Raw genomic sequence first — 62,484 nt, forward strand, 5'->3', positions numbered from 1 at the left:
TTCTCACCATCCCCGGGCCCAAGGAAGTGCGTCTCAAAACAACTAGAGACAGGGCCTTTTCTACAATGGCCCCTATGTGGTGGAACCAGCTACCGGAAGAGGTGAGGGCCCTGCGGGATCTTACTCAGTTCCGCAGGGCCTGTAAGACGACCCTCTTCCGGTTAGCCTACGCCTGACCGGACAAATGTAGCTTTCTAGATTTTTTTGATTATACTGTATAGCTTCAATGTAATAATTTTAAGGTTTTTAGGTTTTTAAATGTTTGATTTAATAATAATAATAATAATAACTTTATTTTTATATCCCGCCCTCCCCCGCCAAAAGCGGGCTCAGGGCGGCTCACAGACATGGAATTCCATGATTCAAGTAAAACAATGTAGACAGTTTTAAATATAATCAATTACATAATAAATTTTTTAAAATAGATAAAATATATAAATTAGGTGCTAAAATACTGTAAGTCATAATATCCACAAGATGGCTGGGTGGCCACACGTCAGGTTAATCAGGTTCTGTCTCAAAAGTGAGCTGGAAAAGAAATGTTTTGCAAGTCCTGCGGAACTGATTCAGGTCCCGCAGGGCTCGCACCATCTCTGGAAGGTGGTTCCACCAACGAGGGGCCATTACCGAGAAGGCCTGCTCCCTAGTAGCCTTCAACCTAGCTTCTCTTGGCCCAGGGATTGTTAGAAGGTTCTGAGAGCTAGATCTCAGTGCTCTCTGGGGAACATATGGGGAGTGGCGGTCCCTTAGGTAGGCAGGTCCCCGGCCATATAGGGCTTTAAAGGTGATAACCAGCACTTTATAGCGAACACGGTACACAACCGGCAGCCAATGCAGATCCCGCAGCCCAGGCCGCACATGTTCCCACCGTGGTAGTCCCTCAAGCAGCCTGGCTGCCGCGTTCTGGACTACCTGAAGTTTCCGTGTTCGATATAAGGGCAGCCCCATGTAGAGGGCATTGCAGTAGTCTAGTCTTGAAGTGACCGTTGCGTGGATCACAGTTGCTAGGTTGCTGCGCTCCAAGAAGGGAGCCAACTGCCTCGCCCTCTTGAGATGAAAGAAGGCGGATCTAGCAGTGGCAGCTATCTGGGCCTCCATTGATAGAGAGGATTCCAGTAGCACTCCCAGGCTCTTGACTTTGCGCACTGGTATCAGTGGCGCACCGTCGAAAGCCGGTAGGGTAATCTCCCCTCCCGGTCCGCCGCGGCCCACGCAAAGGACCTCAGTCTTCGCCGGATTCAACTTCAGCCCGCTCAGCCTGAGCCAGTCAGCCACGGCTTGTAATGCCCGGTCCAGATTTGTAGGGACATCACCAGCCCGGCTGTCCATCAATAGATAGAGCTGGGTGTCATCTGCATATTGATGACAGCCCAGCCCATACCTCCGTGCGATCTGGGCAAGGGGGCGCATAAAGATGTTAAACAACATCGGGGAGAGGACTGCTCCCTGAGGCACGCCACAGTGAAGTGGGTGCCTCTGAGACAGCTCCCCCCCAATTGCCACCCTTTGTCCCCGACCTTCAAGAAAGGAGGAGAGCCACTGTAAGGCTAGCCCCCGAATTCCTGCGTCGGCGAGGCGGCGGGTCAGCAGCCGATGGTCGACCGTATCGAACGCAGCTGATAGGTCTAGCAACAGCAATACTGCCGAGCCGCCTCGATCCAGTTGTCGTCGGAGGTCATCCATGAGGGCGACCAGGACTGTTTCCGTCCCATGGCCCGGGCGGAAGCTGGACTGGCATGGGTCTAAGATTGAAGCGTCCTCCAGAAAATCCTGTAACTGCAACGCCACAGCCCTCTCAATAATTTTGCCCAGAAAGGGCAAATTTGAGACCGGTCGGTAGTGAGCCAATTCGGCCGGATCTGATGACGGTTTTTTCAGGAGAGGGCGGACCAATGCCTCTTTCAGGGGTGTTGGGAAAACACCCTCTGAAAGGGATCGATTTATAATATCCCGTACAGGATATCTTAATTCCTCCTGGCAGGCCTTAATTAGCCAGGAGGGGCATGGGTCCAGATCACAAGTTGTAGATCGTGCAGTGCCAAGAATTCTGTCGACTTCCTCCAAGCTGAGCGGGTCGAAGCAATCCAGGGTTAAATCAGAAGACACGCATTGGGCTTCGAGTTCGCTTACTGCCTCCAAATTGGCAGGGCAGTCATGGCGGAGTGATTGGACCTTATCGGCAAAAAATTTCGCAAAAGCCTCACAGCCAATCTCCAATTCCTTAGCTTTTGAATTGCCCTGAGGCAATGTGGTGAGGTTCCGAATTATTCTAAATAATTGGGCTGGGCACGAATTTGCAGATGCAATCTTAGCCGCAAAGTATGTTTTCTTTGCGGCCTTGATTGCCATCTCATAGGACTTCATAAACTTCCTATAAGATGTTCTAGTCGCTTCGTCGCGAGTACGCCGCCATTGCCTCTCTAGCCGTCTAAGGCCTTGTTTCAGCTGGCGTAATTCCGGGGTATACCACGGAGCCAGCTTAGTCCAAGGTCGCAGAGGGCGCCGAGGTGCGATCTCCTCGATGGCCTTAGAGAGCCGGCTATTCCAGGTCTCAATCAGGCCATCGAGGGAGTCGCCAGAGGGCCAGGGGTCCCGCAGAGCCATCTGGAACCGTTCCGGGTCCATTTGGCTCCGCGGGCGAGCCATAATCGGCTCTTCACCTAAACAGGTTTGGGGAGGCATATCTACATGGGCCTTGAGGGCGAAGTGATCCGACCATGGCACTACCTCTGCGGTTATGTCGCTTACTACAATCCCAGCCGCAAAGATCAGGTCTAACATGTGTCCGGCCTGGTGGGTGGGGGTTACAACAAGTTGAGAGAGTCCCAGTGTCGCCATGGAAGACACTAGGTCCACCGCCTGACTGGAGGACGGGTCATCAGCATGGACGTTGAAGTCACCCAGGATTATCAACCTTGGGTGCTCCAGCGCCCAGCCTGTCGCCGCCTCGAGCAGGGACGGTAAGGCGTTGGCTGGTGCGTTAGGTGTACGGTACACCAGCCAAATCGCCAACCCCTCTCCATCCCCCCACGCCAGACCGGCACATTCAATGCCCTCAATCTTTGGGGCCGGGAGCGCCCTGAAGGAGTAAGCCTCTCGTGCAAATAATGCCACTCCTCCCCCCCGCCCGCTAGTCCGCAATTGGTGGAAGACTGAGTAACCTGGGGGAGCTGTTTGCGAGAGGGCTACTGTATCACCCTCCCGAATCCAGGTCTCAGTCACGCAAGCCAGGTCCATATTCTGTTCGAGCATAAACTCTCGAAGAATTGAGGTCTTATTATTAATGGACCTGGTGTTGCATAACACCAATGATGGAGGCGGGTTACACCTGGCCCTACTACCTGTCACCCTTGGGATAGGCCGTAGATTGGAGGGGGGCCGAGCACTGGCATGTCTCTGTCCTCCTCCCTTATAGTATCTGCTCCCACCGCCATACCTCCCTCTCCTCAGGAGCACTGGAATCCCTGGGCTGGCCATTTCTCGCTGGCAGCAGCTGCTATATAGACCACTATCAAGGCTGCTATCTAAATCGCTCTCACTCCGCTCCGTCTAACTAGATCCTAATTCTAATCAACCCGAGAAACCCCCCCCCCCAATTCCTTATATATATTTGATATAAATTAATTCCAATAGCAATCAATTTATCTCCCTCATTAATTCAAATCAATTTGCTAAAAATGTTTGTATAATCCAATCCAAATATATAATAATAAATAATCAATGAGTTAATTAGTAGTAAAATTCATTTTAAACTAGTAAATTACGGAGTGGAGTTAGCAGTTATTAAAGTGCGATGTAAGTGCGTTTAGATGCTCCTCGTGAGGTAGCAGACACCAATGGGATATAGTGGAGTGCTGCCGATAGAATACAGTCAGCATGGGGTAGTGCAAAGTAAAGTGCAAAGTACAGAATCCAGAACAGAGTCTCAGTAATTTTGCCCAGGAAGGGCCGTGTGAGTGCGCCGGATAGTTCCGGGAGGTTGCAGGCTCTGGGTGCAGTGTAGATCTTGCGGTTGGGGACTTACTCGTTGTATCTTGCGCAGGCTGGTGAGCCCGTGGTGGGTAGAAACCCCCCTCGTACTCCCCCGCCACGCCGTGAGGCCCTCCCGCTTTAGCTATAGGGACAACCAATTCATATGGAGCCCTATTTTGCCTATACGGCCAGTTGTTGACTTTAAGCACCCAGGTCACCTGCATCGACTCCCAGTGTTGTCTATGTCTGTAGGCGCCTCAAAAACTCTCCTGGGCGTCGGCCCCTCCGTCGCTCTGGTACTCCTCCCGTCGCTCCTAATTCGTAGGCGTCGGGGGTCTCATACTGAGCCCCGTGCTCGCCGCTGCTACTCCGGCTCCTAATTTGTAAGCGTCGGGGTCTTTCGCTGCACTCGCCCCCACTCTCCACACTCCCCGGGTGAGCGACCCCGGCAGCAACGTCGGCTCTACTCTCGGCTCCACTCCTCGCCCGGCCAACGGCTCCGGTCTCCGACAGGCCGTCAGTCCACTGCAACAATTGTGCTCCCGGCGGAGCGGCTCTGTCCTGGCCCAGCTCGACACCGTGGGCTCGGCGTCCGGGTGCTCCGCGGCCGCTCGACCACCAGATCGCCAGGCCGCCGCGTTGGTTTCGCTCCCAGCCCAAGCGTCCGCGTCGTTGCCGCGATCGGCTGCAGTCTACTCCGCCGCCTCAGCTGTGCTCGCGGTCAGGTAGGCCAGCGCAGTCTGCCTTCGGTTTAGCTTTGTTTGATGTTGGGAGCCCGGCGTCGGGGTGTTCTACTGGCACCCTAATTTCCGCGGGTCTCCGGTGTCTCGCCCCTCACCAGGGTCGAATACCAGCCTGTCAGGGTCTCTCGCAGGTATTTAATAGATGGTAAGAACCCGGTTTTCGGGAGCTCTAGCACCTGAGCTCCTTCCTAGGTCGCCATCTTGTCGCCAACAAATGTAATAACTTTGTTCCGATTTTATTGTTTTATTGTTTGTTGTAAGCCACCCTGAGCCACTTGTGGGAAGGGCAGGATATAAGTTACGGAATAAATAAATAAATAAAATAAATACCCCAGCAGCAGTCCTTCACAATGCCCACCAAACAGGCTCCAGAGAGAGAGAGGGGGGGAGGGAGTGAGGGAGAAAGGGGGTAGAAAGAGAAATAAAAGGAAATAAACAAATGGGGGGAAGAAAGAGAATTGAAATGGAGGGAAGAAAGGATAATAAAGATAAACAAAGTGGGAATAAATGGAAAGAAAGGGGAAAAGGAAGGGGAATAAAGAAATGTGGGGAAGAAATGGAAAGAAAGGGAAATAAAGAAATGAGGGGAAACTTACCTGAACTGTGACAGTAACTTTTCCAGGCACTGCAGCAATTCTGGCCGGCCAGCCAGGCCCCAGGGAGGCCTCCACACAGTACACCTGGGACCTGTGATCCCTGCCTGACCTTGGGGAGGCTGATGCACAGCACTGTAAGCCGAAATGCCCTCAAAACGAGGTTGGGGAATTAGTTAGGTGGGCACCTGGCTCACTAGGGATCTTTTTACCTATATATACAAGATTAACCAACCAGAGAGTGATGCTTAAATAATGGAACTCTAATTTAGTAAAACCAATTATAATTTATTAAGAAAAATATAGTCTTCCATACAAGATAAAAATACACATCCAATCACACATACAGTCCTAGAAATATAGATAGATCGATAGGGGAACATAAAGGGTAGACACACAGGGTAATATTACCTATCGTAGTCTTCAAGGAAGGCTCTAATGGTGACAAAAGAGGACGGGGGAAATGGACCCAAAACTGTGGCCAGAATTGGGGATGGATCTAAACAGCGGAACGGGGGTACTGCTAGATGCACACATGAGTGGAGTTGGGTCAGAGGTTAAATAGACTACCTTAGACCCTCAGGGGCTGGGAGGTAGGAGGAAGGAGAAAGGGGAGGCTCTGCAATGACCAGGAGGGCTGGACTATTGCAGAGCCAATAGCAAGTCCCTTGGTGGCGCCCAATTGGGTACCTGCTCTTGACCAATGAACTTGCCTGGGTCCTGTGTACCTGAAAGAACTTTCAGATTGAAACAGGCCGTGGGGCAGGCTCCAAGGTGACAAAATAGAAGTGATTACTGAGTGGGGAACACTTAAGATTAGATAGACTTATCTGAAAAGGTGACAATAGAGAATCAAATATTGACCTAGGTATCCCCCGGATTAGACAAAAGACTTGGCTCTGGCAGGAGATGGTCTTCCTCTTTTTCTATCTTCTTCCTGGCACCAGTCTTTGTCCTGGGTTTCATTAGACAAAGGCTTGAGTGGTCTGGCAGGATCCATGCCTGGATAAGCTTGATTGCCTTATGCAAAAGCTGAAGCAGCTGTTGGATATGGAGTCAGGAAAGCAAGCTGGATTCTGGTGGTGTTAGCCTTTGGTTCATGGAAACAGGCTGGAAACATGGTGGCCTGGCTTCTTCCACTGCAGCGGCCAAGACTGGGCACACAAGGAGCAGAGTTCTGGCTAACAGCCATCCAGAGGTGTAGAATGCTGCTGCAAAGCTGAGGCTTATAGTATCCACATAAGCCTTAGAAACTGTGGGCAAAGTCCACTTCTTAGAGCAGATGTGTGAGAGTCATAACTCCAGGCACCCTGGCAACCATACTGGTGATCACGATGTCCATATGTATGAAAAGTAGGGGGCTTTCCTTACAGCACAGCTGGGCTGCACGATCCTTGTTGGCCAGCCAGGCCCCAGGGAGGCTGCCACATGGCTCGGTTCAGCCCAACAATCCCCGAGGGCCATGCCAAATGACCTCGAGGGCTGTAAGTGGCCCTCAGGACAGAGGTTCCCCACCCCTGCCTTACAGGATCATAGCAAATCTACCATACTGTGCAATGTCAGTCAGCTACACAGCTTTGGATGCTCATAGTCATAATGTTACAAAGTTGGCAGCTTTCCCCTTCTGTTTGCTCCCCCTCCCAAGCATTCTAAGGAGAAATAAGTTCAGTGGAGGACGGTCACGGGTCTAGAAAGATGGTCACGGGTCTAGAAAACTATAAAACTCACTGTAATATCTATGCCATGGTGGTAACAGCAGTGAAGAAATCACTCTCTGCCACCACTGCAGCACCTAGTTTGCACACAGCTCAGTTGTTTAAAGTCTTTTTGGCCCTTATTGACTCCAAAGCCTGAGCCTTTGAATTCTCTAGAAGGGATGATTAGTTGCAACTCTTTTGTAGTGTTTTGTTTTGTTTTGGTTCTTACTGGAAAAAAACTTTCAAATACATTGTGATTGGGATGTTGCTGTAATATAGCTGAGGCACTAGAAATGCACACCATCTGGTCCATTTATGGATCATTTTTATTCAGTTATTGCAATGGATACTTACAGGATCCCACAATTGGTGAAGGCCACTACTTGTACTTTGGATCCTTGTCCATTCTGGTGACTGAAATCATATAAGGATCTCTTTCATGAGCCCCTGATGTCCATCATAAATTGATCACTGACTTAGGGCACCTTTCCTTGGCCATTAAAACGGATGGTTATTGCTAGAGAACAATGATGTGACCAGCTGGGTCTCAGTTCCTAATTTGCCATTCCTGGGCACAATGATAGAGTTGTAGCGGAACACCTCTATGTTTTCCTACACAACGTAACTGCTCTAGACCCTTTCAGTCTGGTTTCAGGCTAGGCTGTAGGACAGATGTAGTGCTGGTGGCCATAAATCAATCTCTGTCTGAATGCAGATAAGAATATAAACCAATAGTCCATCTAATCCAGCATCCTGTCTCACTCCAACGAATTCCTCTGGACAGCCAACAACAGAGCATAGAGGTCAAGGCCTTGCTCTAATATTGTCTCCTGGGTCTAGAAGTTTCCCCTTATCACCATGGCTAGTAGCCACTGATAGATTTATCCTCCATGAATCTATCCAATCCCCTTTTAAAGCTGTTAATTCTTGTGGCCATCGCTAAATCCTCTGGCAGCAAATTCCACATTTTCATCTCTCTCTGTGTAAAGTAATACAACAGCTTTGCCTTTTTATTGCTCTTACTGAATCCCTCCCCCGCAGGTTTATGTTTCACCCTTCTCTCTGAATCAGAATCTTAGAGCAGCTTACAACCTCCTTTCTCTTCTTTCCCCACAAAAGACACCCTGTGAGGTGGGTGGGGCTGAGAGAGCTCTCACAGCAGCTGCCCTTTCAAGGACAATCTTTACAAGAGCTGTGGGTGACCCAAGACCATTCCAGCAGCTGCAAGTGGAGGAGTGGGGAATCAAACCTGGTTCTCCCAGATAGTCCACGCACTTAACCACTACACCAAACTGGCTCTGCAGTATCAGCAATTTTTGACGCTGTGGGGACCATCCCGTTTACCTCATGTGTTTAGAAGTAGAAGTATAGATTGAGGGATGTACCTTGGGTTGGTTTTAATCATTCCTTGTGGGCAGGACTCAAGAGAACTGCAGCTGGAGACCAGTTATCAGTTGGATGGGGTTATCCTCCCCTTGAAAAGCCAAGTTCACAACCTGGGAGTGCTGCCAGACACACAGTCACCTTACAAAACCTGGTGGCTGCAGTGGTCTGGAGTGATTTTGCCCAGCTTCAGATGCTGCATCAGCTTCATCCATTCCTGGCTCAGTCTGCTCTTGCAACTCTTGTTCTTGTTGCCTAAGACATTGACTGAGGCCTGGACTATTGAAATGCACTCTTCTAGAGACTAGATTCTGTGGTTAGGCTTTTGTTGAATGTAAAGAGAAACTTCTTACTTTTGACAATGGAATCAGTTCTGTGGGGAGAAGTGGTCTCTTCTTTGCTGGAGGACTTTGAGCAGAAATCTGTCCAGATTTCCTGCATTGAGGGAGGGATTTGGCTCATTGTCCTGTAAAGTCCACAGGGTTCTCAGCTCAAGGTTGGAAAATACCTGGAGAAATGGGGGTGGAGGCTGGGGAAGGTGGGGGTTGGGAAGGGGAGGAATCTCCGCAGACTATAATGCCATAACTCTAAAGCAGATGTTTTCTTCAGGGGAACTGATCTCTTTTGTTTGGAAATCAGCTGTAATTCTGGGAGACCTCCACTCCCCACCTATAGGGTGGCAACCCTAGAACTGTGAATCTTAAGTCTTTCCCGTTTGAGAATATCACACATCTCCTGTCTCTGTCAGCGAAGGGGCATTGATGTTTCAAGAAGGAATAGACTTGTCTTTGTTCAAAACTAAGTTTCCATTTATTGATTACAGCAATGCTATTCTCTACGCAGGTTCATTGATACTAATAGCGAAATAGGCACAAGCATAGACATTTATGGACATACATCAAAGCATAGGGGTTTTAAATCACTTCTCATAATAAAGCTGGGGCCCTTCCGTTGAAAGTAACCAGTTCACATATCTGTTATCTTCCCACATACACAGCCTGTCTCTCCTCCCCTGCTGTGGCCTTGCTCGTCTCTGGCAGGCACCTGAGAACCAGCTAGATGTTTTGCACTTCAAAGACCTTTGGCACATTAATCACCCCTCCCGTCCACCCTTCGCATTCCCCTGTAGTACTGGTGTTAGTGAAGCAAGGATTTGTAGGGTTAGTTAGCAGTAAATAAACATTTCAAATAACAAAGCAAACTTTAAGGCATACAAGCTGACAGTCTCTTATTCCAGCACTGCCTGTCCCTAAATTACATGTGTAAACGAGCACATGAAGTTGCCGCAAACCATATCTGGCTATTACTCCATTTTGTTCAATACTATCTACTTGACTCTCCAGTTTTCCAGAGCCTCTATCAGAGAAGGGTCCTTCCCTGCCCCCAGCAAGACTCCTGCATCTACATTTCTTTGGTGCCCGGAGTATGTAAAACAGAAGTGTTCAGGAGGGCATTCTTACAAATGGATCGGAATGACAGTATAATGGATCAGCTCCAGAACTTTTTTTGAGCAGGAACACAGATCCAGCTGACTTGTGTCAGGGGGTGGCCTGATATGTAATATGCAAATGAGTTCCTGCTGGGCATTTTCTACAAAAAAGCCCTGCACAAAACATTGGTAATGTCAGTAGGTGTGACCTAATATGCAATATGCAAATGAGTTTCTGCTAGGCTTTTACTACCAAAAAAGCCCTGTGCAAAACAATGGTTATGTCAGGGGATGTGGCCTGATATGCAAATGAGTTCCTGCTGGGCTTTTTCCACAAAGAACTCCTGATAGCTCAAATGGTTGCATCCAAGAAGAACAATATTATAGCATGTGAGGTTGCTCTATATGTTATAGCAAGTTACTGTGTTTATTGTATGTTTCACCATCACTACACTTCTTCCTGCAATTCAATGTCTTTTTTCCTTTGTGACCCTCTTTTTCCTTTGTTACTCTCTGTATGTGTAACTTCAGACAGATCTGTGCCTGCGTTGACTCTCTTGTTGCCCTAAGATAGTTTTCCTTTTTATTAAAAAAAAATGTTGTATTGTTTCCCAGTTCTTCTGTCCTGACGCCAGTGCATTGTTTTGTTTGTTTGAGATCTTTATTTGTTTGACTGCAGTGCTTTTGTAATATTTTGTAATCCACTTTGATGTTCAGTGAAAAAGGTGGGTGATGAAGTTAATCATCATCATAGTTCAAACCAGCAAGTGGATTTTGAGAGCCAAGACTTTGGTCCCTGGCTGGCTAAACAGGCTTTCAAGTGGAAATGGAAATCTGTAACTTTCTGCATGCAAAGAAGGTGTTCTAACACCAAACTACAGGTGACCCCCTCACCAGATTCTTCTCTGTTTGTGGAGAAGAGTGCCAAAGGTCTCTTATTTCTGTCCAAAGACCTTTTATTTCCACCCATTACATAATTTCTCTCATATTTGGCAATACTGTTCCTTGGACTGCCAGGAAATCTATGCCTCCCCACCCCCCACATCTGACCTGTTACCCATCAAAATGTATTTCAGTTGTCTCTTTACAGGAATATCACAGCAGGCTCCTCCCACTGTATGTGGCAAAGCCTGTTGAGTAATTTTCATTAAATAAATAATGCTGGTTTCTTGCTCCCTCCACATGTTACAGATAAGTGAATTGATGCGCAGAGACCTGAACAGAAACCACTGCTGAATGAGGAAAGAGGCAAGAGAGGGGTGAGTCTGCTGTTTTGAAGAACCCTTTGCATCGGGTGATAGGAAAGAGAAGAGGGGAGGGATTCTTGTTGCATCCTGGTTACCAACTACTATCTAGAGAAGATTGGTGCAGAAGGAGAATTAATTTTCATTCTTGTGTTTCATATCTAAAATACTGCAAATAAATAAAACTAATTCTCTGCTAAGATTCTGAAGTGCTGCATTCATTCTTAGACCCTTTGGATTCTAGCTCCCCATTCTATGGAATGTATAGACCAGACCACACTATCGTACTTTGGTCACAGTATGAGAAGACAAGAGTCACTGGAAAAGGAAGCTGTGCTAGCAAAAGTTGAAAGCAGTAGGAAAAGAGGAAGATCCAACATAAGGAGTCCCAAGATGACTCAATCAAGTAATCTGCAGCCCTCAATTCACAAGTCCCAAGCAAGGCTAATAACAATGGAGTGTTTTGGAGATCAGTTCATAGCGTTGCCCTAAGCCTGTGGCAACTTGAGAGCGCTTCATAGACATACACCAGATCTAAGTCCTGATTTAAATGTGGTGTTTGGCTGAAGTGAAATTTTCTTGCATGGAACTTTGTACTCACAACAGGGATAACACTGGGGCTGTTTGCCTCCACTTGGTTATTTGTAGGAAAAGGGGTGTGGTGGGGGTTGTTCGTTTTTTTTTTGTTTGTTTCTTTACAATACTATGGTGCGTCCATTCATCTCCTGGGATTTCTTTCCTGCGACTGAGGGGATCTGCCTATCTAATACACATAGGTACTAATTGTAAACTACCTTGAGCAGAACTCTGCAGGGGGAACATAGAAATCTCCTAAATAAATAAATTCTTCCCTTACAACTTAGAACGTTCACCAAGTCAACTATATTTATCATATTGGCCTTCCTGTTCCTCAGATTCATGAGATATCTAGCTCTCAGAAACAATGGAACAGTTAGAAAGGGGAATTCCTTCCTTCCTTCCTTCCTTGAAACTACTTCTGGGAAATGACCTGTTTCATTTTTTCTTTCTTTTCTTTTTTCGTTTTGAGCAGGGGTAACTACTTTGGGATCCTTCCCTTTCAGGTGCTGCAATGCTTAGACTCTTCCTTTGGTTGACCTTCCTGCTCCTCTCCCTTCTGGAACCCAAGACTTCTGCTGAAAATGAGACTACAGTAGTCACCAGCAGTGGCCCTATCCAGGGAAAGTATCTCTCAGCTGGCTCAAGAAATGTTACAGCCTATCTGGGCATCCCCTATGCAGAACCCCCTGTGGGGAAATTGCGTTTCCAGAAGCCTCTTCCCCATAAACCATGGAGACACATCCTGGAAGCCACCAACTTTGGAAATTCATGCCCCCAAATAGTTATTTTTGGCACTCCTGATTCTGCTATATTCAATGCCAACACGCCCCGTTCAGAGGACTGTCTCTTCCTCAATGTCTGGGTGCCCCATCCCCGGCCCTCCACACCTGCTGCAGTCCTTGTCTGGATCTATGGTGGGGGATTTTTTTTTGGCACAACTTCCCTGGTCATATATGATGGGGCATTCTTAGCTGCTACTGAGAATGTCATTGTGGTCTCCATGAATTACCGTCTGGGAGCTCTAGGCTTCCTTTCATTACCACCAGCTGCCCCAGGAAATGTGGGCTTGTTTGACCAGCAGTTGGCTCTAAAATGGGTGAGGGAGAATGCAGCTGCTTTTGGAGGAGACCCGACTCGGATAACCATTTTTGGTGAAAGTGCAGGAGGAGCGAGTGTCAACTATCACCTCCTCTCACCTGGGAGTCAGCCTCTATTTGACCGTGCTGTGCTGCAGAGTGGAACAGCCATTGCAACTTGGCCTTGGGTGAGTCCTGAGAAGGCAAAGAAGAAAGCCTTGGCCCTGGCCAAGGTGATGGGCTGTACAGAAGGTGAGGACAGTGCCGTAGTGAGTTGCTTGCAGGGAAAGAGAATAGAAGAATTTCCAGAATACAAGTTCTCAGCTGCCTTTCTTAGTATTCACTTTGTACCAACAACAGATGGAGATTTCCTTCCTGATGACCCACAGAAACTTGTGGACTCCGGGCACTTTCAGTCTAAGCCTATGATGATTGGTATCACCTCAGACGAAGGGTCCATGTTTGTCTTTTATGCATTCAACAATAGCCTTTTAACCTGGGAGCAGCTTTTGCAGGGGCTAAAGATGACTCTACCCAATACAACAGAAGACTTCATCCAATCCATTGCTCTGAGGTACAGCGAAGCAGAACCGGAGGGTCCAGAACGCTATCGTTCCGCCTTGTCCCAGGCCTGGGGTGATTACCTCTTTGTATGTCCAGCAAACAGAATTGCCATGGTGACTGCAAAGACAGGAAGCCCTGTGTATGCGTACACTTTCACGCATCGCAGCATTGGCACTGTCTGGCCTGAATGGATGGGGTCACACCATGAAGCTGAGCTCCCCTACATTTTTGGAACTCTGACCTTATTACCGGGAACCAATGTAACTCACACAGAGGTGGAGTTAGAGCTAATTTCCCGAGTGATGCGGTACTGGGCAGAGTTTGCCAGAAGCAGGTAAGATAACTGTTTATATATGGACATTTACCAGCACTTGCTCCAAATATACAGAAGGCAGCACTTGCTTAAGTTTTCTCTGTCACAGAACCTGTTCTGAACTGGCATCCACTTTGAATACATGCCAGTGTCTGTCACTGCGAGAGGAAATGCCAGCTTGGTAACTAAAAATAATCTCAACTATATACACTGGTTCAATGTGTTTGTTTATTTGAGACATTTCTCATTATTAGTTAGAATATTTGTATCCTCTCCGCCTTCAAGGGACTCAAGCTAGTGTACAGTGTTCTCCCTTTGCTGATTTTAGTCTTCTAACAGCCCTGTGAGGTAGGGAAGCAGAGAGACACACAGAGAGAGAAACTGGCCAAAGGTCACTTAAGCAAGTTTCACGCCAGAATCAGAATCTGAACATGGATTTCCTGGCTCCAACCACTACACTCCTGATGTTTATCATTTGCCACACCTTCTGACATCACCATTGTTTCATACAACGCTTTTTTGTAGAAGAAGCCAAGCAGAGGAACTCCTGCAAACAGAGGAAATGGAACGTTGATGATGGTACGAGTAGTATTTTATGTGAAATGGATGGGGGTCCCTTTTCAGTTGGCTCAAGGCTTTGAGCACCCCTACTGCAGTATTTTACAGAAAGTTGCAGAAGCTGCAGGACTGAAAGATTGTTAGATTTGTGAGAGAGCTCTAAAATTGAGCCAGGAAGCAACCATGTATGCTGTACCAGCAAAAGCTAAAGTGTGGCAGCTTCCCATTTTGATAGAACTAGCTTACTCCACTGAGCTTATGGTTACTAAGAAAGTATAGGATCCTCCACAGGTTTCCTGGGTATACCCAGGCCCTAGATGGGCTGCAAAATGGCAGCAAGGTATGATCCCGGAAACTTGTGTGACCCCTGAAGCATGAAGATATCCCATATGCATACAAAACAGAACTACACAGGGACTGCCAGTGGGGAGAGTAGACCCCAATAAATGTGATCAAACTATTGACTTAAATGTGGGAATGACCCCACCAATGCCATCCATGGTTGGTCATAGCATCTGCCAGCAGCAGGTCTGCTATGACCAGATGGGGGAGTATAATGCCACGCGATTTATGACAGCCACAAAATGCAATATATCAGTTCCAGTGCATGTATTAACAGCAGATCATACAATCAATTGATTTCATGTGCCCCACATAGCTTCCTGCAAGGTGGAGCAGTAGAACTGATCCATAGAATGATGGTGTGGGGACAAGAAAGAACTATAGATGGGTTTAATAATATTCTAAGAGAATATAATGAATTAAAATGCGGTGAACTTTTTGCAGAATGGACAAACCAGATGGGACAGAGCCCTAAGTATAGCATGGTCATACTACATTGACAGCCAGGGGCCTGTTTTTTGTATGTGGGAAAAATGCCTATAAGGCTTTACCCCCACCCCCACCCCCGATGGTGCAGGCTTTGTACAATTGCTTATATTTTTCCAAATATCACAACATATCCTACTTTAAATGCTTCTGAGATCCCCAACTTGAGTAGTACACAGTTTAAAAACACGGAGTGTTAACAACTCCCTAGTAGAACACCAGTCATGGGGATGGCGGTTTTTAAGGACTTTTTTCCCAGTCTATGATGAATATGAATTAGAAAATGCAATAATCAATATTTCTGCAGAAGTAGGACGCAGTTTTAAAGATACTTTAGCAGCCCTCATCAGAATGCAAACTGAGATTGATTCACTGGCCAAAATGGTAGTACAAAACAGACGAGCCCTGGATATCCTCCTGGCACAACAAGGGGGAACCTGTACTCTGATAAAAGAGGAATGTTGTTTTTATGTTAATGAATCAGGACACATTTCTACACATTTAAAAGACGTTAAAGATGCAGTTAAAATTTTTCATGAAATTTCTAAGGATCCTATGCTATCTGATTGGCTCGATTGGTTTCCAGGCCTTCCAAATTGGCTAAAGACTTTATTTCATATTATGATTGGAGTAATGGTTATTATTGTAGTGATTTTGTCTATATGCTGTCTGCTGCAATGCATGCCTTCACTTTTTAACATGGGAAAAACAGCATTTGCCAATCATGTCATGATCACACCACAGCAAAGGATTGTTGATGGTTGGAGCAATAATTATTGGAATATTGGGGGTTTTATTTCTCAAAACCCCAGATGAGGGAAATTGTGGAAAAAATTAATTAGAATGGTGCTTTGGGAAATAAAAGATGTGCTGTAGTCAGTATTAAGATTCCAAAATTCCTTATGCCTGTTTCTTGACCTTTGTGCTATGTGACCCCAAGCACCATACCTCCCTCCTGGGAGTAAGCACAAAAACAATTAATGGGATGTGTATACAGATATATCTCTTTGAAATCAAGACCCCAGACACTAAAGATAACATTTTACGGCTCAGAGCCCCTGCAATAAAATGGAAGAGCCTTCCTGTTCTTTCCTGAAGTGTATGTTATCCTGATATCTCTATGGGATGCAGCAATGGCTTTCAAAGTGTTTTCCTGAAGTATAAATCAATCCTGTATCCTGCTGCATTTTGTACAACAATGACATCTCAAAACATCTGAGGATGGGAACAACTCCTTTGCAAAGAATTTATTGTGAAAGGTACTAAACGTAATTAAGTCATAATCGAATGGTCTGACTTGTTTGATCTTTGCCTATAAAAACTATAAAATTTCTGTTAGAGGTCCCACTCTGAGCAGCTAGCAGAGAGTTCATTACTCCCTGACAGCTACTTGTGACACCTCAAGAAGTTCTTGATCTTATATTTGCATGTCTTTGCTTATTAAGGGTCTGTTTCTTTTGTGTGTTATTGGGGAATTTAGATAAGTATTAAGTGAAGTAACTGTTTTACTTAGGACCAGCACCAGCCCTGGCTGCTGGTCCAAAGTGTATTGGCTGATATTATATAAGGTTGTATTTAGAAATAAACTGTTACTGTGTTAAGATAGCCTTGAATAGTTTTTTTAAGTTCAGCCAGCACCATCCTTGAAATAGCCTTTGGTGAGTAGGGCTAAAACAGTATGAACCCCTTATATACTGCACCATCTCCTTTCCTGGTTGGAAGAACAATAAAGTTTCGTTCCACAGTTGTTTTTTTAGGTTTTTGCCTAGCTACCTTGGAAGTTTAGTAAAACAAGGCAGAAGGAAAATGTTATTACCCACAAGTAGGGCTTTTTTTTTTTTTAGCAGGAACGCATAGGAATGCAGTTCTAGCTAGCTTGGCATCACAGTTCTAGCTAGCTTGGCATGCAGCAAAAAGCAAGTTTCTCATTGAAAGCTTAGAGAAATAAAACTGGCTGGAATTGGCACCCCAAATGATACCGGAGCATGTATCTGGCTCATATCTCCAGGGATGATATTTCACAACTGGGGCTTCCCTATAGAAAATGCCTTTGCACTGGTTATTGCCTGCCTAATTTTGGAAGTCAGGGTAACCTGAGTCACCACCTCTGTGGAGGATCTTGGATATATGTTGACAGAGCTGAAAGCTTTTCAGAGCTAACTAATGTGAATGGAATACTTTTTTGGGGTCTTACTGAGGGTCTTACCAGTAGACCAGTGAAGTTACTAAATGCAGTGCTTCCTTTGAGCAAGAACGTGCAGGAACTCGGTTCTGGCTGGGTTGATGCAGAGGGTGTGGCCTAATATGCAAATACATTTCTTCTGGACTTTTTCTACAAAAAATGCTCTGTGTATAAATGAATAAATACAAAATCAGATGACATCTATTGTGTGCCTTACACAGAACTCTGACATTGTGGATCACAATATTTCTGCCTCCTATGTAGCAATCCCACTCCTTCAGATGTCAGCGAGACAAAATGGCCACCCTACAACCCTGCAGAGCAGAACTTCTTTCGCATCAGCACAGAGCTGCCTCAAGTCATGAAGCCCTCACCCACTTGGCTCTGCAGGTTTTGGAAGGCATTCTTAGCAGAGACATCAAGACCACATCAGATCTTTGCGGTGGAAGATGGTAAGCAGTGGGGTGCCGCAGGGCTCAGTACTGGGTCCCATGCTCTTTAACTTGTTCATTAATGATCTGGAGTTGGGAGTAAGCCGTGAAGTGGCCAAGTTTGCAGATGACACTAAATTGTTCAGGGTGGAGAGAACCAGAGAGGATTGTGAGGCACTCCAAAGGGATCTGTTGAGGCTGGGTTAGTGGGCGTCAACGTGGCAGATGAGGTTCATAGTTTTCAAAAGTTTTTATTAGTTTCAGAAACAGTTTGAAAAATGGGGAACAGAAAAGAAAAGGGGATAAAAGCACAATACATTCTGGTCTTGTTTTAATAAAATACCTTCCAAAATCCTAGGATAGTTCTACATATTTTCTTAACATAAGTTATCTCTTATTGTTATTTTAATCTAAACATTTTAAAATTAATCTAAATCTTTAATTATATTCTAGTAATCTATTTTATTCAAACTATGTTTGAAAATTTAATTCAAAATAAATGTTGTAATGTACGCACAGGAAAAAAAGAGAAAGAAATCAGATCACACTAAAGAATCTTAAGAGTCTAAGTGTCCAACCAAACATAGAATTTTATCCAACTTTTCCTCGCTTCTTCTTTAGGTTTCATGGAGGGAGCAATCCTGGCGCTTGCTGTAAGCGTCAGAGCTAGAGCCAGGCAGACAGGCACGGAGGAAGCACGCTGCCCCCTCCGCAGGCCGGCACTCCGCGAAGCGCTGGGTTTGCGGAGGGGGCGGGTGCTTCCTCCATGCCTGTCTGCCTGGCTCCGGCTCTGATACTTAAAGCAAGCGCTGGGATCGGAGGGCGGAGGGAGTGATCCTGGCGCTTGCTGTAAGCGTCAGAGCTGGAGCCAGGCAGACAGGCACAGAGGAAGCACGCTGCCCCCTCCGCAGCTGACACTTGCGAAGTGCTGGGTTTGCAGTGGGGGCAGCGTGGAGCGATCCCAGCGCTTGCTGGAAGCAGAGCTGGAGCCAGGCAGGCAGGCGCGGGGGAAGCGTCGGGATCGGAGGTGGAGGCAGCGGATCGCCCCCCAGGAGGAAGGTGCGTCCTATGGTCCGGAGTGTCTTATGGACTGAAAAATACGGTATATAGCTTCTACTGCTCTCAAAAAGTTTTCCTCACATTCCATACTTTTCAATTGCTATAACATAAACTTCCAACGAAGATTGTCAAATGCCTTCTCGGCATCCAGGCAAATTAAAGCCAATTGCTTCTCTGAATGGCTTTCATAATATTCTAGGATATTACAAACTCTTCTAACATTATCTTTCAGGTACCTTTTAGGTAAAAATCGTGCTTGATCATAATGTATTGTAGATTGCAAAACTTTCTTCAAATGTTGTGCCAATATTGCAGCAAAAATTTTATAATCCACACTTAAAAGAGAAATTGGACGATAATTTTTAATGTCCTTCAAATCATTGTCCTCCTTCGGAATCAAGGATATTGTTGCTTCTTGCCATGAATTTGGAATTTGGCTTTCTTCTTGTATCTTTTCTATGAGGCATTTGAATGGTAGAAGTAAAGCTTCTTCATAGGCTTTATAGAACGCTGCCAGTAATCCATCTGGCCCTGGTGATTTGCCATTCTTTTGGGCAGTTAATGCCTCTCCAAGCTCCCTCATAGTTATAGGATCATTCAAAAATTTTTGTTGTTCTTCTGTGAATTTATTAAGACTATTTTGTTTAACATATTCTTCTAAGTTTGTTTTATCAACTTGATTATCTTCATATAATTTTTTATAAAATTGTTCTACAATTTGTCATATTTCTTGTTTTTGAGATTTCTCTTTATTATTCTCATCTCTCAATGTTGTAATTATTCTTTTAGCCTTCTCTTTTCTCATCCCATAGGCCAACCACCTTCCAGGCTTGTTGGCATGCTCAAAAAAGTTTTGTTTAGCATGCCTCAATTTAATCTCCACCTCTTCCATAGGAATTAAATTCATTTTGTGTTGCATTTCTTTAACCTTTTTTTTGAAATTTATACTTTGTTGGATATTTTTTAAGATTCTTCTCAGCTTCTCCCGTTTGCAACAATAAATTTTGAAAACTTTCCGCTCTCTCTTTCTTTTTTTTAATACAATATCTAATTGCAAGACCCCTGTAAAAAGCTTTTGCAGTATCCCAGACCATTTGCATCTTTACTTCTTGTGTTATATTTTGCTTGAAAAAAGCTTCCATTTCTAATTTAGAGTCACTAAGAAAATCTTTATCTTTCAAAATTGCAATATTTAACTTCCATGGCCTTCTTGTCCGTCCACCTTTTAATTTTATCATTACAGGGCTGTGATCTGATATAACTCTTCTTTGAATTTCTGTATCCACTAAGTCTTTAATCAAGCTTGTAGAAAGCCAACACATGTCAATTCTTGACCAGGTTTGGTGACTAGAAGAGTAGTAAGTAAAATCTCTAGAATTGGAGTATCTTGTTCTCCAGACATCTACCAACTCCATTTCTTCTGCTAATTTCCAAAAACTTGTCCGAAGCTGAGGACTTTTAGTTTTTGGTTGGTTTGTGCATTTTCTTATCTAGCTGTCTATCAGACACAGCATTAAAGTCTCCTATTAAACAGTATTCCACATACTGCAAATTCTATAATTTAAGACGCAAATCATGAAAAAATTTCTCTTGGTGATCATTTGGAGCATAGACGTTTGCAAGCAAAATTTTCTTATTATCCACTGTGATTTCCACTAATAGAATTCTTCCATCTTCAGAAGCAAATTGCAGTTGTGGGTTAAATTTGTCTTTAATATAAACTGCCACTCCTGTTGCTACAAATAAATTGCCAAGTTTTTTGTTCTTCAACAAATTTTGATCTTTAGTTAAGATATGGGTTTCCTGTAAACAAATTATATCCATTTCCATTTTTGCCAAATATCTACATGTTTTTCTCCTTTTGGCAGAAGAATTGAGCCCATTAACTTTAACTGAAACAATTGAAGGCATTATGGCTTTAGTTTATCACTATCTTTTTTATCTTTTTTGGACTGTTGTACGATATCTCCGTGGTTGGTTTGGATCTTCATCACCAGAACCTTCTTCTTCTTGCTCCTCATCATCTTTTTCTTTGCCTTCTTTGTTCTTTATACTTTCCAAAAAGTTCTGTGCTTTGAAAGTGGAATTAATCTTGTAACGGTTTTCCTGGTACGTAAAAAGAAGTTCTTCTGGCATTAGCCATGTATAAGGTATCTCTCTTCTCAAAAAATCTGTTAGTGCTTGATAATCTCTCCTTTTTTGTCTCACTGGCCAAGGAACCTCTCTTAAAATTTTCACCGTATTTCCAGCTATCACCATGGGTCTGTCTCTTACTTGTTTCAAAATGTCGACTTTAATTTTTTTTCTTGCTAGCCTCAGATGTACTTCACCAGGTAATTTGTTTCATCTTGTATAACTTGATGGGACTCTTCTAACTTGATCAAACTCCTCCTCCATCCTCTGGGAGGTTACCTGTAGAATTTCAGCCAAGGCTTCACTTAACATTTTCTGTAAATCTTCATTTTTCTCTTCTGGTATGTTTTGAAACCTCAATATATAGGCTGCTTTATCTACTTCCAACTGCAGAAGTCTGGAGTCTTGTAAGGTCTGTTCTTTTCCCAAATGTTCCACTTTTTTGATTTTCTCAGTCACCTGACCCTCTAGTGCTTTTAAAGCTTTATTAGTCTCCCCTGTCTGTCTACTATTCTCCTTAAATTCTTGTTTGATCTCTGTCATCTGTTCATCTATGTTGTCTATTTTACTTGCCATCCGTGTTACAGTAGCCATTAAAGTGGTTTGCCATTCTTTCATATCTCCTTGCATAGGTGTAAATTTCCCTGGGCCCGATTGACCATCAGGTGAATAAGATGGTTTCCCTTCTTTAATGTCTTTTTTCTTGGGGGGCTCCTTAGGAATAGCCCCTGCTTTACTTTCCATAATTATTAATGTAAGCACACTCAGAAATTAAAAAACCTCTTCAGCGGTTATTTTAAGTTTCTCTGTTTTGCTTTAAGCAAAAAATAATCTTCTTCCAAGAGTTCTCTTATTGCCAAACAGATCTAAAAAGAAAACAAGCTTCTAGCTTCTCTCAACAATTTATGGTAGTCAAAACAGCACCGAGGATGCTGACAAACACAACATTCACCACAGTAGATATTCAATAGACAAAACAGCAGACCACAATTCACTGTCCAGTATTTTCCATCAACATTATTTCAAAGGCAAGCCAACTCTCCACCTTGACTCTCAAATATCTTTTAAGCAGCACAGTAGACCAGTAGCTTTGTAATCCAGCGCTGAATATCCTATTTGTAATCCCAAAAATGAGAACCAAAATTGATTGCAAAACCATCCAAACTGAAGCACCACCAACAAACAAGAAGAGAGAAACAAAGGGAAAAAAACCCCAGCATAACCAAAAAGGGAGGGAACCCCCCCTCCCAAAATAATCCAACCAAAAAGGCTGAGAAAAAAAAAGCCACAGGTAAAAGGTAATCCACAAAAAAAACCCACAGGTAAAGGTAATCCACAAATAATCCAATCAGAGGTAAACCAGGAGCAAAAAAGAACAAGCAAAAAAAAAAAAACAACAACTAAAAAATCAGGGCAGCTCTAAAAGTTATATCCAGAGAAAAAATAATGACTTCCTTAACATCCATAGAAAAAGAATAAAGTAAAAGTAAAAGTAAAAAAATCTTCTTATAGCCAACCCCCCCCCCCCAAAGTATAATGTCAAGTAGCCACCAACTTGTCAATGCAGTTTAAACACTTCAAGGCTTCAGCTTCTACTTCACAAAGATCTTACAGCCAAACCTCTTCACATCCCTATACACTTATCAATAGAAGTCTTTCAGCCACAGCCTCTTCCTCCTTCCAGTAAGTGCAATATATCAATTTAAGTTCAGGCACCAAGTCCCATATAGCATACAGATTAGTGTAGTCTCCTGCAGATAATTTCAGTGTTCAAAATACGCAGAAACTTTTTCTAGCCTTGAAAGAGAAAAGGGGAGAGTCCCCCCCCTTTCTCAAACTTTTGCCTCACTTAAAGTCTGCAGCTTCTTTGTTCCTGCATCTCTGCCACACATCCAAAAGGAATATAATAGACAAGATTTACACCAGTAGAAGAATCCATGTCCTTCATCTAGAATTTGATTGAAGATCCAGAATGCAGAGTGTTAGAAAGAAGAAAGGAGGTAAAACCGGTGGCTGACTTTTGGCCATTTAAAAATGGCTATCGGGACGCTGAGGCTCGGGAAGAGTGGGATCAGGAAGCAGCCACCTCCGCTGGCATTCCTGATCTACCGTTCTGATTCCCCTGCCTTCTGAGACTCTCCTGGGTCCCAGAATCGGGTCTGCCTTCAGTGGGCGACCCCTCAAAGGGCCAATTTGAAGGCGGCTCAGGACGTGATGGTCCGAGCCACTTTCAATGGCAAGCTGCCAAAACCAGAAACCCCGGCAGATGAGGTTCGATGTGGCCAAGTGCAAAGTAATGCACATTGGGGCCAAGAATCCCAGCTACAAATAGAAGTTGATGGGTTTTGAACTGGCAGAGACTGACCAAGAGAGAGATCTTGGGGTCGTGGTAGATCTCACTGAAAATGTCAAGACAGTGTGCGATTGCAATAAAAAAGGCTAATGCCATACTGGGAATTATTAGGAAGGGAATTGAAAACAAATCAGCCAGTATCATAATGCCCCTGTATAAATCGATGGTGCAGTCTCATTTGGAATACTGTGTGCAATTCTGGTCACTGCACCTCAAAAAGGATATTATAGTATTGGGAAAAGTCCAGAAAAGGGCAACTAGAATGATTAAAGGTTTGAAACACTTTCCCTATGAAGAAAGGTTAAAACGCTTGGGGCTCTTTAGCTTGGAGAAACGTCGACTGCGGGGTGACATGATAGAGGTTTACAAGATTATGCATGGGATGGAGGAAGTAGAGAAAGAAGTCCTTTTCTCCCTTTCTCACAATACAAGAACTCATGGGCATTCAATGAAATTGCTGAGCAGTCAGGTTAAAATGGATAAAAGGAAGTACGTCTTCAGCCAAAGGGTGATTAACATGTGGAATTCACTGCCACAGGAGGTGGTGACGGCTACAAGCATAGCCAGCTTCAAGAGGGGATTGGATAAAAATATGGAGCAGAGGTCCATCAGTGGCTATTAGCCACAGTGTGTGTGTGTGTGTGTGTGTGTATTGGCCACTGTGTGATACAGAGTGTTGGACTGGATGGGCCATTGGCCTGATCCAACATGGCTTCTCTTATGTTCTTAAATGAGTTGAAGTCCTGAATAAGGTAAGAGGAGCCCAAATCTACTCCCTGTGGTAGACATTCCCCCATAACTTGTGGATGGTTGCTTGGAATCTTGAAAACTAGATAATACAATGTTAAGGCCATTCTGGAATTGGGTAGGATAACAACTAAACCTCTGTTTTAATTCCTACACCAAAATTGGCAGTGCCAGATACATGACAGGGGAGAGTGCAGGACTAGTCTCTCTTCTGTTTGCCTTGCAAAACACATTTTCACACAGGCACCATCCACCCAGTGAGGCTACAGCTCCTATCTGGAAGAGTTCATGGCTTTCTACTTCTGGTAGCCTCCTCCATTGGACCTTGATGATTTTTAACATTTATTATCTATCCCACCTTCTTTCCCAATGGAGCCCTAAAGAGCCTTATGTTGTTTTTATTTAATTTTTAATTTTTGGATTTATATCCTGCCCTGTCCTGCAAGCAGGCTCAGGGCGACTTTGTCCTCCATTTTGTCCTCACAACATGCCTGTGAGGTAGATTAGGCTCAGGATGTGAGACTAGCCAGGGTCACCCAGAAAGCTTCTAGTTTCTTGTGGTTAGGTCTGTTCTAGAAAGATATATTTTCTTCTTCTCAGACAACATTGAAGACTAACTAGTGTGGAGGGAGTCTCATTAGAAGCTTCCCGTTCAGAACCCCTTCCAATGACAAAGATCCAGATGGAGTGGCTAGGAAAGAAATTACTGTTGTTTTATCATAGTAAAAGATCCCCAGCAAGCAATGAAGACCCCAAGAAAAGCAATATAGATATTGAATATTCAGTGGTTTTGCCCCTGATCTACTAACCCTGCCCCATTAATTATTTGTTACCACACCTGCCTAATAATGCATGAATTTCTTATGCCCCCTTCCCATGTTTCTCTATTCACCACATTATGTCTTTTCTAACATTTTCTAATATCCTTGTGCAGCCTTCAGTGCCTTTTCTCAGCTGCTTACCTCCTTGAGAAGTAACTTCTTGAAACTTGGCAGAATACACAAGTTTGTTGTTCTTTATTTTGCATTGAGGCATGCTCACAGAGAGGGAGCTTCTCTGTTTGTTTATTTAATTTTCTGTCTTTCACATTAGCTACACTGTGGTGTCTGTTAATAGTACACACCAGAGTGGCTTGCCTTAGGATTTCACTGCTATGAAGTTTAGTTCAAAAAACTCCCAGTGGCTCTAGTCATTTTGGAAATATAGATGGCTTGCAAAGATGAGGAATTTAAAAAAAATCACTTTTACAGGCTAGGGATGAGAATCTAACAATCCTTGCGGTGTAGCAGTGTTTTGTTCCCTCACAAAGCATGTTTAGTTACAGTCTAGGCTCAGACCTTTTCAGTGGCTGCCTCTGGGACAGCCTTTCAGCTCCTACCTTCCTGGCTTGTCTCCCTTCACAGTGAGCTATTTCTGAGAGGTTTTGGAGCAGCCTGAATCCAGACAAAAGGAAAACACTCTATTGACGGGGAGAACAAAGCAGTAGACAAGTGCACCTTTAAGACCAACTAAGTTTTATTCAGAATGTAAGCTTTCGTATGCTCTTAAGCAGACTTCATCAGACAAAATGGGAATGGAAGCAGCAATTTTTAATATAAGTGGGCAGTGTAGAATCATGGGAATGTTTTTAGCAGATTAAAAGAATCACAAATAGGGATTTGTGTTTGTTACTGTTAGGACAAAGCAGGGCTGAAACAACATCGGAGGGTGATAAAAAGCAGACTGCTGTTGTAGGTGCAAAGTGCCATAAATCTAGGTAACATTCTGGTTTTATTTATGGTGTTTTTAGATTTTACTGTAGAGAGAGAGCCAGTTTGGTGTAGTGGTTAAGTGTGTGGACTCTTATCTGGGAGAACTGGGTTTGATTTCCCACTCCTTCACTTGCAGCTGCTGGAATGGCCTTCGGGTCAGCCATAGCTCTCCAAGAATTGTCCTTGAAAGCGCAGCTGCTGTAAGAGCTCTTTCAGTCCCACCTACCTCACAGGGTTTCTGTTGTGGGAGTGGGGAAAGTAAATGAGATTGTGACTGCTCTGAGACTCTGAGAATCAAAGTATAGGGCAGGGCATAAATCCAATATCATCATCATCTTCTTCTTAAATAAATGTTATCTTAATGTTTGTCAAATTGTTGTTATACTGATGTTATCAATTTGGGACCTCAGATGTTCACAAGGAAAGTATATAAATAATTTAAATAAATATGAAAATCTAGTGCCTCATTTTGACTAAGATTGGTCAGTCATGCTGTCTAGAAAACAGCAATCTCAGTAAGGGATGCCAGTCTCCAGGTGGGACATGTGGATCCCCTGGAATAACAGCTCATCTCCAGACTACAGAGATCAGTTCTCCTGGAGAAAATAGATGCTTTGGAGGATGGACTCTATGACATTGTACCCCATTGCGGCCCCTGTCCCCCCTCACAGGCTCCATCCCCAAATTTCCTTGAGTTTCCACACCTGGATTTGGAAGCCCTACCCCGCCCCCCATCCCATTGGAATGTTTTAAAGCTAATGTGATTTTAAACTCCCTTGGCGGGGAGGGCGGGATACAAATAAAATATTATTATTATTATTATTATCCCTCACTGGTGACCAGAGGGAACCTAGCAACCCTAATCTGAGTGGTCACATGATAATGTGTCCCCCCACCCCACCCCGAGTTATCTGGTCTAATTCAGTGGAAGGTTCATTTTCTGAGATTTCTTTCTTGCCACAGATCAGCTTCCAAAAGATTATGTTTTGGCAAGTCCAGAAGATGGTAAAAAGCAAGAACCGTGAATTAAGAAAAGTATGGCTGGATGGAGAAAAGAGGATCATATGAACTGGAAGAAAGGGACGGTGGCTCATTGGTAGAGCATCTGGTTGGTAAGCAGAAGGTCCCAGGTTCAATCCCCGGCATCTCCAAAAAAGGGTCCAAGCAAATAGACATGAAAAACCTCTGCTTGAGACCCTGGAGAGCTGCTGCCAGTCTGAGTAGACAATACCGACTTTGATGGACCAAGGATCTGATTCAGTATAAGGCAGCTTCATATGTTCAAAGAAGGCTAAAGGGAGACTGGACAACAATATATTAGTTTATACCTGCATTCTTTCATGTAAACTCCATGTAGATTATACTAGTTTCTGTTGACTGATTTTAAAAATAAAATCCAATAACCAGCTTCCTCTCACTTTCTTCTTAGGCACAATCAAACTGATATTAATTTGACTAAATTAACACAGTCTCCTGAGCTCTCCTTCTGCTTCAATGCCCCTTTCTTTCGTGCACATCTTCCCTTTGATTTGATGTGAAGACTGTGCAGGTCTGTCAACATGCCCTGGATCTTGATGAAAACAAGCTTGGGGAGCTGAAAGTGAGGACTTCCTGGCTGTGGAAATCCCTAGCTGTAACCACTCTGTGTTGTGACATCTAAATCTGAGTGTTTCAACAAGCTGGGGTTAACCACAATTTAATCCTAGATTGGAAGCCCAGTTTGCCTATTATTTTAAATCATACCAGAGGGCAATTTAGCACAGCTAGGGTTGCCATCTCCAACTTGTGAAATTCCTGTAGATTTAGAAGGTGGAGTCAGGGGTAGGGAGGCAGCTCAGCAAGGAATGTAACATCATAGAGTCCACTCACTGAAGCTGCCATTTTCTCCAGGGAAGCCAATCTCTATAGTCTGATGATCAGTCATAATTCCAGGAGAGCTGCAGACCCCAACTTATTTACTTTATCAAATTCAATTTCAGATCACCTATTCCTGAAGGACAAGGCTCAGAGTGGTGTACAACATGATATCATACCAAACATTGTTAAAAACCAATTAAAACCAACAAAACACAACAATATCTGAACAATGGCACTAAAAGCTCTAGTAGTGCCACTGTTCCATAGGGGAGGCAGGGAGTGAGAATGCCTGAAAGATGTCCTCAACCAAACACCTGGTGGAATATCTCTGCCTTAGAGGCCTTGCCGAAGTGCCTCAAATCCACAGGGGACAGATGTTTTTCAACGCAGAGTTCCACCACGTTGGAGCCAGGGTGAAAAATGCCCTGGCTCTGGTTGAGGACAACCAGACATTTCTCAGGCCAGGAACCACCAACAGATTGTAATGCTCTCCTGCGGAGTATACCAGGAGAGGCGGTCATAAAGATACATAGGTCCCAACAGGGCCTTTTTTATTAGAAAAAGCCCAGGAGGAACTCATTTGCATATTAGGCTACCTCCCCTGATGCCAAGCCAACTGGAACTGCATTCCTGTGTGTTTCTGCTAAAAAAAAAATCCTGGCACCAAGATATGTTAAGGGCCTTAAAGATCAACACTAAGACCTTGCACCTGATTTGGTACTCTGCTGGAAGCTAGTACAGCTCATGCAGCACAGGATGGATGTGTATTGTATGCCGAGTCCCCATAAGGATATGCACAGCTGCATTATGTACCAGTTGGTGTTTCCTGGTCAGCTTCAAGGGTAGGCCCACGTAGAAAGAGTTGCAGTAGTCCAGTCTGGAGATTACCATTGCATGGATTACTGTGGCTAGAACAGGGCAAAACAGGTTGGGGGCCAGTTTCCTGACCTGGCACAGTTGGAAGAATGCCAGTCTGGTAACATTAGTGAACTGAGCCTCCATCTTTAGTGAGGCATCTAGAATCACACCCAGAACCTCAGTCCTAAAAGGATTCAGTTTCAGCCGGTTCTGTTTCAGCCATCCCACCACAGCCTCCAACCCTCCACCATATTTACTGGGGTGGTATCCGGCCAACCACCCATCAAAAGATAGAGCTGGATGCCATCAATACACTGGCAGCAACACAGTGCAAGTCTCCAAAGCAGTTGGGCAAGGGGGCACATACATATATTGAATAACATTGGAAAGAGGATTGCCCCCTGATTAACCCAACACAGCAGGTGTCACGAGCTGGGGCCAGGCCAGGCGAAGTCCAGGGGCAGTCCAAGGTCTGTAACCGGTGAGCAAGAGTGTCCAAGGTGCCAAAGCCAAATCGTCGTCCAGGTATCGTAGGTCAGAGGTTCAGAAGCCGTAGTCAGGGGGTCCAGAAGTCAAGCCAAGGTCAGGAGGTTCAAAGTCAAAAGCCGAAGTGGATGCTAGGACGTCAGGTAGATAACTAGTTGCTTCCACAAAGCCTTCTCTCAAAGCCTACAGCTATATAGCCCTCTGCTGTCTGTTGCCCATTTGGGCTAATTGCTGACTCAGAGGGCAGCCAGGATCCTGCTGGGATTCAAGCACCCTCACTCCTAGAAGGGCCAGAATACTTTCAAAACTCAGGGCTCAGGGAGCGTCTTGCTTGTGAGCGTGCCACCCTCCTCCGATCCCTGAGGTCCTGACGAAGGCGGTCACGCACACGAGCCACCCGAGAGGGCGAGGCAGGGGGGCTTGAATCTTCTCCAGCAGGAGGCAGGGGCACTGGTGCAGGTGGCAGGGGCACAGTTTCTTCTGCAGGCTCGGCTTCTTCTGCAGGGCCCCCAGCACCCATGACAGCAGGGGGTATCTAGGTGGCCTCCTCTCCGGCTCAGGCCTTCTGCATTCCAAGCAAATTCTGGCAGAGCCAGTTTGTTGTAGTGGTTAAATGTGTGGACTCTTATCTGGGAGAACCAGGTTTGACTCTCCACTCCTCCACTTGAAGCTACTGGAATGGCCTTAGGTCAGCCATAGCTCTCCTAAGAGTTGTCCTTGAAAGGGCAGCTGCCGTAAGAGCTCTCTCAACCCCACCTACCTCACAGGGTGTCTGTTGGGGGGCGGGGAGGTAACGGAGACCTCTCCGTGATTCAAAGTATAGGGCAGGATATAAATCCAGTATCATCATCTTCTGCCTTGGCGGGGAGGGCAGGATATAAATAAAAAGTTATTATTATTATTATTCTCTGCCAGTGAGCCACAGCCACTCCCCTGGGAAGTTATTCCATAAGACATAGTTCAACCCTGTGAGGTGGATGGGGATGAAAGGGCTCTCCCAGCAGCTGCCCTTTCAAAGACAACCTCTGCCAGAGCTATGGCTAACCCAAGGCCATTCCAGCAGGTGCAAGTGGAGGAGTGGGGAATCAAACCCGGTTCTCCCAGATAAGAGTCCACACACCAAACTGGCTCTCAAGCATTTTTAAGTCACTTCAGACTAAGGGCAACCCTATGAACTGATCTCCAAAACACTCTAGTGTTATTATCTTTGTTTGGGACTTGTGAACTGAGGGCTGCAGATTCCTTGACTGAAACATCTTGGGACTCCTTAGGCCTCATTTTGGGCAGGAGCTCACAGGAGCAGAGCTCCAGAACCTCCAAATTTTATGTTGATCTTTCTTACCCCCTGCCCCCCCCACCAAAAAAAATCCTTCTTTGCTCCATTGTTCAGCCCTTCTGTAAGAATCTTGCTGAACTCTAAGATTTGACAAATTTCTCATACTTCTCTCCTCACAAAAAAGGGAAAATGACGGAAACATCAAGCAGACAGATGGAAGTTTTCATCACACCACTGTGACCACATAGGAGAAAGTAATTTTTAAAAGTATGATGGTGTAAGGTTTTATTATGACACTTATAATTCAAGAGGCATTTTAAGGTAGCTGCTGAGCTGATATAATTTAGTACACCTTCCGATGATGATGCATATGCAAATGAGTTGTGCTAATGAGCTCTGGCACCTTTTTTCTACAAGATGACCCCTGGGACTCCTTATGTTGGGTCTTCCTCTTTTCCTACTGCTTTCAACTGGGTACTAATTTTACCATCCTCGGAAGGATGGAAGGCTGAGTAAACCTGGAGCTGGCTACCTGAACCAGCTTCCACTGGGATCTAACTCAGGTCGTGAGCAGAGGGCTCAGACTGCAGTACTGCAGCTTTACCACTCTGTGCCACGGGGCTTTTATAGAGAGAAGATTATCTCAATATATTTCATAAATATGCATACTGCATATGTGTAATATTTCTGGATAGGCTTACATGTTGTGCACTATTGTCTGAATGCCCTACATCAGGGGTGGCCGACGGCAGCTCTCCAGATGTTTTTTGCCTACAACTCCCATCAGCCCCAGCCAGCATGGCCAATGGCTGGGGCTGATGGGAGTTGTAGGCAAAAAAAACATCTGGAGAGCTACCGTTGGCCACCCCTGCCCTACATGTTTACATTTAGACACACTACAGCCTACCAAAAGCAACAAATCAAAGACACAGTTGGTTCCCTGAATCCACCACAGAAACATTTTGGTTTTCATTTTTGCCCACCCTGATTCCCTTCAGCAGAAATGGTAAAAATTCAACCAGCGATTAGAGAGAAGCTCACAACAGAGACTTTCTGAAACAAGATTTTATTTCAGATTTGTTCACTGCTAACTTTCCCCACATAAAAATGAGGACTGGAGTGGAATGATGCCTCAATGCAAGTCCAAAAGCAAGTTCATTCATCTTTCCCCTCAAATCTGGGACTCTTGCAGGCACATCTGCTCAATAATTGAAGCCAGCAACCAGTACAAGCCAGGTAAAAACCCAACAGTCAGGGATGTCCAACTCAGGTAAAACAAGCGGAATGTATGGGGCAATAAGAGTGATTTGGAGCTGTGGGAAAGGTGTTTGGGGTGGGGGAGAAGAACATAGGCAGTGGGGACTTGGGAGATGAGAGATGACTTGTCATCAGGCCTCTTTGAGGGAAGGGCAGGAGGAACTTCGCTTCCTTCTGCCTAAAAACTAGTTACCTTAAGGGGCCAGTATAAAAGGTACCTTTATTTTCAAGTCCATCATGTCCGACCCATTCAGCTCCTGCAAGTGGTTTACCAAGTTTTTGCTTGCTTTACTCCACAATTCCTTTCAAATAATCTTGTTAGCACACTGGCTTTCTTCAGCTCTTTCTTCAGCTCTACCAAACAAATTTCCCACAATGGTGCAGGAAAGGTTCATTCTTAAGGAAAGGGGTCACTTTCCACTTGGGCCCTTCTCTCTTGATTCAGTGCCAACTGCAGCCTCTTCGGAGGCAGGATGACCACGAGGTTTGGCAGTCAGGCCTGCCGCCTTCTCTGTGGCAGAAGCTTTGAGAGACGGCTGCATTGGGCTGGGCGTTTGGCCTGGAGGGAGACACAAGGAAATAAAGAGCACACAATAATTCCAGTATAGTGACCTACAGAGCTACATTTGCTGCATCAATCTGTTACTTGGTTACCCCATATCCTCGCTGCTCCCAACAGCCTTTCCCCAGATGTTTCAGAAGGGCTAAATATTTTTAACCACTAGGCCTTCATGGTTTGTGCTAATTAATTCCATTCCTTGACTTTGTATAGAGTCTTACCCCACCATCCAATTTATCCAAGGCCCGCTCTACACATAGAGAAGAATAAGCAGGAAGAATGGGTTGTACCATTTCAGAATGTGTGTGAGGGAACACATTTTAATTCTCTCCTATGTAAAAACTCTCTACAGATTTTTTTTTAAAAACAGCTTAGTGGCTAGCTTGCTGTACTGTTTTCCATTTACAGGGAATTATTAACGTGGAGGTAAGTTTGAAAAAACTAACCCTTCACTTGTAGTCTGAAGTAGTGCTCTCCCCACATTCTGGTTCCCAAATAGGGTTATCTCCAAGGAAAAGTCTTCATTTAAATTTCATTCCTCTTACTTTGCTGCTACAGACATCCAGTCAACCTTCATACCACATCTAGAGGTTCTGAATGCCAGCTGCTTCACTGCTGGCCTTGCTTTCAGATACCTCAGCTCCCTTCCCATTGACTTCCAGTGAGTGACTCCTTGCCTTTCTGACTCCATTCCTCACAAATTCCCAAGTCTTCCTCCCGCAACAATCCCAAGTCTTCCTTCCTGCAACAATTTCCATGCCTTTTCAGGGACCTCAATACCAGGGCTTTTCCCATACACCCCAAAGAGAGGCATTTCCTTCTGACTGCAGGCCTCCCAGTAAACCCAGTAAATCCTGATCAAAGAGAATGCTTCTTCAGTTCTCTCATAATCCTTCCATAAAATCCAACAAATTAAGCACCATCCTTGCCACGCTTCCAATCACTGCACCCTTCCCACAGACCCAGACATTCCTTCTTTAGATTTTCTTTACCTTTTGTTCCTTCACTGGCAAGAGTCTGGTTCTCCAGTAATGCCTCAGGCTGCTCCGACCACAGCTTATAGTCAGGGTTGCTGAGGAACCGCTTGGTTAAGCCACAGGTGAGACACCTCACAACAGTCCACCGCTGATTACGGCGCCCTGTTTAAGGAGACAAGGGAGTGAAGGAGTCAGGGAAGCCCTGACAACATGACCTTACATCACCTCCCCACATTCTGTTTCTCCCTATCTCCACTCACCTGCTAGATAAGTGGCTCCCTAATCCAAAATAGGCTACTGTTCCACTTCAAAACACAACTTGATCCCTTTGTTGAGGTAGGGTGGAAGCTACAGAGCCCAGAAAGAGCAGGGGACAGTCTTCTGCTTCCAAGCACTTCTGTTATACCGGGCTTATTGATGTGTTGGGCCTGGATAGGCCAGCTTGGCCTAAGCTTGTCATGGCTTGGGAGCTAAGCAGGGTTGGCCATGGCTAGCACTTGAATGAGACACCACCAAGGAGGACTGGGGTGCTATGTAGAGGAGGCAATGGCAATTAGCTCTGCTCTTGTTTTGCCTGCAATGCTCTACAGATGGGGTCATCCCGAGCCAGCTGCAACTCAACAGCAAGTTCTCTCTCTTTATTCTTAGCTCAAACACTGGGTTTGGCCTCACCTCCAACAGAACAATAACAACTGTCTAATGAACAGCTGGTTGTTCCAAGCAACTGGCACTCAAGTAGGCCCACCTGCTAGGAGGATTATCGAGTGTCACACAGAAGTACATTTAAGTTTCTTTTTGCAACTCTGGAAGCAAAAATAAAGAGGAACAAGCTTGGATTTGGCGAGCAGAAGCAGTTTGTGAGATTCTGCTTTGCTGATGCTGCTTTTGGGGTGCAAACCGCCTGCATCTGTGTGCTCCTGCACTAGCTGCTTAGCCTATGCCTTTCTAAGTAAAACCATCTTTGTCAAAGTTCTTTAGGTTCTCTTTCTTTCCATCAAAGGAAATGATCCTATAAAACTTCCTACTGCCTGGAGGCAGTAAACTGTGTGACTATCTCCTCCCATCTTTGGAACTTGGAGTCCAACCTCTCTGTCCACCTTCAAACTGAGTTAACATCGCCCAGAACTAGTTAACCTTCCAGAACAAGGGACAAAACTCAAAAGAACTCAAACTCTGCTACAAATGAGAAGAAGTGAAGGGAAACCTACTTCTCTGGCGTACGGTTGAGTTGACTCCAGGGACAAGAAGGGAGAAGCAGGATTTACAGATGGTTCGTTTCACAGAGGGGTCCCTGCAAGATAATCAGAAACAAAAAAAAAATGTGATAACAATGGGACATATCCCCCAAACCCCCTTCTGCTGCAATAGCACTCAAGAAACAAAACCTGCATGAGACATGTTGTTCCTTATGAGCTGAGGCCGGTGTCCACACTCACTGACACCACCCACGAGGGACAATTATGAGGTTCCAGACAGTTTGAGTGTTGTGTTTTGGACCATGCGCTGAGACAGAAATACTAGAGTAATACCCCCCATCCCTTCCAGTTGGATTTGGAAACTGTATTAACATCTGTTTCACTTGTCTACTGGACCCTAGCCCTAGCAGCAAAGAAGGGAGCGCATGATTGAAGAAGAGTTGGATCTATACCCCAACCTTCACTCAAGAGTCTCAGACCAGCTTACAATCTCCTTCTCTTCCTCTCCCCACAAAAGACACACTGTGATGTAGGTGGGTCTGAGAGAGTACTGGAAGAACTGCTTTTGAGAGACCAGCTCTGAGAACATGTAACTTAACCAAGGTCACCCAGCTGGTTGCATGTGGAGGAGTGGGGAATCAAACCCGGTTCTCCCAGATTAGAGTCCGCGCACTTAACCACTATACCACACTGGCTCCCCCTCAGTATCAGTCACAAGAAAGTTTCCCCCCAACACTCAAAGTACATTACCTTATTCTTATCAACACTTGATTAATCCTTTCAACAACAAGCCTGTAAAGCAGACTATCATCATTATGATCCAGTATGAGTAGAGGAAGGTTCGGAAGCACACCTCTGTGCCAACTGAACAGAATCTGGGCTGAACTCCTGTTCTAGGTATTTAGCCTGGGCATGGCCAGAAGTGAAGGTCTCTGGATCTTAGCCCTCAGCTTACATCCTACAGCTTCAGTGAATCTAGGACCAACTCAGGAGTTGGAATCGTTGCATTTCCCCCCTTTTGTTTGTCTCAATTACATTCTCTACTTCTTTGTAAATTCCTCCTCATTGGGGAGGAACATAGGAATGAAATACCTAAATGATTATATATACACACTCAGGGATCAGGGTTCCCTCTAAGCTGAGTTAGTGTGAGTTAGCTCACAGATTTTTAGCATCCAGTTCACACATTTTTGTCTTAGCTCAGAAAGAATGACCCCAGAGCACACTAATTTATGCAGTAGCTCACAACTCTAACGACAGTAGCTCACAAAGTAGAATTTTGCTCATAAGACTCTGTAGTTTAGAGGGAACATCGGCAGGGATATGTATGTTCATGGCTCAGGTGAAACATGAATTCTCCTTTTTCACTGTCAGCCCTTTTAACTTCTAAGCTAAATGAGCTAACTTGGTGATCCTAGCTACACTACAACAGTGAGTGATTCAATCTCTGTGCATTTTATCCTCAATCTCTGTGCAGAGGATTTACAATCCACAGTGTGTGTGGGTTGGGGGTACAGGCAAAGATGTCAGAAGAAGGCAGAGTTAAGCAAGTAAGTTGTCTGGTTCAGCCTGGTGGTTGTGACCATAAGGTATGAGTTGCCTTAAATATCACTGCTGCCATCAACTCACTTTGGTGGACTTTGGCAAGCCACTGCCTGATCTTCTCACCTATACTATAGGGATAATAATACTAGCCTTCCTTATTCATATGCTAGAATTCTGAGTCTGAGAATGTAAATAAAGCACTTTGGGGAGTTAGCATTTATAAGATATTTTCCCTAAAAGATCATCAAGAGGGTGCTTCTGTTTTCATTCCCATACTGACTCACACACACAAAAGTTTTATCCAGCTTTTGATCAAAAGATTTCAGAGATGTACAATAATGCAAATCTCAAAATCCAATTACAATGCATTGTATAAAGAAGAAAACACAGAGAAAAACTAGGCACAAAACATTCAAGGAAAGGGAACTCCAGAATTATCAGAATACAGCCTCAATTTCAAATTAAAAAATAAAAACATCTGAAAGGAACAGTTACTGTTTAACATTAACAGGGACAGCAGAGCGTGAGGGAGATATTGCAACAAAGTTTAGAAGAAACCTCCAGTGCATACACCATAGGAAGGAGTGCCATAGTTCCAGGCCAAAACTGGACCTCATTTTACAGAGGCTTTCCCCTGCTTTATATAAAGTCAAGCTCAATGGTTGCACACTTCATGCATAAGAACATAAGAGAAGCCATGTTGGATCAGGCCAATGGCCCATCCAGTCCAACACTCTGTGTCACACAGTGGCAAAAAACCCCAGGTGCCATCAGGAGGTCCATCAGTGGGGCCAGGACACTAGAAGTCCTCACACTGTTGCCCCTCCTATCTGAATAAGTGAGCTCTAACTCATAAAAGCTTATTCAGAAATAAATGTCAGTCTTTAAGATGCTACCTCACTGCCAGGAAATTTTTATTAAGAAAGCCCCACTTCTAAGTTTCCATTTATCTAACGTTTATACCCTGCTTTTCAGCCCCTCTTCCATTTTATCCTCACAACAACCTGGGAAATATAGATTAGACTAAAAGAAAGGAAATGGACCAAGATCATCTAGTGGGCTTCCACAGCACAGTGAGATTTGAACTTGGGGCTCCCAGATTCTAGTCCAACACTCTTAACCACCACACTGCATCTCTCTAAATATGTTAAAATACAAAGCATGGCCTCAAACACTGATCTCAGGATTCTGGATGAGTCCCATTAACTAAAAAGTCTCAAGAGAGGTTGAGACACAGCTTGGATGAAAGAACAGTGAGGAGTTAACCTGTTTAACAGGGATAGAAACAGTTCCAGAACTGTACAAGAGCCAGTGTTTAGCCCGAGAAGATAGAGGCCCTATACTCCATTAATCCCCATCCAAGCACTCACTGCCGTAAGACAAGCCGTCGGCTGATGCTGTTCTGTGTATGGCAATAGAAGCGAGCCAACTCCTGGTTTTCAGGGTTTTGTGCCAAGACACAATGTGCTGCCTGTTGGGGAAACAGAAGGGAGATGAACCTGTTAAATGCAGGGTTATGAAGGATTATCTGTTTTAGATGTATTTAATGGTTTAAATGGTTTTAATGGTTTTATGAATGTTTAATGGTTTTATGAATGTTTATCCGTTTTAGATGTATTTAAATGGTTTTAATGGTTTAAATGGTTTAATGGTTTTAGATGTATTTAAATGGTTTATGAATATGTGTGTTTGATGTGTTGGTATGTTTGTGGAAGAGCACCTCATTTCGTTGCTCTCTTTTTGTTGAGAACAATGACAATAAATTCATCTATCTATCTATCATCTATCTTGAGGAAATCTGTGTCCCATAAATACAACCAGGGATACATATGTTCCACATTCCCACAGGCACACTGTGCAGTGGAATCTTAGAATCGTAGAACTGGAAAGTACCTCTAGGGTCACCCAATCCAACCCCCTGCACAACACAGGAAACTCACAAATGCCTCCCACCATGCACCACCAGTGATACATGCTCCACATCCAGAATACGGTCAAAACAAACAAAAAAACCCTACAAGATCCCTGGCCAAACTAGCCTGAAGAAAAATTGCTGCCTAACCCCAAAGGGGCAACAGCATTTCTCTGGACATTCAAGAAAGGGCCATGAAAACTAGGCACTAATGTAACCCTTCCTGCCCTCCTTCACATGATCTGCCTAACTTCACAGGATCAGGATTACTGTCAGATGGCCATCTAGAGGGGTTAAAGTGTTCTCATTACAGAAATATGAGTACAGTGGGGTACATTTCATACAGTGAACGCAGGCAACAGATAGCAGATGTGAAAATAGGGGTCAGAACATCTGCTTTGTACAAAGAAAGTCCCAGGTTCAATCTCCAGTTAAAGCAAATCATAGCTAGCAAGGCCAGGAAAGATGTTTGCCTGAGATACTGAAGAGGCAACAAGAGCAGAGTTTACTACTCAGGGCACCAATGAACACAAATTCCACTCTGAGTAGGCAACCCTGTTTTCCAGCTGCTAGTGATAAACTGGCATAGTAAGATAAATAATTTAGAAACCCTTCTAAATGGATCAGATATTTTCTGCAGTGAATTTAGGGGGAGATATTTGTGAGTTTCCTGCATTGCGCAGGGGGCTGGACTAGATCAGGGGTTCCCAACCCCCGGGGCCATGGCCCACTACCGGGCTGCCACTCCCTGTCCTCCACCCCCCCACTGCCGCCACCCCCCCACTTGCCCATCGCGGCGCTGCTTTGCTCCCTCCCCCGCGCACAACGAGGCACCACGGCCTGCCCCCTCCCCTCCCCAGTGCCACGTCCTGCTCCTCGAGCAGAGGAGCGAGGAGGCTTGGAGTCAGCCCTACCCACTTCGGCAGGAACCAGACTGATTGTAAGTCGTTTGAAAAGGAGGCTGGAGGAGTTTCACCCCCTCCCTCAATTCTGGAAGTGAGGGGAGGAGAAGCCTCCTTCGGCTTAGAATCAGCCCGGGCCCTGCCGAAGCTGCTCAAGCCTCGTCGCAGCGCCCCTCTGATTGCATAGCTGGGGTGGGTGGGGGGGAAATGAGGCTCGGCTCTACTGCTTCAGCAGGGCCTGGGCTGATTCTAAGTTATTTCAATTGCATGCTGAAGGAGGCTTCTCCTCCCCACACTTCCAGAAGTGAAGAAGGGGGTGAAACTCCTCCTCCAGCCTCCTCTTCAAACGACTTACAATCAACCCGGTTCCTGCCGAAGTGGGTAGGGCTGACTCCTCCGAGCCTCTTTGCTCCTCTGCTTGTGTGGGCGGGAGAGGGGGGATGAAACACAGCACAGCGCTGGGGAAGGGAGGGGAGGGGACAGGCTAGGGTTGCCAATCCCCAGGTAGGGGCAGGGGTTCCCCCGGATTGGAGGCCCTCCCCCACTTCAGGGTCATCAGAAAGCAGGTGGGGGGGGAGGGAAATGTCTGCTGGGAACTCTATTATTCCCTATGGAGACTTATAGGGAATAATGGAGAATTGATCTGCGAGTATCTGGGGCTCTGGAGGGGCTGTATTTTGAGGTAGAGGCACCAAAATTGCAACATAGCATCCAGCCGCCCTGAGCCTGCCTTGGCGGGGAGGGCGGGGTATAAATAAAATTTTATTATTATTATTATTATTATTATTATATACCTCACCCCAAAACACCCATATTTCAAAATGATTGGACCAGGGGGTTCAATTCTATGAGTCACAAAAGAAGGTGCCCCTATCCTTCATTATTTCCTATGGAAGGAAGGCAGAACTCCCCTATGGCGGGTCGTGGTGGCAGCAGTGGTAGCAAAACTGGTCCCTGGTGCCAAAAAGGTTGGGGACCACTGGACTAGATGATCCTGGAGGTCCCTTCCAACTCTATAGTTCTATGATTCCAACTGCTCCCAGGCTCCACCAACTCCATGTTTCACAACCTTGCTATTTTTGTAATGGGATTCAGCACAGAAATCATTGTGTGGACAATTCTACCTGTCTGGAGTGTGTTTCAAGCCCTGAACATAGTGAAGTTATGCCCATCAGTGCATCTACCTATCTCTCCCTATTTTAAAGGAAATCTGTGTATGCATGTCATAAAAAGCCCACAAGGATCATGTGCTCCCCCCCCTCCACACACTGTTAATGCATACCACTAATATACAGGGTGTATTATTCTCACCTGGTAAAGGAAACTGAGTCTCTGGAATGCTTCTTTGTCTTTTATCATGGCTGATGGAAGAAATCTATGCAAGACTGATAAAGGTACAACAACAGGCCACAAACCTGGAAGGAAGAGGCACTTTTAGGAACAAACAATGAGCAGAAAACATTCACACAACTTACAAATACCTTCATAGAGGGCTATTCTTGTAGCTTCAGCTTCTCCTTGGATCTTAGAAGTGGAAACAATCATGCAACCTTTAGGGCAGGCAATGTTTTTCTAGAGTCTGGATCCAGACTAAACTGGCCATTTCCACTGATTCTCTCTTACTGCTGCAGATCTCCCCCCTCCCCCCCCCCGTCATTCCTCAGGATTTTTTATCCCTCAGATTTCATTAAGATTGGTGGAATACATGCTGGGTGGAGGACAAGAAGGGGGAAAATGCCATTCTGCTAATCGGAAATTTAGTCCGCATCCAACCCCTATACACACTGTACTCCTCAATAAAATTTTTCTCTTCATAAAAACTCTCCCTACCAAGTTACACAAAGCGATAACTTTGGAAAATGTGGATTAACACACTGCAATTTTTAAAAGTTCAGGAAATGCACTCCACATTTGCCTAAGGGCACTTTTTAAATTTAAGAACTAGTTAAATTCTCAGCTACAATGCACAGGAGCCAGTATGGTGTAGTGGTTAAGTGTGTGGACTCTTATCTGGGAAAACAGCGTATGATTCCCCACTCCTCCACTTGCACCTGCTGGAATGGCCTTGGGTGAGCTATAGCTATCGCAGGACCTGTCCTTGAAAGGGCAGCTGCTGTGAGAGCCCTCTCAGCCCCACCCACCTCACAGGGTGTCTGTTGTGGTGAGAGAAGACATAGGAGATTGTAAACTGCTCTGAGTTTCTGATTTAGGGAGAAGGGCAGGGTATAAATCTGCAATACTTCTTCTTCTAATCCTGGCACTGAAACCAAGATGAGGGATGAAAAAAATACACTGCTAAGGATTATATGCCCCACATGCTGATCAATCTTTTTGACTATTTGTGTCATTGTGTGTGTGTATTATTTACAAAAGTGAAGGTGTCTAAAGTTCAGCCAAATCGCAGTTGTTAATTTCCCACTCATTACCACTAGGGGGGATTTTACATTTTAGCAGCACAGCCTGTCATACAGTGACAAACAAACAAAAAACCAAAAAAAATGCTATCAGGAAATCCGCTAGTGGAGCCAGGACACTAGAAGCCCTCCCACTGTTGCCCCCCCCCCCGCCAAGCACCAAGAATACAGATATTGGATATTGGATTTATATCCTGCTCTATATTTTGAATCTCAGAGCGGTCACAATCTCCTTTACCACCCCCCCCCCCCCCCCGACTCCTTTACCACCACCACCCAGGACCCTGTGCGGTAGGTGGGGCTGAGCGAGCTCTTACAGCAGCTGCCCTTTCAGGGACAACTCCTACGAGAGCCCGGTTCTCCCAGATGAGAGTCAGCGCACTTAACCAATACACCAAACTGGCTCTCATCAGAGCATCACTGCCACATGCAGAGTACCATCTAGCAGGACAGTTAGGATACTTTCGTGGGAATAAGCCACATCGGACAACAGGATTTGGGCAACCTGTTTAGGGGTGCTTGCTAACTCCCGCCTCAGTCTCTTCCACCCAACACATTGCCCAGGAACTCGCCCTACTCACGACCCCGACCAAACCGGATTCGCTCTCTCTTGCACAAGAAGGAACGCTCTCCTTCTTCCTGCTTTTGGAGACAACACAAAGGCTTATGGGACATGTAGTTCCTCCCCGCCTATCCGCTTCGGTGAGACTTGTGTTGATTAAATAAAGAGGTCCACGCGGCGATTCCTTTAGAACAGGGTTGGCCAAACTTGTTTCATGTGAGAGCTACTTTGAATAAATGCCAGATGCTTGAGAGCCACAAGACATGAATGTCAGATGTTTGAGAGCCGAACGGAAGGAAGCAAGGCAAATAGATGTGGTAGGAGAGGTGGAAAGAAAGAAACTTTCACTTTAAATGCATTCTCCAAGCCACTGGTAGGCTTGGCTTAGAGAAATGATTTAAAAAGACAAATTCCTTCGCCAGGCCGACCAATGGGATGGCGTGTAAAAGAGCCACATGCGGCTCCGGAGCCGCAGTTTGGCCACCTCCGCTTTAGAACGAGGCACGGAGATCATGAGAGGGAAGGGTTCTTTCTCTGTGTATAGACCTTTCAGAAATAACACATTCCCAAGGCTTTAAACAACTACTACACTATTCTACTGTCTCGCCACATCCATGTGCTATATTCTTCTTCTCACAATACTGTCTCCTACCTACTAAAATATTCTGTAGAATCCACCCCGGTGTGGATCCCTCATAGCTTCCAGCTGCTATCAATGGGATCCCTAGAAGGCCCAGGTAACAGTTCTTTTTCTTAAAGCTAGCAATTGAAATCACTAAGGCTGGGCTAAGACAAGAGACATCATGTCTGGTCTAAGACTTCACTTCTGTTACATTTTTAATTGCTATTTCTTTCCAGTTTTATTTACCCAGCGCTGCTCCGAGTGATGTTTCATGTGGTTGGCAAGCAGGAGAAAATACAAAAAATAAAGCATTGTTTTTTGTAAGTCTGTGTGCATTCCGACTTCAAAATTCTGTACAGATAAATTATCTGACCTAGACGTTAGACAAATGAATGCCTGCTTTTTGAGGTGGAATTTACTTGGATTATTTCAAGGAGACTATAAGGGTAAAACAGTGCTAAGTGAACACTGATCATAGGCTTCTGAAATCTCACAGCATCCTGTGAGCACTTTCATTTGTTTTGTTGCTAAACATTTTGTTTTTGTATGGGAAAGGCTGGTGCAATTAATGGTATAGTGGAGGTGGGTTCTTTCCCCCCATTGTGCCATGGATGCAACATAAATCTTGCCTGCCTCCCTATCTCCCTTTGCAGCTGAGCTGTGTTGTGAAGCTACACTGCAGCTCAGATATGGTTGCCAGCCTCCAGGTGGGGCCTGGAGATCTCCCACTTTTACAACTGATTTCCAGCTGGCAGAGATCAGCTCCCCTGGAGAAAATGGCTGCTTGGAAGGATGGACTCCATGACATTGTACCATACTCCCTCCCCTCTCCAAACCCCACGCTCTTCTGGATCCATCCTCAAAGTCTCTAGGTATTTTCCAACAAAGATCTGGCAACCCTATTGAAACATTTGTTGTAGCAGGGAATGCCAAGCTTAGCTCTCACAACCAGTGTTCCCTCTAAGCTGAGTTAGTGTGAGCTAGCTCACAGATTTTTAGCCTCCAGCTCACACATTTTTGTCTTTGCTCAGTAAAAAAGGCCCTAGAGCACAATACTTTATGCAGTAGCTCACAACTTTAATGCCAGTAGCTCACAAAGAAGAGTTTTTGCTCACAAGACTTTGCAGCTCAGAGGGTACATTGCTCACAACCCTTCCCAATCTATGTGGATGCTTCCCCCCAATAGAGTTGCCAAGTCCCCTCTGCTCCCTGGCAGGGGATATTCGTGCACGATGTAATGACATCAATCCGGAAGTAACGTCATCACGCTGAGCCTCCGCTCGCAGTCTCTCTAGGCGTTTCTGGGGAAACTATGGTTTTCCTGGACGCTCTAGCCATTTGGAAGGGAAAAACTCTATGGTACCTATTGTACCATACAGTTTTCCCTCCCAATTGGCTAGAGCGTCTGGGAAAACCATAGAATTCCCCTGGAAATTCCTAGAGTGGTCGGTGCGTGACGTCGCCAGCATGATGATGTCACTTCCGGGCCGATGACGTTGGGGTACGTTCCTTCAGCCAGGCTGGGGGCTTGGCAGCCCAACCCCCCAACCATGCATGCAGTTTTCACTTTGAGCTGGATCAAAGGAGATTTGGTTTGAGTTCTCCTCAAAACGGCAGGAAAATCCCACTATCCAAGAGGAGCAGGCAGAGCAGATTGAAAGGAACATTGCTGCCCACTGTAAAATCTTCCCTACACTTTTGTTTGATCCACCCATCACAGGTATATGTCTTGGGCAAGGCCAGGAGATGCAAGTCAAACAGCAAGAGCCAAAGGGCTCTTGGCATTGAGCCTGTGGCTCATGCCCTGCAGCCTTGGACTGTGACCCATTAGCTTCTGGACTGGCTCCAGGATATCAGTTGTTCTGGATATTTAAGTGGCTTTTCTTTTCTTTTATCATATTTATATTTGCTGAAAGGTGCTTTGGGGCCTGTTAGGGAAAACACTCTTAAGTAACACACAATACTTTTTTTTTTTTTGCTGTGCTGAAGATCTCTTTTCAGCATTCAGCTATAAGTGGAACTGAAACTATGATTCTACGCAGCATTTACTATCATGAAGCATCTCTATGCACAAGGTCCTCAGATATAAGTCTCTCTCCCTGAAGTTATTCCTTTAAATGTTTTTGCTTCTTCTTTGGTTTTGCAGCCACATCTCCTCCTCCAGGCTTTTGCCTTGCATGCAGAAGGTCCCAGGTTCAATAACTGGAACAGCATTGGTGGTGGTGGGGCATTGTTTCCTCATAGTTGCTGCTACATGTGGACTAATCTGTGCACATGGAGCAGCAAAGACTGGGGAATAACACACACACACATATCCCATGCTATTTTGGCATAAGAAGGGAGGGAAGCAGGAACCCTTCTTTCTCCCATGGCAGCATTCTGAGCCTGTTTAGGGTCCCCTTTATTTTTGAAAGGCCATTCCCTGCGCATTCAGTTTGCCAGAGGGTCTGATTCAGCCTAAAGCAGTTTCATATCACGCTAGATCAAACCTGCTACAGTATGTAAAGATGCCCAGAGAGTCTTTTTGTTTGTGCTCAAGTTCATTGTTCTGAGGATGAACAGCCCTGATTGCACAGTGGCTCACCCCAGTTATCGATAGCTTCATGTCCAAGGCCGCAGCCTCCTCCCAATTTTGCTGTGAGCAGAGTGTTTCTCCCCATAGAAAATTTCACTTCAGTCTGCTTATTTCCTGAAAAAGAGGAGCACTGCTCAAGGTTTGCCTGAAAACCTCTTTTTCAGTCCCATTTTTTAAAACTGAAGAAGAATTGCAGATTCATACCCCGCCCTTCTCCCTGAATCAGAGACTCAGAGTGGCTTACAATCTCCTATGTCTTCTCCCCCCACAACGGACACCCTGTGAGGTGGGTGAGGCTGAGAGGGCTCTCACAGCAGCTGCCCTTTCAAGGACAAGTCCTACGATAGCTATGGCTAACCCAAGGCCATCCCAGCAGGTCAAAGTAGAGGATTACTACCCTAAAAGTAGCCCTTGAGTTATCCCAGAATTACAACTGCGCTCCAGACTACAAAGACCAGTTTCCCTGGAGGAAGTGGCAACTATGGAGGTTGTGTGGACACCCTGGGAGTTCCCTTCCCTCCCCAAACTCTTCCCATTCCAGGCACTGTCTCAAACTTCCAGGAGTTTCCTAAGCCAGAATTGTGCACATGGAGCAGCAAAGACTGGGGAATAACACACACATACACACACATCCCGTGCTATTTTGGCATAAGGGAGGAAAGCAGGAACCCTGCTTTTCTCCCATGGCAGCATTCTGAGCCTGTTTAGGGTCCCCTTTATTTTTGAAAGGCCATTCCCTGCACATTCAGTTTGCCAGAGGGTCTGATTCAGCCCAAAGCAGTTTTAAAACTATAATCATAAGCCACCTTGAACCACAAGGAAAGGCAGGATATAAATGTTTAAATAAATGAATTGCCTTGAGTCATACCAGGCTTCTGGGCACTCCTGGGAGCTTTGGGACTGGGACATGGTTCTATGTGACGATGTCACAACCAGGGAAAAACCTGAACATGTTGATGTTGTATGCAGGTATTTGTCCAGGCATGACATCAACAAGTGGCATGACATCATTTCTGACCCTCTCCCACTGTTCTCTCCCTGGTTCCAGAGGCAAGGGTGGGTAGGACAGCCCAGTAGAGGGGGAATGTCTGGCATGTCTGACGGGCCCCCATGGCGAACAGCACCCCTCCAAGGAGCTGAAAAAAATCCGTACATTAGGATAAGAAGAAAGCACTTGTAACAAGGCCACCCAGTGAATTTGTAGCAGTGTGGTAATAAGAACATAAGAGAAGCCATGTTGGATCAGGCCAACGGCCCATCCAGTCCAACACTCTGTGTCACACAGTGGCAAAAAAATTTATATATACACACACACTGTGGCTAATAGCCACTGATGGACCTCTGATCCATATTTTTATCTAAACCCTTCTTGAAGGTGGCTATAGTTGTGTAATACTGAACTAGGCTTTCTCAAGCCCCTTAATACACCATACTGGTTCTCTTTGCTGGGCTAAACTCTGTCCTGAAAATGTATAGGGCTAAGCCCTGGAGAGGGCCCAGCCTGTCCTCAGTGCCTTCATCAATTCTTATTGACATCTCAAGAGGTCTAAATGTAGGATGGAGAAAAGTCTGCAGCGGAGAAATCCTTTTATCTGAGGAATTGCCTGGACTTTAATCCAGTGCTTGTTTTTCTGAGCCTTCAGCCTTGATGCTGCAGTCCCACAGTCACAAGTGATATGGCAACGTTCACGGCTATCAGTGGACTTGGCAACTACCGTAACTGCAGCATATAACTAGTAGTGCAGAGTGTGCTCCTACACCAGTAATTGCAGAACAGAAGACAATCTACCAGGTCCATACCTTCCCAAACTGGGCTGCAACTTGGGTTGAGAACTGCAACCCCCCCACCCCCAACTGCATCATGGACACAAATGGTGAGTTTGTTACATCTGCCCCTTCCTATATCAGGGATTCAAAATAGTTCAGAGACCAACTAGAAACAGTGGTGCCATAGGAAGCTGACTTGGCAGCGGGAGCTTCTAGGGCCCTGGTTTGCAAACTTAGCACACCCCCCCACCGCCCCTAATTTGGGAAGCATGCCTCACAGCCTAAAGGGAAGCCCTCATAACTCCATTAAGTCCAAAACAGCACCTCTGACTAGGCGAGACAGAAGAGACTGTTTCTTTTCAGGTGTCTGCTAAACAGCATGTGTGTAGACAGGGCTTTTTGTTTTTTTAATGGAATGTGGCGAAATGGAGTTCCAGAACCGCTTTGTGGACACAAAATGCTCAAAAAATGTTTAAAAGTTCGTGAAGGGCACCCGTGTGTTTCTCCTTCTTGAGAGTTCCAGCACCTCTTTTTCCAGGGAGGGAACATCCCTGGGGGGGGGGGCATGTGTGTCTTAGTAACAGAAAGGATAGTAAAAGGACGCAGAAGAGATGCCGCGGAGAAACACCTGTAGAAAAAAAATGCCCTGTCTCTTTAATAGAGGCTGTAATTACCTCCATGCCAGGAAAAGCTTTACCTGCCCATTTACACACACTAAAATCTATATTAAATGGGAAGGACATTTATTTCATCCAGATGGTTGGCAACCCTAGGGACAGGAGCTGTGAACCTTTTCCTGTCTGGCATCTTCTGTACCATCAGTCTGTTGCTCTGTCCACTCTTCTCTGATCTTGCCTCATGTCTCCTGAACAGGAAAAGTGGTGGGACAGCTGACTATGAGAAAGTAAGGAGGACTAGAAAGGTGGTGGATTCCCACTGCTAAAATAAAGGTTTTCTTGCTTTGCCCATGAGTGGTGGGCTGGGAAGCTTAAAATGGCCCAGGGGGGAAGCCAAGTCAAGCAGCAGCTATGAAAGGCATAAATCTTGGTGATGTGTGAGCTGTTGTTATCACTGCTGGCTGGGTCAGAGCTGAACAACCCTGTGGGGCAGAGTCTGCTAATATCAATACCAATGCTTTGGATACTTTCCTAGGAAGTGAAGGGGACTGAAAACAAATCGGCCAGAAGGGCTTTTTTTTGAGCAGGAACACACAGGAATGCAGTTCCAACTGGCTTGGTGTCAGGAGTGTGTGGCCTAATATGCAAATAAGTCCCTGCTGGGCTGTTTCTACAAAAAAGCCCTGTGTGAAACAACGGTGATGTCAGGGGATGTGGCCTAGTATGCAAATGAGTTCCTGCTGGGCTTTTCCTACAAAAATAGCCCTGTCAGCCAGTATCATAATGCCCCTGTATAAAATGATGGTGCAGCCTCATTTGGAGTACTGTGTACAATTCTGGTCACCACACCTCAAAAAAGATAGCATTGGAAAAAGTGCAGAAAAGGGTAAGCAGAATGATTAAAGGGTTGGAACACTTTCCCTATGAAGAAAGGCTAAAACACTTGGGGCTCTTTAGCTTGGAGAAACGTCAACTGAGGGGTGACATGATAGAGGTTTACAAGATTATGCATGGGACAGAGAAGGTAGAAAAAGAAGTACTTTTCTCCCTTTCTCACAATACAAGAACTCATGGGCACTCAATGAAATTGCTGAGCAGTTGGGTTAGAACAGATAAAAGGAAGTACTTCTTCACTCAAAGGCTGATTAACACATGGAATTCAGTGCCACAGGAGCTGGTGGCGGCTACAAGCATAGCCAGGTTCAAGAGGGGATTGGATAAACATATGGAGCAGAGGTCCATCAGTGATATGACATCACTTCTGGATGTGACATACACCTTATATATGAGTACTAGCAGTGCACAGAGTACCACTGGAAAGGGAACTCAGTTATAGGGATCAAGTACAATAGAAAATAAATTTTGACTTTAAGAGGCTTGCCAGAAGGCAGGAAAAAAAATCAGGGAAAGATTTAAGTTACATTTATGATTGGCAAAAGAGTGCATGGAGGAGCAGCCACAACTCTCCTCCAATCAGAAAAAGGAGGGAGGGACTGGAGAGGTGAAAGAAACTCGACTGGTCCATTTGAATAAGAGCCGGCTGTGAAGAATCTGATTGGCCTGTTTGAACAAGAGCCGGTGCAAAGAATCTTTGGTATGAAGGGAAGGATGGCAGCTCTGGCCTAGGACAGTGGTTCTCAGTCTTTCATACTTCACATCCCACCAATCACTCTGTCAAAGGACCTGGGTCCCACCATGATAGAAACAAAAAGCCCATGTTTACTGAGAAGGATCTTTATATGCTTGCAGGCATTCTGTTATTACTACCAGCATGCCCACAGGATAATCTATGGCAGGTAGGGTCAGCAGAAGATGAAATGTCACATTTAGAGGACTGAAAGAGAATGAATTCTTTGTAATTATTGTAATAATCCTGCATCCCACCTGTGCTACTTCTGTGTCCCACTGGTGGAACCACTGGCCTAGACTATAGCTTTGATTAGTTCACAATAACCATGGTGCTTTGGTTGTTCTGGGCTGGATCACCTTGCCAGAACTCTTCTAAAAGTCCTGCATACTATAGTTATTCCTTGATGAGCCAACCATAGGGTTGCCAGCCTCCAGGTGGAGCCTGGAGATCTCCCATTTTTACAACTGATCTCCAGCTGGCAGAGATCAGCTCCCCTGGAGAAAATGGCTGCTTTGAAGGGTGGACTCTATGGCATTGGACTATGCTGAGGCCCCTCCCCTCCCCAAACCCCACCCTGTTCTGGATCCACCCCCTAATTCTCCAGGTATTTTCCAACCCAGGCCTGGAAACCGTAGCCAGTCGTGTCTTGGGGGGGGGGGGGGGCAGAATCTATTATAAGGTTACCAACTTCCTGGTGAGGTCTGGAGATCTCCTGGGATTACAACTGATCTCCACATTGGGATTACAACTGATCTCCAAACTCCAGATTGTGGAGATCAGTTCCCTGGAGAAAATGACAGCTCTGGAAGATAGAAAATATGGGCATTATACCCTGCCGAAGTCCTTCCCTTCTCCTAAACTCTATTGGGCATATATTGGTGCCAGTAACATAACTATAATGTGTGAACAGATCTGAGCTCATCTGCTGCTATGATCTAAGCACATCTTAAAGGACATTAGTAGGAAAGTGTATACTGTCAATGTATACAGAAGCATCATGGCCAATATATATGTATTAAATTGGCATGGAATATAAAGGAAAGTTTCCCTGTACCCCTTAGGGTCGCCAACCTCTAAGTGGGGCCTGCAGTGTCTCCCAGAATTACAACTGATCTCCAGATGACAGAGATAACTTTCCCAAGAGAAAATGGCTGCTTTGGAGACTACATTCTATGGCATTATACCCCATTGAGGTCCCTCCCCTCCCCAAGCCATGTCCTCTTCAAGCTCCACCCCCATAATCTCCAAGAATTTCCCAAATCAGAGTTGGCAACCCTAGTTCCCCTAGAAGAGGGAATAAGACAGGGTTATTATTAGATTTCTGCTATGTTTTAATGTTTTTAACTGTGTAAAATGTTTAGTTTTAACTGTCTAAAATGCTTAATTTAATATTTTAATGTTAGAATTTATGTGTTGTGAGCCGCCCTGAGCCACCTTTGTGGGAAGGGTGGGATATAAATCATAAATAAACTAAACTAAACTAAACTAAATACTGTTATCTATTGTTTAACACTCAATACATAACAGTCACGATTCCCTGTCTTTTAACACACCTTATTGTACTCTGATCTGATTTAAACATATCTTGGACAGCAGGAAGAGTACATATAAAGCCCCAAACCATGAACCATACATATTTCATCCCCTGTAACTTATTAGGGCTACTTTCTTTACAGTTGCCATGACATCTGGTTTACACCGAGTCCTTTCATGCCTGCTTGTTCTGTTCCTGCTGAGCTCCACTTCTGCCTCTGAGGAAGAAACTGTGGTGATCACTAGCAGTGGACCTGTCCAAGGCAAGCGCCTCACAACATCCTCTGGCATGGTGACGGCTTTTCTGGGCATCCCTTATGCTGAACCTCCTGTGGGGAGCCTGCGTTTTCAAAAGCCCCGTCCCCACAAGCCTTGGAGCCACATCTTGGAGGCTACCAGCTTTGGCAACTCTTGCTACCAGCAAAGTTCAGACCCTTCCAGCTATGAACGAGAGATATTTTCAGAGTCAGACTTTACCTTGCCACTGTCTGAGGACTGCCTTTTCCTCAACATTTGGGTACCTCATCCCCAGCCTTCTGCCCCAACCTCTGTTCTTGTCTGGATCCACGGAGGTGGTTTCTTCAGTGGGAGTGGTTCCCTTGAAAGAAGCTTCTTGGCTGCCTCTGAGAATATCATTGTGGCTTCCATGAACTACCGTCTAAGTGCATTGGGCTTCCTCTCACTACCCCCAGATGCTCCAGGGAATATTGGCTTGTGGGACCAATATCTGGCATTGAGCTGGCTGAAGGAGAACTTGGCTGCTTTTGGTGGGGATCCAACTCAGATAACCCTGGGTGGTCAAAGTGCTGGGGCTGCATCTGTCGGCTTTCATCTTCTCTCTCCAGTGAGCCATGGTTCCTTTGCTCAGGCCACCTTACAGAGCGGAGCCTCCATTTCTCCCTGGGCTTGGGTGAGCCCTGAGGAGGCTGAGAGGAGAGGGAGGACCCTGGGCCAAATACTTGGCTGCAGCGGGAACAGCAACAGAATCATTGTGAACTGTCTGCACAGGAAAAAACCAGGAGAGATTATGCAGAAACTGCCTATCTTAAATCAGAAGATTTTGGATACTGTCTTTGTGCCAACGACAGATGGAGAATTCCTCCCAGATACCCCCAGGAAACTTCTGGAAGCTGAGAGATTCCCAGTTAAACCAGTCCTGACTGGCTTCACTTCAACAGAGGGTTCCCTGTTTCTCTCAAATAGCGCTCCTGGTTTTAGCTTATCCAACAACAGTCTGATCAGTCATCAGCAGCTACTGGAAGGGCTCCGTCTCTTGCTCCCGGATGCTTCTGATGACACAATCAATACAGCAGACATCATCTATAGGCAGGGGGAGCAAGGCAAGGCGCAGTATCGAAATGCTTTGATTAGAGCTTCAGGGGACTACCTCTTCTTGTGCCCAGTGGCTGTGGTGGCTGGCCTCATGGCAGCAACTGGAAGCCCGGTTTTTGCATACTCTTTCAGCCACCGCCCCTCCTTCACATCTGTTGTACCTGACTGGATTGGAGTGCCCCACTGTGCTGAACTGCCCTACATGTTTGGTGACCCACTGTCTGGGGTAGGGGGCAACAACACATACCCACCAGCTGAAGTTGAACTGAGTCAAAAGGTTATGCGGTATTGGGGAGAGTTTGTAAAAACTGGGTAAGTGATTCCAAACCCCCCCCCCCCCATTTCTTTGTCTCCCTTCTGCTCTAACGTAGAGTTGCCAGCTCCGGGTTGGGAAATACCTGGAGATTTGGGGGGTGGAGCCTGAGAAGGGCAGAGTTTGGGGAGGGGAGGAACTCCAGCAGGGTATAATGCCATATAATTCACTTTCCAAAGTGGCCATGTTCTCCAGGAGAACTGATCTCTGGCATCTGGAAATCAGCTGTAATAGCAGGAGATCTCCAGCCACCATTGAGGTTGGAAAAAACAAGCAAAGCTTCTGCATCAAGAAACCTCAATTCAAATACAAAAAACTTTGAATTATATTGTGAAATATTCAAACAACCACTTTACGAAAAAGCTTACCTATACCATATAAATGTCATACAATGTGTTCATAAAGAAATATATCACGACTAACAAGTGTCAGAAAATGAGGGCCTTCGCCGACACAGGGATTGGCCTTGCAACGGCTTTCCTCTTTCCTAGATGGTCGGGGACAAAGGGTGGTGATTGGGGGAGAGTTGTCCCGGAGGCACACACTTAATTGTGGGGTGCCTCGGGGGCGGTGCTATCCCTGATGTTCAAAATCAACATGTACCTCCTTGCTCAGATTGCCTAGAGGTACGGGTTGGGCTGCCATCAATACGCTGATGACACCCAGCTCTATCTGCTGATGGACAGCTGGCCTGGCTGTGTCCCAGAAAATCTGGACCTGGCATTGCAAGCCATGGCAGGATGGCTTAGACTGAGTTGATTGAAGCTGAATCCAACAAAGACAGAGGTCTTTTGCCTGAGTTGTGGCGGTGTGGGGCAGGGAAATCCCCTTACCAGCATTTGACGGTGCACCACTGACAATAGCGCACAAGGTCAGAAGTTTGGGGGTGCTGCTGGAGCTGAAGGGGGACCGCTGAATAATTAATGAATACCCCTATAATAATAAATGAAAATATGTTTTTGCCTTCGAAAGAGGGTGTCTGATGCAATGTTGCTAGAAGCAGACAGCCTTCAGTGGATGTGGATTCACAGAGGTATATTGGATAACAAAAGGGCCTCTGCCTCTTTGAGAAGCTTCTTGCAAAAGCTGATAAACGCATGGAGACAGAAGGTAGAAGGAGAGCAAGGGGTTGGGGGATGTTGAGTTAGATAAGCTTGGGGGCCTGCCTGCTTGTTTTGGGTGTGAATAAAAATGGTCTGAATGAAAATAATTTTAACTTAGTCAGTTTGGAAACTTATGGCCGGCTAAGTTCTGCTTTAGTGCCAAAGTAAATTCGTTTCAACACAACAATGTGCGGACCTCGTTATTTCTTTGCTTCAGAGCCTGCTTTGACAATGGAGGCCCAGATAGCAGCCACTGCTAAACCTGCATTTTTTCATCTTAGGCGGGTGAGGCAGCTGGTCCCCTTCCTTGAGCGTGGCGACCTGGCAACAGTGATCCATGCAATGGTCACCTCAAGATTAGACTACTGTAATAACCTCTACTTGGGGCTACCTCTGTCTCAAATCCAGAAACTGCAGCTAGTGCAGAACGCAGCAGCCAGGCTGCTATTGGGCCTTCCCACGTGGGAGCACATACAGCCGGAACTGCGGGAACTGGCTGCCAATAGTATTCTGCATTCACTACAAGGTGCTGGTTATCATCTTTAAAGCCCTATATGGCCTAGGATCTGCCTACTTTAGGGACCGTCTCTCCCCACACGTCCCCCAGAGGGTAATTAGATCTGGATTTCAAAATCTATTAGCAATCCTTGGGCCAAGGGAGGCCAAACTAAAGACCACTACAGAGAGAGCCTTCTCGATAGCAGCCCCCTACTGGTGGAACCAACTGCCAGAGGAAGTGAGAGCCTTGTGGGACCTTGCCCAGTTCCGCAGGGCCTGCAAGACCACTCTCTTCCGGTTGGCTTTTAACTGATGCTGAGTCTTGTACTGTAGGGAAATTGAAGAAATACTGTTGCCATTGAAATTATCCAACATCAAAGAGGCTAGCACCAAATCATTTTTTGACTATTTTAATTACTGAATGTGAAATTTTATAATATTGTATGGATTTTAATTGCTTGTTGTGGTTTTATGCTGTGAGCCACCCTGAGCCTGCCTCGGCGGGGAGGGTGGAATATAAATCAAATAAAGTAAAGTAAAGTAACAGAGAACCCAGATTAACTGTCCAGTACAATGGCAAATGCGCCATTGATTCAAGACAGACTTTTCTCAGGTGAGTATCCTCCATTCATGACTGTACAAAGTTAGTGATCATCAATATAACAGTTCCAGTGCAACAGGCCAACCAGTATTAAGTACCTCATTTCACCCAAGCTTTCTCAAGTTGGAACTAAAGGACCATTTCAAATCAAGAGTTATTCAACAATTGCTCAATAGGGAATGCTCAACAGCTGCATCCAAGTTGTTTTTGTATTTGTATTGAGGCTTATTGATGCAAAGGCTTTGCCAATTTTTTTCTAACTATCCGTGTATCTCACATGTTTTGTTAACCACCTGGAAGTTGGCAACCTTACAATAACTCCCTTCATGAGCAGGATTCCAGTTTTAGTCCTGATCTCTCTTTCATCTCTATTGACTTTGCTTACATTATCTGATCTTTATCACTTTCACTTAGACCTCCTTAAGTGGCATGGAAGCAAAATTCTTTGCAACACAGCAGAGGCCTTGAAAAACTAATTAACCAAGAACCTTTGTCCTGCTTTATAGCTGATGCTTCCATGGTAGCTAACAACAGAACATAAATCAAAAACAAGAACAACAAAGATAGAAAAACCATGGTAGGACAGCAACTGGCAAAAATAAAAACAGTTATAAATGCAGGGATGGAGAGCTGGAAAGCATGTATTGTCTATTGAAAGCTCAGGAGAATAAATTTCTGTTCACCTGGATCATAAAAGCTTTCCTAGTAGGCATAAACCAAAAATCTCTGGAGAGAATATTTTTCAATTAGGGTACCGTCACTGAGGGAACCCAATGTGGAGTTGCGAGCTCTGGGTTGGGAAATATCTGAAGATTTTTTTTTGAGGGGGGGAGTGGAGCCTGGGGAGAGTGGGTTTTGGGAAGGGGAGAGACCTCATCAGTGTCATACAATGCCATACAGTCTATCCTCCAAAGCAGCCATTTTCTCCAGAGGAACTCACCGCTGTAGTCTGGAGATCTATTGTAACACCAGGAGATTTCCAGGTTCAACCTGGAGGTTGGCAACCCTGTGCCTAATCCCTGATCACTGCTGATTCAGTTATGCTCAACAGGCAGAAATGCTTGAGTGCATGGAAAAACTTCAGTGGATCCAAGTCACTGTCTTGCAAAACACTTTGAAACACACCTAAGGCCTTTTAACCATGGAATAGCTTTCAGATACTTGGCAAATTAAGAGATACCTCGTGCTAATACTGAACCAGCCGACAGTTCTGTGATCATCTCACAAATATTTGAGTTCAGCAAAGGTTAGCATCCCAGGTATTAATTCCAGAGGAGTAGCTGCATTAGTCTGTTGCAGAAAAATAATGAGGCACTTTGTGGTACCTTAAAGACTTGGGTCAGCCATAGCTCTCGTAGGAGTTGTCCTTGAAAGGGCAGCTGCTACAAGAGCTCCCTCATCCCCAACTACCTCACAGGGTGTCTGGTGTGTGTGTGTGAGGAAAAGGTAAAGGAGACTGTGACTGCTCTGAGACTCTGAGATTCAGATTATAGGGTTAAATCCAATATCTTCTCCGTCTTCTTTTCCCTCATCTGGACCTGACTGGAAAACCTTTTTCTCCTCACAGGTTCCCTGATGGGGAAAATGGAAGGACATGGCCTACTTTTACAGGGGAAAGTTTCTTCGAGATAAGCACACATCCCACTAATGATGAGGAGATACCCTCTGGTTATTGCATCTTCTGGGAGGTGTTGGCCACTGGGGATCCTAAAGGTAAGCCATTGCGTCACGTCATGGGCCATGGTGAATTTGATAATGTTCTTTAACTGTAGCCATTGGAAAAAGCAAGAGTCCAGTAGCACCTTAAAGACCAATAAAATTTGTGGCAGGGTAGGAGCTTTCGCACTTCTTCAGATAGCACAAATTTTGTTAGGTGCTACTGGATTCTTGCTGTCTTCTACTGCTACAGATAGACTAACACAGCTACCCATTTTGATCTGTAGCCACTGGAGGAAAGCAATTACTTAAAAAGATGTCTGCAGTTAGTTATGGTGAAGCAGGAGCCAGGAAAGCCCCCGCTTTGATTCCAATAAAGTTTTCACTTTTTAAATTTTGAATTGGGTTCTTGTGGAACTATTACGCTCATTTCAGGTTTGCCATTTACAATCCCCCACTTCCTTCTGTAATCATATATGAATGCCTAGTGAGGATGGACTACATCCATGTGTCAAAATGGGTTCTAGTCCATGAATGGTGATGCCAAAATAAAAACTTGCAAGTCTTTAACGGGCCAAAAACCCCTGTTTATTTTTATAGCTACAAGGTTTCTGAAGGAGGTGGGCACCATAAAAATACTTGGATTTCTCTTAAGGTTGCCAACCTCCAGGTGGTGACTGGGAATAACCCCAGGGTTCTTTGACAACCAGCCTCCAAAGAGAAAAATATTAGAAAAGCACAAAACCAATGTATTATATATTCAAGCACTCTCATACAAAACACACTATAAACATGCCCTGATATAGAGAACGCCAATATAAAGTACAAAAGGAAGGACTGTAATAGTGTATTTAAGCCCAAATCAATGTCCTTTCAAAAGTAAGCAAGCAGTCCTTCAATTCCAAGGGAATCCTTCGTCCAGCATGTCTCCTGAGGAAACCAGGTAGTGTTCCAGTTCCAAAGCAATTCTTTTGACACAGCACCACAGCACAGCAATGAGGTAGCCCAGGACCTATGAAACTGTCACTCGGATGTGTGCAAATAGTTGGAATCTTGCTGTGCTCTGAATTATTACTGAAAGCTAGTTAAAGCTTCAAGTGAAATGAGGGAGCACAAAGTACTACCTCATCTGGTGAGTTTCTGACACCAGATTAAGACTTGTTGGTTTTCCCAACATTTCACCAATTTGGTTACTTACTAATTGGTTGGCTGATCTTGTTGTTCCTTATTGATAACAGCTTCAGTTCTTTTCTATTGTTATCCGCTTTTAACATTTTCTGTTTCTAGTCTGTTTTTTGTTTTTTAAAAAAGAAAGCATTTCTAAAACCTCTAGGCAGCTTTCAGTGACAATCCAGTACAACACAATAGTGATAGAATATTGAAATCAATATGCTGGATTAAAATAAACTTGTCAGAGAATGAAGCACAGACCATACCAATGCTTTGGGCCAAACTTTGTTTTCAAAAGCATTCTGTTTATTGTGAAATTACCTCATGGCAAGATGGTGGCCAACTCTGGCTTGAGAAATTTCCTGGAGATATGAAGGTGGAGGCTTGGGAAGGAAGAGATCAGGGGTGGGAGGGAGGTCAGCTAGGATGTAATGCCATAGAATCTGTCATTTGAACCTGCCATTCAAAGGGCTGATCTCGCCATTCTGGAGCTAGAGGTTGTTAATAACCAGCTGGCAGCGGGCAATGGCCCCTCCAGGCTGCTGCAATCCTCTGCCGGTAACTTTGGCAGTGGCAGGAAAGAAGTATGGGATACAGCTATTGTGCGTGCTATAATATCATTTCTTCTGGAAATTTAAAGGGACATCACCAGTGAGGTTCTAGGGATCCCAACACGACTCAGTGATTTCACTTCAGGCTATCAGTCAAAATGAAGTTATAGCATGTGCAATGCTATTTCTGCCTCAGTGCTCCTCTAGAGCCCCTCCACTACCCCAATAATGGCTGGCAATCTTACCCAGAAATCAGCAGAGAAATACCAGATCCCGCTGGAGGCTGATAACCCCGCATGATTAACAGGCTGTTAAAACAAACCAACAAAACAAAGTGTATTTGATCAGGGCTTTTTTTGTAGAAAGAAGCCCAGCAGGAACTCATTTTCATAGACCACACCATAGGGAATAATAGAGTGCCCAGTAGACATTTCCCTCCCCTCCCCACGCTTTCTAAAGCAGGGGGAGGGCCTCCAAACCAGGGAATCCCCTGCCCCCTCCCTCTCTCTCACACACAAATACTTACTAGGTCTTGTTCCTGCAGAACTTTACCTGATCTGAAAACGAAAGCAAAACAAAGGGAGGGGCACTTCTCCTAAGCCCTTCCTGTTTCCTGCTTCCTGCTCAGCCTTAAAGGCACATATTTTAAAAACGGACCCACAGGAGCTCTAAAACTACATGGTGATTGTGGGGGGCGGGGCTTCCGCCGCCAGCCAACTGGCTGGGGGCGGGGAGAAGCCTGTAAAAACGGGGGATCCCCGCTGCAACCTGGGGATTGGGAAGCCTACTGGGGAGAGTTAGTTGCCAGCCTCCAGGTGAGGCCTGGTGATCTCCCTCTTTTACAACTAATCTCCAGCTGGCAGAGATCAGCTCCCCTGGAGAAAACGGCTGCTTTGAAAGGTGGACTCTATGGCATTGTACCATGCTGAGGCACCTCCCCTCCCCAAACCCCGCCCTATCCTGGATCCACCCCCAAAGTCTCCAGGTATTTTCCAACACAGACTTGGCAACCCTAGAGAGTGTTCCATAGGTTTGGTGCCACAGCTGAGAAAGCCGTCTCTTGGGTTGCCACCCACATAAACTCAGAAGACAATCTTTTTTGCAGGAAAACAAAAAGCAAGTGGGGATCACCAAGGAACAAGCAGGGAAAGGGATAAACCTCTCTCACAGACCTACCATTCTCTCATTGCCCCCCTTCTTGTCCAGTCTGCCGTTACTGCCATATCCCTCCTCTTCCCTGCTGCTCTTCCCGCACTCCTCCTTGCTGCCTCCTTCCTTCCACCTTTTCCTCAACCTCCACAGCCTCTGCCCTTCCTTTAACTCCACCATCCTCCTCCTCCTTTATGCTGCTGCTCAGTGTTTCTTGTGGTTACTTGGCACCTAAATGTCAACCAAGATCTCACTTCTTTTCCATAAAGGGTAATGCTACCTCTTAAAGTCATCGAAGAAAGTGCTTGGTATGGGTTTCATAACAAGGGTGAAATGACAGAGAAGACCTGGTTCCTAGCAAAGGATGTAAAATCATCCATGTGGAGTGAAAGGTTCTGATGGGCAGAGCTATGGCTGGCGGAAAGGCTCATACCTGAGGTGACAGTCCTTCAGATGGATTTACTATATATTAGATTTTTAAAACACTCTGTACAACTGTAAACAGCCTTGGATACCATGTTTGGTAGATAATATGCAAAAAGCACCATCCTCCCATCTGACTATTGGAAATGTCTGGTTTTTCCCCCTCACAGCTCAACTTCAAATAGGCCCCATTCCATCAGACCAGTAAGATCATCAGATATCCTTTAAATCTGAGTTGAGATGATTTTACAGGTAAGTAGGCTACACATGTGCTGATGCCTACATGTAAGTGTATATTGACTTGACAGTCCACAAGTCTGCTGCTGCTGCTGCTGCATGGACTCTGTAATGTGTAGGGCTGCCGGCTTGTGTGTGGGGGGTGGGGGGGTGGATTCCTGGAGATCTGGGGAAGAAGCCTGGGAACAGCAGGCCTTGGGAAGGGGAGAGACCTCAGTGGGATATAAGGCCATACAGTCTACCCTCCAAAGCATCCATTTTCTTCAGAGGAACAGAGGTGTGTAGTATGGAGATCAATAGACCACCCAGATAAACTTATTGCTAGTTGCCAGGCAAGGGCTGGCAACCTTACCTGGAGATCAGTTGTAGTTTCAGGAGATTTCCAGGCCCCACCTGAGGGTAGGCAATCCTATTGTGTGAGCTGGCTGCCATTGCAGGCTAGGGTTGCCAAGTCCAATTTAAGAAATATCTGGGGACTTTGGGGGTGGAGCCAGGAAACATTGGGGGTGGAGCCAGAAGCAAGGTTGTGACAAGCATAAGTGAACTCCAAAGGAGGTTCTGGCCATCACATTTAAAGGGACTGCACACCTTTTAAAAACCTTCCCTCCATTGGAAATAATGAAGGATAGGGGCACCTTTTGGGAGGGCTGATCAATTGCTGATGAATTCTCCATTTTACCCTATGGGAATCGGTCTCCATAGGGAATAATGGAGTGCCCAGCAGACATTCTACCCTCCCCCACTTTCTGATGACCCTGAAGTGGGGGGAGGGCCTCTAAACTGTGGGATCCCCTGCCCCCACCTGAGGATTGGCAGCCCTATTGGAGGCTGGCAACTCTAGCTAAGCTTAGTTGAATTCCATAAATGGCTCTGGCCACTGTCTCCTCCCAGCTTCAACCCCTGCATATTTGCAGCAGGAGGACAATAATGTTGGTCTGGAATGACTGCAATAATAAGATATGGCTGGAAGGCATATGATACAGCACAGCAGCCAGTACCATTCCTGCTGGTCTGGTCCAGCAGGGCTCTTGTGTATTGCCTTGCGCAGACAATAGCGCTGTTGTGTGCATAGACCCCTGGATACAGCAGGCGAAAGTCCGGAAGTAGGGATACTTACAGCACTGACCAGTGGGGTAAACTGTACATGGAGGAATAGTCATCTCTAGTGTTTCTGAGATCCAGCATGGTGTATCTTTTAGAAAGCTGGACTAGGAGCTGTGAGACCTGGGTTTGAATCCTCATGGAGGCTCTCTGAATGATAGTATTGCCAGACCCTCCAGTGGAGGTGGGATCCCCCACTGCCAGGCCCTGTCCCGTAGCTGGCTAGCAGGGGAACTTACCAGGAGAAAGAGGAAGGCCCAGGCAACAGGAAGTGATGTCATCAAATCAGCAGCATCTGGGTGACATTCTGGTATTTGAGCAAGAACTCTACAGTAGAACTTGTTTTTACTGTAAAGTTTTTGCCCAAATAGCAGAGCATTGCAGCATGATGACATCACTTCCTGTGCAATGCCGGTGACATGGTCTAGGCCTTCCTCTTTCTCCTGGTAAGTCCCTCCATCCCCCACTGGTTTCCAGGAGGGACATGGCAATCCCACCGGTCATTCTCTCTCTGCCTAAACTACCCCACAAAGTTGTGGTGAGGATAAACGGGAGGAGGGAAGAATGATATAAGCTGTTTTGGGTCCCCATTGGGGAGAAAAGGAAAATATAAATATCTGAATAAATGAATACTACCTAACCAGGCATGGGTGGGAATTAGGTTTGCAGCCACAAAACTATTGTTTCTTTTAACTAGATGCTCTCCGTTGTTTTTTTAGGCTCTGACCTGATGGCTTAAGGGCTCAGTAAAATCCTCTTTCAGTGAAGAATCTGAGAATGAACATGGCATCAACATCACAACTGCATCTTTCTTGGCCTGTAGGACTGCTTCTTCTAGTACATTGTTTCTTTGAGAGGAAAAGGCAAAATCTTGACACACTTTGTTTTTCTGTTTAAAAGAGGGGGTTTCACACCTACCTAATAATTAACAAATGCTTTCATATATAATCTCAGCCCCCAGATGCACAAGCAAATAAAAGAGGCTGGCAATCTTGATCCATGTTTAAATTTGGTGATCTCTGCATTTCCCATTTCATGATGCTGACCTAGGATTGCCAATCCCCAGGTGGGAAACAGGGAAGACCCGTGTTCTACAAAAAAGTTAATTTCAGTGAAATTTACCAGACTATACTATAGTTGCTCAGTACAAAGAATTTTTTTCAAAGACTCACTGTTAAAGGAATATCTCATACTATTTTATAACATATAATGTATATGTCCAAAATTATAAATCAAAACGATAGAGCATTTGCCATTTTTCATCATGAAAGAGTCCATGTAGAGTAAAGACTTTGGAAACATCAGAGAGAGGGCGGGGAAAGCTCCTGGCCAGTGCACAGTCTCTATGTTGCTCCCTGAGCATCCTCCACTCAGACCACGAGGAAGAAACTGGCCACAGAGGGAAAATGTTTGGGAAACCCTGCCATAGGGTACAATGGAGAATTGATCAGTGGGTATCTGGGGCTCGGGGGGGGGCTGTTTTTGAGGTAGAGGCACCAAATTTTAAGCATAGCATCCAGTGCCTCTCCTCAAAATACCCTCCAAGTTTCAAAAGGATTGGACTAGGGGGTCCAATTTTATGAGCCCCTCAAAAAGGTGCCCCATCCTTCATGATTTCCAATGAAAGGAAGGCATTTAAAAGGTGTGTGGTCCCTTTAAATGTGATGGCCAGAACTTCTTTTGGAGTTCAATTATGCTTGTCACACTCTTGCTCCTGGCTCCACCCCCAATGTCTCCTGGCTCCACCCCCAAAGTCCCCAGATATTTCTTGAATTGGACATGGCAACCCTAAGCTGACCTCTAGACAGATCTCTTGATGTTGGGGGTGGCAGAGCTTCTCCTCAGGATGGAACAAAGGGTTCCTTTTTCACGCAGGAGGCTTCAAGCAGGTCTGTTTTGGAGACATCTTGGGCCACCCACTGCTGGTTTGCATTACAAATGCCTCCCTGCTGCTTTCTAACCTGCATTAGCATCAGTTACACAGTTATAATAAAGCATAGGAAAGGATCAATTGATGTAAACATAGAACTAGAATGACTGGTTCCTATTTGAAGAAACAAGAAAAGACAGTAGAAACCCTTCCAGTGCGCTTTAAAATTAGAAAACTTTAGTACATTAAGCACTCATAACGTTCATATACAATAAAGTCTCTTCCTCAAATAATTGGTCC

General features: G+C 45.2%; 3 protein-coding genes across 3 annotated transcripts; 2 read left to right on the top strand and 1 right to left on the bottom strand.

Annotated features, from left to right (window-relative positions):
- Positions 1-11,068: 11,068 nt before the first annotated feature.
- On the top strand, positions 11,069-26,660 carry LOC132571965 (cholinesterase-like). Its single transcript, XM_060238758.1, has 4 exons — positions 11,069-11,076; positions 12,144-13,614; positions 17,426-17,613; positions 26,599-26,660. Exons 2-4 carry the CDS (start codon positions 12,152-12,154, stop codon positions 26,658-26,660), a joined length of 1,713 nt encoding a protein of 570 aa, XP_060094741.1. The 5' UTR covers positions 11,069-11,076; positions 12,144-12,151.
- A 4,502-nt stretch (positions 26,661-31,162) lies between these two features.
- Positions 31,163-40,231, bottom strand: RPP21 (ribonuclease P/MRP subunit p21). The gene is made up of 5 exons (XM_060239223.1): positions 39,772-40,231; positions 37,017-37,117; positions 34,114-34,196; positions 32,921-33,067; positions 31,163-31,928 (listed from the first exon to the last, which is right to left on the bottom strand). The coding sequence occupies exons 1-5, from the start codon at positions 39,817-39,819 to the stop codon at positions 31,780-31,782; spliced, it is 528 nt and encodes a 175-aa protein (XP_060095206.1). The 5' UTR covers positions 39,820-40,231; the 3' UTR covers positions 31,163-31,779.
- A 10,097-nt stretch (positions 40,232-50,328) lies between these two features.
- LOC132572316 (acetylcholinesterase-like) lies at positions 50,329-61,310 on the top strand. Its single transcript, XM_060239224.1, has 3 exons — positions 50,329-51,824; positions 55,595-55,740; positions 61,034-61,310. Exons 1-3 carry the CDS (start codon positions 50,329-50,331, stop codon positions 61,051-61,053), a joined length of 1,662 nt encoding a protein of 553 aa, XP_060095207.1. The 3' UTR covers positions 61,054-61,310.
- Positions 61,311-62,484: the final 1,174 nt, after the last annotated feature.

The sequence above is a fragment of the Heteronotia binoei genome, chromosome 5, assembly GCF_032191835.1.
Source record: "Heteronotia binoei isolate CCM8104 ecotype False Entrance Well chromosome 5, APGP_CSIRO_Hbin_v1, whole genome shotgun sequence".
NCBI lineage: Eukaryota > Metazoa > Chordata > Lepidosauria > Squamata > Gekkonidae > Heteronotia > Heteronotia binoei.

What these genes read in the sequence shown, in the direction of transcription:
- LOC132572316 (XM_060239224.1), top strand. Translation starts at nt 50,329, where the DNA reads ATGACATCTGGTTTACACCGAGTCCTTTCATGCCTGCTTGTTCTGTTC. An exon ending in GGAGAGTTTGTAAAAACTGG is followed by an intron (nt 51,825 to 55,594) that starts GTAAGTGATTCC and finishes TTCTCCTCACAG; the next exon opens with GTTCCCTGATGGGGAAAATG. An exon ending in GGCCACTGGGGATCCTAAAG is followed by an intron (nt 55,741 to 61,033) that starts GTAAGCCATTGC and finishes TTGTTTTTTTAG; the next exon opens with GCTCTGACCTGATGGCTTAA.
- RPP21 (XM_060239223.1), bottom strand. Translation starts at nt 39,819, where the DNA reads ATGATAAAAGACAAAGAAGCATTCCAGAGACTCAGTTTCCTTTACCAG. An exon ending in GACTCAGTTTCCTTTACCAG is followed by an intron (nt 37,118 to 39,771) that starts GTGAGAATAATA and finishes TTTCCCCAACAG; the next exon opens with GCAGCACATTGTGTCTTGGC. An exon ending in CGACGGCTTGTCTTACGGCA is followed by an intron (nt 34,197 to 37,016) that starts GTGAGTGCTTGG and finishes ATTATCTTGCAG; the next exon opens with GGACCCCTCTGTGAAACGAA.
- LOC132571965 (XM_060238758.1), top strand. Translation starts at nt 12,152, where the DNA reads ATGCTTAGACTCTTCCTTTGGTTGACCTTCCTGCTCCTCTCCCTTCTG. An exon ending in GCAGAGTTTGCCAGAAGCAG is followed by an intron (nt 13,615 to 17,425) that starts GTAAGATAACTG and finishes CCTCCTATGTAG; the next exon opens with CAATCCCACTCCTTCAGATG. An exon ending in GATCTTTGCGGTGGAAGATG is followed by an intron (nt 17,614 to 26,598) that starts GTAAGCAGTGGG and finishes TTCTTGCCACAG; the next exon opens with ATCAGCTTCCAAAAGATTAT.